This window comes from Lissotriton vulgaris, chromosome 10 (assembly GCF_964263255.1).
Source record: "Lissotriton vulgaris chromosome 10, aLisVul1.2, whole genome shotgun sequence".
Classification (NCBI taxonomy): Eukaryota; Metazoa; Chordata; class Amphibia; order Caudata; family Salamandridae; genus Lissotriton; species Lissotriton vulgaris.
In genome coordinates this window covers 1,039,949,199-1,040,021,287 of record NC_141698.1, presented here as the reverse complement: position 1 = coordinate 1,040,021,287, position 72,089 = coordinate 1,039,949,199, and positions in this window count along the sequence as shown.

Genomic DNA, 72,089 nt, shown 5'->3' with positions numbered 1-72,089 from the left:
TTCCCAAATTCTGGCCTCATGAGAATACAGGCATGCCTCAAGATCCCTCCTAGTGGAACCTTTCTCCGCGGGCAGCCCCCTCTTCTTGCAAAAGGCTTTTATCTCCTCTTCTGTGTAGATGCACAGGTGGAAAAAGTTGACTTCCATTTTGGCAGGATTTTACAGGTGCAACACTAGCCAGAGTCTCAATATCGAAAAAATACTTCCAGGAGGACAACGGAAAAAACAAACAGTATGTGGTGGCGTAGTGGTCTGCACTCACTAGTGATGTACACCAATCACTGTGGGGCCAGTACAAATATAAGTTCAAATCCCCACCACTGACCAACAATGTTAGAACTGGGGGTCTCTAGTTGACAGAGGTTGGTACCACTGTCCAAATAGGGACCCTTGCTTCTAGTCAGGGCAAGGAGGGAACCCTCTGAGATAACCCCTGCTCACCCTCTAGGTAGCTTGGCACGAGCAGTAAAGTCTAATCAGAAGGCAATGTGTAAAGTATTTGTACCAACACTCACAGTAACACAGTGAAAACACCACAAACTGACTTCATAACAGTTTAGAAAAATAAAGGTATTTAATCTAAACTACACAAGATCAAAACAACAAAAATCCACCATACATAGTTCAAGAATGTGGTTTCAAAAGAGTTCTTAAGGTTACGATAAAATAATCCACAGTTGCGTGAAAAGTTCACAGTTGCGTCACGTTTAGCTCACAGTACCTTTAGTTGTGACAAAGTTCCAAAAGCAGAAGCTGGTGCGGTGGAAAACAAGTGATGCGTTGCTCCTGAGACCCTGGGGAGGCGTTTGCGCCAGCCCCGCTGCATCAGCGGGCGTATTACAATGAATCCGGTCTGTATGGGGAGGAAGGCCACTTGTCTGGATTCCGGTGCATAGGTTCCGTAGGAAGTTTGTTCTCGCAAAGGTACGATGCGACGATCTCATAGGGGCTGCGACGATCTCCAGGGCGACGATGCGAGGTCCAGCGGCGATCTCTATCTCGCAGATCCTTGATGCGATGGTTCTGCGATGATGCTCGCAGTGACGTGATGCGGTCCGCAAGCAAGCAGTACAGCGATCTCACCGAGCAACGACAGGCTCTGCGACGACACTCGCAGCGATGGTAGTCTTCCCGCACCGGTCTGGTGCGTCCCATAAATGAAGGATGCGACGGCTTGGGCAGCGGCAGCAGGCCTTCGTAGCAGCGGGGCTGCGCTCCGCAGCGAGCGATGCGATAACTTTTCTGTAGCAAAGTCTTTAAATCTTGGTTTCCAGCTTCCCAGCACAGGTACAACTTCCAGAGGCACCACACATGAGCCACGCACTCCAGGAAGGACAGAACTGTCTCAGTAGAACTTAGGGGAAGCTGGGGGTGAAGTCCTTTTGTTCCTGGGACTTCAGAACAGGAAGCCAGCTCTTCACAGGCCGTTGGAGATTCATTCAAGCAAGGGGACACAGGACCAAGCAAAGTCCTTCCCCTCTCTTTGGCAGCAAAGCAACAGCAGGGCAATCCAACAGAGCAACAGTTGGACAATCTTCCTTCTTCAGTTTCAGCTTCCTCCTTGGCAGAGGTTCCTTCTTGATTCCAGTATGATCTAATTTTCTGTTGTCAGGGGTCCTGTTCTTATACCCCTAAATGTCTTTCTTCTCTTTGTGCAAGTGGGCCCTGAGCCCGGTCTGAACCAGTTCTGGGTGTTCCTTGAGCACTTTGTTTCTCTGGCTTCTCCTTTCCTTTCAGAGTGAGGGGCAGGGTCGTCAGCCACCCAGCAGGAGGTGGAGACAGCATTGTGGAAGGCAGGCACAGCCCTATTCAGGTCCAGGTGCTATCTCCACCCACCACTCAAGTTGCAAATGAAGTCATTCAGCCTAGGGCTGACTCAGCCAGCCTCCTGGGGAATCCCCATCCCCTGTCACTCTCAAACCAGACAGTCAATACACAAACAGGCCAAGGCACACAGAAAGGTCAGACAAGAGAACAGCAACTTTCTAAAAGTGCTATTCTCAAACACAGGATTTAAAAACAACCTTTCCTAAAAGATGTGTTATTAAATTCTGAGTTCAAGGATACTAGACTTTTATGTCCTATCTTGTTCCTATGGGAAGAAATGCTGGTAGCCACTGTAGCCAGCATCCCCCATGATAGCCGATTGAGCAAGATAGCCTTGCAGCAGTGAAAAACGAAAATGGCTGTAATTCACCACCAGAGCATGTCACCTACACAAGTACATGCTCTACCTTTCACATACACTGCACCCTGCCCAAGGGGGTATATTGGGCCTTCCATAGGGCTGATCAATGTGCACAAAAAGGGAAGGGTTAGGCCTGGCCAGTGGGGACACTGACCAGGAGGACATGGCAGTTCACAGACTGCACACAGGCACTGCGGTGGCAGGCCGGAGACACCATTTTGGGGCTACTCATGTGGGTGGCACAATCAGTGCTGCAGGCCCACTAGTAGCATTTGTCATCACCAGCCCTGGCACACTCAGTGCACTTTACTAGGGACTTCATGGTGATACAAATATGCCAATCATGTAGATCCAATCACAATAACAATTTACACAGAGAGCATATGCACTTTAGCACTGATCAGCAGTGGTAAAGTGCGCAGAGTCCTATTTCCAACAACCACGGATCAGGAAAAATAAGGGAGGAACAAGCAAAAAGTTTGGGGATGACCCTGCAAGAAGGGCCAGCTCCAACAGAGATGATACATTTCCTGCGCAACGAGACATAAAAGTCACAGAAAAATACCATATGAAGTAAAAAAAAATAATTAATGTTTTTATTTTAACTTTGCAAAGAAATGACAGACCATTGACAACGATGCAGTTATTTCACATTACAAATCATATTGACCTTTACAGTGACCAATACAGTCAATCTATGGAAACATTACAATTCTTGCTCTCTGTCTCTATTCCTCCTTACTTCCAGGTCTACCAATGGGGACACAAATATCTCTCCTCTGTACATATTCCACTTGGCCCATTCCTTATCCCATTTCTTTGGACATCCACGTGCGATAAATACTTCTTTCTCAGCTACCATACATTTATCCATTTCCCTTCTCCATATTTCTACCCCTGGCGGCCTGGCACTACCCCACCCCCTAGCTAGTTCTCTCTTAAATAAAGTAAATCCTAGAGTTGCAAACTATTGTTCCATCTCCGTAAGGTCTGTAGCCTCCCATATATTTAATAGACCTAATCATGGCGTCAGCTTAACTGTCTTACCCAGAGCAGACCGCATGTGCGTCACAATCCTGTTCCATCTGTTTTGCACCACTGGACATTTCCAAATCATATGGTATAAACTGTCTGACTGTCTGCATCCCTTAAAACATAGGTCATCTGACCAAGACCCGATCTTCGCCAGAGTAATCCCAGTCAATTATGAGCGATGTAGAATACGGAGCTGAATAAGGCTATACCTAAGTGTAATGGCAGCCTCTCTCGGAGACATCAATGCTTGCCTCCAGTCCTCCTCTTCCATTGGTCCTAGTTATCTTTCCCATTTCTCTCTGAGCTCCCCAAAGGAATCCCGGCATATTGTTACTAAGCTTTCTATATGTGAGGGAAATTGCCTTGGCATGTAATTGTCTGTCTAATAGACGATCTTCCAAGGGGGAGTATTCTGGTATATCTTCACAGCTAGGAAACGCCGCCTTCAAAGCATGCCTAATTTGTAAATATCGAAAAACTTTGCTTGGTGCCAACTGGTACGTTTTCTGTAGCTCCTCAAACCGAAGGATCTTACCCTTCTTGATCAGATCTCCTACCGTTGAGATACCAATCGTGTCCCATTTGTCAAACCCTGGATGGCGAAAGAGCATGCCCAGTTTTTGTGTAGACCTTAGTGGCGTCATGTTAGTGAGTCTATTTGTCCAACCCAGGCGGGAATTAGCCAGCCTCCATATTTGCAGCGTGTGCTGGGTGGGTCCTACAAGCTTCTTACTCTGTGGGGAAGAATAAAGCGCCCGAGATAGCCAGCCCTGTCCATTTGATATCTATCTTAGGCACACGCCGGATCATCTGGTAGGGTATATTTCCATCTGTTCACCGTAACCAGTTACAAGGCCCAATAATACAACCGAACATCGGGCAGTGCGATTTCTCCATCATACCACCCCTTCGTCAATTTTTGAAGCGCAATTCTGGGAGCCCTCCCATCCCACAGTAGCGTATGTATCTTCCCCTCCACCGCCCCAAAAAAGGCATCAGGAACTTTAGTTGGACAGTTCTGTAGGATATATAAAAAGCGAGGAAGGGCAAGCATCTTAAAGAGTGTAGCCCGGCCAATCAATGACAAAGGCAGGGACCTCCAGTGTTGGACACCCGCTCGCAACCGCGCGAGCAAGGGCGCCAAGTTGCTCTTGTAGAAAAGAGCCGAATCTGGCGTGACAAAGACCCTCAGGTATTTAAACCCGTCTGTCGTGACCATCAAAGCACAATCTTTAGGAAGACAGGGGACCTGTCCATGGAGCATATACAGTACCGACTTGTCCCAGTTAATAGCAAATCCAGAATACTTTCCAAAATTGGTAAAGATGTCCAAAACCACCCGAATCGATCTATAGGGATAGGCCAGATATAACACTATGTCGTCAGCATAGAATGATATTCTGTCCTCACAATCCGGGGACCATCTCAGTCCTCTAGTCATGACATCTTTGCGCACCCAAGTAGCCAGGGGTTCCAACATTAGCGCAAATAATAACGGGGATAAAGGGCAGCCCTGTCTAGTACCCCTACGAAGAGAAAACTGCCTAGACGTGTAGTTGTTCACTCTCACCTGTCCAGCTATGTCTGTGTAAAGCAGTCACATCCATCTCAGGAATTTCGGGCCCAATCCTGTTCTGATTAATACCTCAAACATATAGGACCATTCATTTGAATTAAAGGCCATAGAGGTGTCTAGGGACAATATAGCAGCATCCTCTTTCAGAAATACATGTCGGGCCAACACGCTGTGTAGACGTCGGATATTAAGGGCTGTATTTCTTCCCGGCATAAAACCGGACTGATCAGGTTCCACCAGGGAGGATATCACCATCCCTAAACGTGTGGCAAGAACTTTCGCTAGGACCTTCGCCTCCACATTGATTAATGAGATTGGTCTGTAGGAGCGACAGTCCTCCCCCGGCTTGCCCTTTTTCATGGATAACAACTATACTCACCAACCTCTGATCTGGAGGGAGGACACCTTTTTCCCAACTTTCTTGGTACATGGCCTTCAAATGCGGGACCATTTGGGTGGCTGTTGCTTTAAGAAACTCCACCAGGGTAGCATTAGGCCCCATCGCCTTCCCAGATTTTATCCGACCAATGGCTGTTCTGATCTCTTCAGCCGAGAGATCTGCCTCTAAAGACTCCCTATCCTCAGCAGACAGAGTAGGCAGCACACATTCCTCTAAAAGATGATGTGACTCCTCAGCCATGTATACTGCTGAGGGCGAGTATACTTTCTCAAAATGATCAGCAAATGCCTCTGCTATGTCCTCCGGGCAGGACACGATTTCCCCCTTAGGCGTCCGCAGTTTAGGTACCCACCTCATACCCTGCTCCTTCTTTTCCAGCCAGGCCAGTGCTTTTCCCGCCCTGTCTCCTAGTTCGTACAGTCTATGATGGGTAGCCGTCTGTGTTGCCATCATTTGTTCCCGAGCTTTTAGCTTATATTCCTCCCGTTTAAGTGTCAATGCATGTAGCAACTCCTCCGAGGGGTGGAGCGCGTACTCCGACTCAAGGTCTTTAAGTTCATCCTCCAGCTTCATCAATAACTCCTGCTTTGCTACAAATCGCGTTTTCAGTGAGAGAGCATGCCCCTTTATAACTACTTTATATGCCTCCCATATCATTTGCGCTGAGTCTACGGATCCTAAGTTTTCCTCCAAAAAGTAGCCAGTTTGCACAGTGAGCTCCTCTCGTGTGTCGGGGATCTTAAGTAACCATGGATTTAATGACAATGGTACGGCTACTTGGCCCCTTGCGTGAAATCTATTCCTACAGGGGAGTGATCCTATAGGCCTCTACGATATGTCTTGGGCCTCTTAAAGTTACCCACGGAGGCTGCATACGTTAAAAAATAATCAATCCGGGAAAGGCTGCCATGCACACTGGAGAAATAAGTGAAATCTATAGGGTCACCCTGTAGCTCCCGCCCCACATCTATGAGCCCCAATGCCGTGGTGAAGTCTGTCATTAGTTCATTTGATCGCATATTTTGTCTTACTGGGTGTCTATCCGTTAAGTCATTCATCGTCATGTTGTAGTCTCCCCCCAATATCAAGACTCCATCCGGAAGATCTGAGAGCACCCGACCCAGCTCTGCTATGGCATCTTTACCTAATTCTGGCGGTAAATAGACTGACACAATATTCAAAGCTCTTCCCTCCCATTGCCCCTCAACCACTGCAAACTACCTGCGGCATCTGACCACGTATTAAGTACAATCAAAGGAACATTCTTCCTAACAAGGATACACGTACCTCTGGAGCCAGTAGTGTAGTCCGCATGCACCAGGAGCTTATATCCCCACCTATTGAGGGCCTTACTTTTATTACCAACCAGATGGGTTTCCTGTAGGAGAACCAGGTCCGGGGACTGTCTTTTCGGTATTGTTGTACTATTCCCCTCTTAATTTTATCCCCCAACCCATTAACATTCCAGGTGAGTACAGAGAGCACCGATTCACGATCAACTACCATTGGTCAAGAATACAGACATCACAGTGCAGGTCGAATATAAGGGCAACATTGTCATGAGCATTATGCAGAAAACAAAATCAACATCAGCTATTAGTCCGTCATCAAAACATGAACGTAAAGAAAAAAAACGGTATGTCAAGTTATCTGTGCCACAAACCCTGTTCATCAGTGTTGTTACAGTAGGCCCTTCCATTAAGTCAACTTCTTGGCAAGAACAACAATTTCTGTCCCATTCCCCTTCCACCCCCCCAATCCCTCTAACTCCCCCCCACCCTGCTACCCTGCCTGTGCATTCAAAACTACCTACCCCTAAACTTGGCAGACTGCCTCACACCCCATTGAACATGCTAGAAATGCAGGGGGAATCAACCCTCGCCCATCCACGGCTACCTCAAATTTACTAAATATAACCACCACCGTCCTTTTCAGAACTAAGTTCACGCAGTATCATATCACATCAATCTATTAAGTACATATTTCACATCATTTACCCCGAGTATCCCTATAGGCAGTTGCATCATTAATACCAGCCAGCAACATCACCTCACCCCCCCCAGAGCCCCTACTTGCGCATATTATGCAGAGTGAGACATCGCAGTTCAGTCCTAGGATGAGTTAGTCCTGTTCTTCCAGCCTGCTAGGTTCCAAGGTCACTTCTGTAGCCAGCGTGTCTGAGCGATTGTCTTTTTGTATCTCCTGTCTGCCAGAGCGATTCCTCCTCCGATGTTCCACTGTTGTTTATCCCTCCATCCATTCCCAGACTGCCTCGGGCGAGTCAAATAACCAAAATTTGCCCTCTGACTCCACCCTTAATCGCGCAGTGAAGAACATTGAATATTTCACTTCACGGTCTCTCAGTTCCCGCTTCACCGACTGAAAACTCAGCCGTTGGGTCTGAATCTTAGCCGTAAAACAGAAAAGAACTGCACCTCGTAGTTATCAATTTTAGGTGGGGGAGCGGTCCTGGATGTTTGCAATACTATATCTCTGTCACAATAATGAAATACCCTGGCAATCAGTGGCCTCGGGGGCACACCCACTTTTGGTCTGTCTCCCGGCACTCTATGAGCACGTTCTATAGAGAAGTAGTTAGACAGTGACTTCGGCTTCAAATGTTTTGTGATTAGTTCCTCGACATACAAGTCTGCAGTTGGCCACTCTGTCTTTTCCGGAACTCCTAGTATTCGAATGTTATTGCGGCGGGCCCTGCCTTCATAATCATCCAGTTGCTGCTCCATCCTGTCTTGCTTTTTCTGTATCTCAAGCATTTGGCTTTGTAATTCCGAGGTGTCTGTTTGTAAAGCGTTCGTCACAATCTTTAGCTCTTTTACCTTCTCATCCATTTTCCTGAAATCAGCTCGAAGTAGCGGCACCTCCACTGTAACTGAGTCCACCGAGGCGCGCACTCCACCTATCGCCGCCATAACATCATGGAGATTCGGCTCCGTTTCATGCGGCTGTCCCACCACGGGCCCTCCTTCTCCTTTCTAGGTTAGGTACTCTTTTTTCCACTTTTCGTCCAAGCATTTTTCGCCAGTTGTTTCTGGGCATTGGTCCTCGATCCTTTACCCCCTGCCGCCATTGTGGGTGAGCCTCAGGACTGGTACAGTCAGCAGGATAATTAGTGTTGTTGTTTATTATTATTATTATTATTATTATTGGGCATTTGTAGAGCGCCTGGTTACGCCACTGGCGTGTCCCCGCGCTATGGTAAGTGATGTGGCTGCCCCTACCCCCTCCCACTGAAGGCTACCTGTTGAAAAGGTGGGTTTTAAGCTTTTTCCTGAATAGGGCTTCAGATGGTTCTAGCCGCAGTTCTAAAGGTAGGGCGTTCCAACATCTGGGAGCGAGGTATCTAAAAGATCTTCCTCCCATTCGTGCCTTCCTTACTCTGGGGACCTTTAGCAGCCCAATCTGCGAGGATCGTAGATTACGTGTGGGCTCATAGTAGGTCACCAGACTCTGGAGAGGAGCCGGGGCTGTACCGCTCAAAATGCGGTGGCATGTGGAGAGGGCTTTGAACTCTACCCTCTTCTCCACAGGGAGCCAGTGAAGGGCTTGTAGGGCTGGTTTGGAGGGTGACCACCTAGGGAGCCTGAGGACAAGCCGCGCCGCAGCATTTTGGAGCACCTGCAGGCGGCCCATGACCTTGCCCGAGGTGCCCAGATATAGAAGGTTCCCATAATCAAGACGCGATGTGACCAGGGCGTGCACCAGCGTCCTTCGAGCAGAAATAGGAAGAAGATCTAGGACTTTCCTTAAGGCTCTCAGAACACCGAAACACACCCCCGTCACCCGGCTGATCTGGGGACCAAAGGCAAGGTCCTTATCCAGCCACACACCAAGGTTCCTGGCCTCACGGCACGGAACGGGGACCTCACCCAAGCAAGGTGGCCACCACGCCGACGTCCACGCAGATGGCCCTCCCCCCACCACGAGCACCTCAGTCTTGCTACCGTTCAGCTTTAAACAGTTTGCGGACATCCAGGCAGCAAGGTCTTTCATGCAGTTCCTGAAGATGTCCGCTGCAAGGTCGGGTGCCCGCGATAAGGAGATGATCAGCTGCGTGTCGTCGGCGTAGGACACCAGGCGAAGTCCGTGGCCCTCCACGATGGCTGCCAGGGGGGAGACATAGATATTGAATAAGGTTGGGCTCAGGGATGAGCCCTGAGGCGCGCCCTGGCCCAAATCAATCTCCCTCGAATAGCAGTCACCCAGTCTGACCTGAAAACATCGGTCAGACAGGAAGGACCCAATCCAGCCAAGCGCTGCACCTGTGATCCCACCTTCATTCAGACACTGTAGCAAGGTGGAATGCGCTACAGTGTCGAATGCCGCGCTTAGATCAAGTAAGATCAAAGCCATGGTTTGGCCCTCATCCACACCCTGTCGTAGCGCTTCAACCGCCACGAGAAGTGCTGATTCCGTCGAGTGACGGGGGCGGAAGCCAAATTGCGAGTCATGGAGTAGCGAAACCTCCTCCACGAACTGCATAAGTTGTACGTTGGCTATCTTTTCCGCCACTTTAGCCATGTAGGGCAGGAGGGAGATTGGGCGAAGATTATCAAGTTTTTCAAAATTTACATTGGCTTTCTTCTGCAGGGGAAGTACAACTGCTTGCTTCCAAGCCTTGGGGACACTCTGGGACTTGAAGGAGGTGTCTAATAGGTGGCGAACATAAGGTTCAAGTACAGGCAGATTGCCCTTCAATCGACTAGGAGTAGTCGGGTCTCTTGGGGAGCCGGATTTTATCGACCCGCAAATGCGGAGAAGTTCCTCAGTAGGAGGGGTGATGAAGGTGGTTAATTGTTGTTCCCCTAGAGTTTTAGTGGCCGCCGGGTGTGAAGGGCTATTGTCTGCCTTCTGGGGGAAGGAATTATAAATGTTAATCACCTTATTTGCAAAGAACTCTGCAATACGGTCACAACCCTCCGCGGTGCAGAGTTTCTTGGGCACTACCGCGGGCTTCCCCTATCGCAATGGTTTTGTAGATTGAGAAGAGTTCCTTAGTGGACTGTTTAGCTTCTTCAATCTTGTTGCAGTAATACAGAGATTTCCCTTTCCTTATCAGTTTATGATAGTTGCGCCTACAGTCTGTGTACTCTGCTTTGGCATGGATTGAGTAAGCAATCCTCCATTGTCTTTCGGCACGTTTACATGCTGCTTTGGCTACCCGCATGTCCTCGTTATACCAGGGAGCCGATCTCTGAACTCGGCCCCCCATTTTTTCCATGCCAAGTGGAGCCACCATGTTCAGCGCCTCCGTAATTCGTTGGTCTAGGTTTAAGTTAATTTCTTCTACCCCTTCACCCCCAGGATGACCCTTCACAGTTAGCGCCTGGTTGAATTTAGCTTGGGAGAACGCCGCCCATCTCCGCCTAGGGTGTTTGTCAGCGGGAGGGTCAGACGGGCGTGCTCCCTGCATCTCTATGGTGAATGGGATAAGGTGGTGATCAGACCATGGGATCGGGGCCGGAGTCTGTGTGTCTACTTGGTTCCAGTTAGCGAAAACCGGGTCGAGAAGGTGGCCCAACTTGTGGGTGGGGTGCTTAACCTTCAGCTCAAACTGCAGATCTGCCATTATTTGGCAGAAGTCACTCGCCACCTTATCCGTGGGGGAGTCAAGATGTAAGTTTAAGTCTCCCAGGACTAGATATTTGTCTGTACTTAATGCCGCCTCTGTGACGCCTTCCACTAGCTTCTCAATGAAGGCAGTAGCAGAGCCAGGCGGGCGATAAATCAAAAGGCCTTTCAGGGTGACGTTGTCGTTTATCAAGATAGAGAAGGCGCCGTCCTCGCTGTCCTCAATAACCGTCCGTTCTAACTGACATTGGTAATCCTGTTTGGCAACTATAGCAATGCCACCCCCTCTCCCTAATGGTCTGTCTAGTCTCTGCAGGCAGTAGCCCTCTGGGATGGCCTCAATGATCTCCGGCATGGAGTCTTGGTCTAGCCACGTTTCCGTGAGGAAAAACAGATCCCATTGCTTCCCGCTGAGGAGGTCATGGATGTCAAGACAGTGTTTACGTAAGGAGCGTACGTTCAGCAGCCCACAAACCAGAGTGTGTTGATTTCTGGTTTTAGCCTCCCCTGTGTAAAAGGCGAAGTTGCAGTGGTTGCAGGCCACGTTGTGTTCAGCCTCCATACTGTGTGAGCAAGGACCAGAGAGCTCACTACGGAGGAGAAGAAGATCCTCTCGACTCCAGCTGACAGTTTGCTGCTTCGATCAGCTATCTCTCCAATCGTGGTCCCGTCACTCTCGTCTCACACTGTCACCTGCAATTTCATGTTACGGGAATGTGCGACCCAGGGCCTCTCGGTCTCCACCAGTTGCCCCCACGGCTCAATATCTTTCCACTGCGTCACGATGTCCTGTGACCTGACCACCACACAGAGTTGCATACAGGCCCAAAAACAGGGGCCCTAAATTCTTGCCCCACCAGGCGCAACAATCACCATGGAGAGGCACCCCCATGTACCGTGCAGGCTGGTCTCTGCAGTTCGAGTCACACCAGAGGGATGGGAGGGGGGGTAGGCTCTCCAGAATCCCTGTACTCCGCCACGTCCTCGTCTTCGGGCCTTTCAGCTCCTCACATACAGGAACATAGGCCTGGGTCTCCGTTTACGTGCCCTCCAGCGCCTCTGCAGTTTCTGCCTGGGAGAGGAAGGGGAGGCACGCCCCAGCAGTTGACTTCGCCTCAATCTCTCTTCAGCCCCCCCTGGTAATGCCCTTCGCCCAATTCCTCTTTTTCACCGGGGGCGCCGCGTGTGTGCCTCCTGAATGCCTGCGTGCATGCCCAAAGCCAGGTGTTCACTCTCAACGGTGGGGGGGGGGGGGAGCCAACACCTCTATCTCGGTTCACCCCGATTGCCGCAGAAAGGCCTCAAAGCCGGGGACTCGAGTACTGCAGTCCCCAGCGCCACAGTCAGACAGAGCCTCCCGACAGGCCGCCCAGGCAGCACAGCACACAATGCCCCCTTCGCCGGCCCCCCTACCTTACTTGCACCTCGTAGCGGGTGTCCGTCACTCCGTCTAGGATCACACCAGAGGGACAGCCCAGGTCAAGCGGCTACTTCTTTCAGGTTTGCGCCGCCATGTTATCTCCTTCCCTTTTCAGCGCCGTACTCACGCCGTATCGTCAATCTCCTCGGCGGATCGCAGATTCAAAGACCTCAGCCCAGGGGTGGGGGGTAATGGGACATCGACCCCAACTTTCACTCCTGATACTCGGGTCCGGACAGTGGTAAAGCAGCAATAGTACCGTGAATGGGCAAGCTCCTATAGGCAGCAGCCATCTCTCTCGGCTGCTAGCCACGCCCCCCCATGACGTAAATTTTGATCTGAGAAGTTGTAACAAGGACAGGGTCTTAACGAACCTTCTTTAAAAAACCCTTTCGTAAAGGCAAGCAGCCAGGGTACCATGTTATGCTTGAATCTAACTAAGACAAACAGATGATAAGGCCTGTTTATATATGTCAGATATGGTTGCAGCTGACTGGTTATACTCAATGTGACAAAACTCCTCCCTTTAGGTTTTACTAATTCCATTTCCTCCTTGTACAGCATAGATCTATTAAAAAACTGCTGCTTCAAATATTTAATCGCCAGTTTAGCCATAGCCCTTGAACTAGAAAATAATTCGGGACAGCCGAGGATGGCCATTTGGATCTTGATATAACGAATCCAAGGTATATCTAAGCCCTTGTCTAGCGTAATGCAGTCTTGAATAATCTGCTGGTTTAAATTAGGAGACGGTTAGGCCCAAATTCTTAACCAGCACATTATGTGAGCAACCGCAATCTGGTCTGAGATGTGCCCAGCACCAAGATCCTCATGAATATTAAAAACAGGGGTAGAGACAGGTAGTGACAGTAATTTACGGAAAAAAACGTTTTCTACCGCCTGAATATCACCCGTCTCTAAATAACCCCATAAATCACACCCATAAGTCACTATTGGGACGCACTTTGCGTTATATATCTTTAATAGAGAAGGGAGGGGTGTTGAGCCAATTCTTTTTGCAAACTCCATGGCGGCTCCCGAATCTCAGGCTAAAATATTTCTTTTATGTGCACGTTGAATAGCCCACGAGCATCGGTCATCGAAGAGCACCCCCAAATAGGGAAAGGCAGGCACCTTTGTTAATTCAAATTCTTTACAGTAAAACGTAGCCTTCCTCTCACTAACAGAACCGATGGTCATGGAATGGGACTTCTTAAAATTCGTGACCAGTCTTTTCAACTGGAAATTAAGGCCTCCCCTATTTTGTTGATGTAGAGGGTGAAGAACAGGGGTGCCAATATGCACCCCTGTCTCACCACTCTTTTGACGGGCCAGGAGTCTGTGAGGCTACCATCTTTATTATAGCGCACTGAAGCTATAGTGTTCTCATGCATGGCCGCCAAGAAGGAGACCAAAACTGCATCTAAACCCATTCCATGGAGCATCACCCCTAGCTTTGAACGGTTTACAAGATCAAAGGCAGAAGATAAATCCATAAATGCCAGATGCATGTCCCCCCGCTTGGCGACTGTGTACTTCCCAATGATAAGATTAAGATTAAGACATTGACCAAGGGTGCCTTTACCCTGCCTAAACCCATATTGGAGATCTGAGATTATATTATTTTGATCCAACCAATCTGTTAATCGGGCTGGGACAACTTTCCCCATAATTTTGGCTGTGGACTCCAGAAGAGATATTGGCCTATAACACGCTGGGTCATCTCTGGCTCCTTTTTTAAAGATCGGGATAATAACTGCTTTAGCCCAAGACAGGGGAAAGCCAACCTGAGCTGCTGCATTAAAAACCAGTGTTAAGATTTTAGACCATAAAATAGGATCCGCTCTATAGAGTTCTGCGGGGACACAGTCAGGGCCCGGCGCTTTTCCACCTGCTGTTGACCTAATTGCCTTGATTACTTCATCTTCTATAAAATGTAAAGGAGACGCAGCAGACCCACTGCCCAGTATCCACCCTGGGGAGCCTTGCCTAACGTCGCCGTAGACATCCCCAAAATGTTGTACCCATTTTTCTGGGGCGATTTTACAGTCAGAGACATGATTAGAAGACTTGTCAAAAATAGGGCTATTCACCGTGCTCCAGAACCTAGAGCTATTTGAAAGGACACCAGCTTGACTAAGCTTCTCCCAGGCCATCTCTCTTAGTTGTTTCTTCCTATTCCCCACAACAACTTTGTATGCCCTCCTCGCCTCCTTAATCCTAACAGTGTCTCTTGGCTTCCCCTTAAAGCACATCCATGAGGGCCTTATGTGCTCTTGTGCAGTTGTCATCAAACCATTTTTTAAATTTTGAAGACCTCGTTTTACAGGGAATAGTCAGATTGGCCGACACTTGTTTGGTAATACGGTCAAAAGCATCCAAAACAATTACAGGGTCGGTCTCAAGGTCTATACAAATGCCAAACTCCTCTGAGCAAGCACCGGTTAGGGACTCCATAAAACTGTCTGGGGTAATTGAGTCCCATCTTAGCCGGTGAGCTTGATCTTTTGGCACAATATCGCTGTTACTTAAGTGAGCCAAGGCACTAACTTTACCCTTAGCATGAATATTATGATTCAATGACAATGGGTTGTGGTCACTTAGGCAATTATCTGTTACCTCAAGTTTACCTAAAAGGTCCCTCTTGGCACCCGAGACTAAAATATAGTCAATGGTGCTATGATGGCCATGGCCAGTGTACGTGGGTATTGGTGATGACGCATACCCCTGAGTTAGGCAAATCAAATTATGGTCAGATAAAAGACTCTCTAGAAAGGTCCCTAAATGTGTTATCCCTGGCGGGGATTGTTCCTCATATAATTTTAAAAAACAATCAATAGGACAAATGTGGATATTAAAGTCACCTAGAACTAGTGTGTGGTAGTGCGTGTTAGCCGTGGACTCATAATCAATCAAACACGTTGAGAGAGACCTTAAATGCTCTAGATCATCAACCCTTGTGAAAGATTTATAAAAATTAATCACTAACAGAGTTAGTAAATCCTTAGCTGTTTGTTTGACAGCTAAAATATTTGAGGAGTGTGAATCCATTAACATGACTTTATATATTAATTTTAAGTTTACTAAAAGCAAAAGCCCCCCTCTTGCTCGCCCCATACTGGATGGTATAGCATGTTTACAAAATGTTGAAAAACCATCCAGAAAATAAGAATCTTGCGCATCCCACGTTTCCTGAAGGGCTTCTATATCCGCACCAGCAAGAAATTGCTCCCAATTACGGTCACCCCTTTTGGACTTGAGACCCGCTATGTTCCAGGATATAATTTTTAAAGTATCCTTCCTGGACACACATCCTGTCACACTAAAGTTGGAGTTTGGGTGTGGATTGGAGATACATGTACCCACCAGGAGGGGAGCCAAAGGTTGAATGCCAAGCGCAACCGAAAGGGGTTGAACCTCTACCTCCACCCTATCAATTCTAGCAGTCACCGGAGCTACATTAATGACACTCAGTCAGTCTTGATTATCAAGCCCAGATAGTGCCTCAAACCTATTTATATTTGGTGTGAAACAAGGTATCACAATTAGGTTTCTCTTCGGGGGTTTATAAAAGTAGCCCAATGGCAATGCCCAGATAGAGGTAGAAGATAGTGGGAGATGATCCTCGGCCTTTACAATCATTTGGGCAACCAATGGAGTCCGAACATTAACGCTACTCTACGAACCATGATGATATCATTAAACATAGCTGCCCTAAACCCTTTGTGTCTAGTCAGCCAGTCAGCTGTTTTATTCCTCAGCTGTCCCCAAGATTCAGTTAGGTCTGGTCTTAGCGCTGGTACACAGGCCAAGATCACGACCAGGGTACAGGCCGCCGGGAGAAGATCTAGAGTGTCCCGGGCAGGGTTAGTTGCCACATGGGATAACAATCTAAGGCCATCGATATGTGGTGCTTGTACAGCCCTGGCTGCACTATGGGTGGGCTCCTGTGGAAGAAGAGTTTGGGAGCCCGACTGCACATTTCTCACCGACCCATTCATTCCCTGGAAGGATGTTCTCAATTGCAAAGGAGGGCCCACAGTGCCAGATGAACACTGCTGGACCTGCCCGCAAACAGTGCCCACATGAGAGGCACTGTGCTCCAACACCTCCAGATCCTGGCTCCTACTTCTACCCCCAGGCCTTGGTATAGAGGATACTACAGGGCTCCCCTCCCCCTCTACATGTTTATTATTAGTCCTGGCCAGCTCCGAATTCACAGTCAGGTGAGTGCCTTGTGTCAGGAGACATAATTTTTCCTCAATAGCCCCTCTATTAAAAAATGGCGCTAAAAGCCCCCTAATCAAAACCTCGATATGGTTCCAGTAGTCTAGGTTCCTTTCTCCTTCCCCCACCATTGAATTATCTACGTCTAAAATGGCGGAGAGACCAGTCACAGGTCTCAGGGACGACTTTCCACTAGCCCCCATAGCTTGAAATTTAGATTTGGTTTTAACACTTGCTCTGGGCCTCGAAGCAATCGCACCCCTTGCATGCAGTTCCCCTGTTCCCTCCTCTTGGGTTCCATCAGTCCCTGGTTTAGAAGCACCTCCTGTAGCTTCGTTATCAAGAGTCGATCTTTTAGATCTAGTAACTCGCTCGACTCTGTCTACCCTAAGAGATTTTAACTGGGATGATTGCTGGGTGGTCAAAGCGACAGGTGAATCTGACACGAGGATCTAGGATGGCCCCAACGAAGCCCTCTGGGTGGTTACTCCAGGGGAAGGAGCTACCACCAAGTCACTAGAATCCCTTGGCGTTGATGTTTCTACTTCACCCACGTCAGGGTTCAAATCCATCAAAACAGACCCCGCCAAGCCTGTGTCAGTGGAATGTACAGTGAGACCGTTTATGGGTTGGGGACTGCCACCGGCAATTTCGCTTTGCTGATGGCCCCCGAAGACAACCTTTTTTGCCCCATAAGCGGGCCCAGGGAAAGCCTTCTCTCTGTTAAAAGTATCTCATGTTGTAAGACAGACTCTGCCCTATTTAGAAAAGCATCTAGAGTGCCTGCCACACCACCCCCAGCCCTTAGCCCGGCGATTTTGCGTTTAGTAGCCATTTAGAAATATAAATAAAGACACAAAAATGGAATGAAAAAATAAAATAAATACATGTCACTGACCAAGTCCAAGTCCGAGTCCGTTGCGATACACGCAGAGCAAATGAAAGGGGGTAGCTCAGCCCAGCCCAGCGTACTCCGGGCGCGGACGGGCCGGCCCTTGGCCCGCGGGGCGGAAGTAGCGCTCCTCCTTTCAAGCGCCTCCGGGCGCTTCCTGCTGGCGTCGTGGTAAGCACTGCAGGGGGAGTGCTGGGACTTGGAGTGCTTGCCCCTGATGGTGGTGATGGCGGGAGCAGCAGCGGAAGCAGTGCAACAGCCCCCAAGTTCAATTTGCAGTCCCTGTCCCTGCCCCTGGTAGCAACGTTAGCGCGATGGCATCCGAGATTTTAGGATATGATACAAGCAGATTTCAGAAGGGAGCACAATACTCAATTCCAACGCCCCAGCAGCGAGTGACAGGTAGAACCACAACAGCGATAACAGTATACAGGTCTGAGGTGTCAGCAATAGCACAATGTCCCTTCTATCCACTCTCATCGAGAGGTTATCAGCAGGCAGGCCCCAGCGGCAGCAGAATGGGGATTTGGGGGGGTGGCCGACCAGCGGGAGGCTCTCCCCCCCGGGGAAGTTTGGGGCACCAGGGGAGGGGTGGGAGGAAGTTTGGCACTCGGGGCTCTCGGTAGCTGGGGCTGTTTGGGCTCCTTGGGCTGGTTGGGCTCCTTGGGCTTTTTTTGGGATTGTCCTGTATTTATACGGCCATTTTGTGTCACTGCACACTGTTTGTGGTGCAGTGACACAGCAGCCAGGGGTCCGTAGGCAGTTTCGTGGTCGGAATTGTGGCGAGGCGGATTGTCGCTGTTGGTGTGCTGTGAGCGTCGTCGTACGCGGTTTTGGTGTCCAGGCGTTGTTTGGTGGTGCGGGATGGTGGCGTGTTCCGATCCACGGGTGGCCGAGGCTTTGCGGCTGTTGGGTAAGGCGGGTCGCATGGACATCGTGTGGCCCGACCTCCAGGTAAGGAGGGGCGGCGCGCTGCCAACGGCGCCGCTGCAGCTGTGGTGGCGTGTGAGCCGCCCCGGTCGCGGCCGCGGCCGGCTCAGCAGGGGGGGCGGAGGAGCGAGGGGCGGGGGACAGCGCAAGAAGGCAGCGCCGCGTGGGAAGGCGAAGGGAGGTTCCAAAAGGGCCGGGCGAAGGGAGAAGAAGCGTGTGCTCGAGTTCGTTGAGGAGGTGGGGGGAGGGGGGAGATGCTGGGGGGGCGGGGTGGGGGACGGGCGGCCCGCGAGGCAGTGGCTGAGCCAGGAGGGCAGGGGGGGTGGGGGATGATATGAGGGCTCAGGTAGTGTTGCCGGTGGAGGGTGGGGAGAGTGGGGAGGGGGGCCGGGGGGCTGAGGGTGGTGAGGGGACTGTTGTGGAGGGGGGACGAGGTGCGGGAGGGAGAGCAGGGCCGAGGCACGATGAGCAAGGTGGGCGGTTGGGAGGAGGGGATGGGGGTGCGGGGGGGCGGTTTCCCCGCTATTGATTGAAGAGATTGATGAGGAGGGGGGGAGGGGGGCAGACACAGAGCTGGATTGGAGTTCGTCCTCATCGGAGGCAGGGGGAAGTGGGGGGGCGGGGGGAAGTGGCGGGCCAGGGGGGAGTTAGGGGGAGGGGAGCGGGGGTGCGGCAGGGGGGGCCTGGGGAGTGGGGCGTGGGGGGGGGTGCGGGCCGAGCTGGGGTTTCGGGGGATGGAGAGGGCCGGTGGGCTGGGATTGGGAGGGGGGTTGGGGCCTGGGTGGCGGGGAGATCCCGTTGCGGCGCGGAGGTCACTCGGCAGGATGGGGGAGGGGGCGGCATTGTGAGGGGGGAGCGGGGGAGGGGGCGGCGCGTGGGGGGGAGAAGGGGGTGTTTTCACCCTGGCATGCTGGACTCCACCTTTTTTCCTTGGCAGGAGCTGTTTGCGAGGCGCTCGGGTGAGCAGCATGCGGCTCCAACCCACCGAGAGGATGGGCCGGCTCTGTCTGGTGCGGGCGGCCGAGCACCAGCGAGGGACCTAATTCATGACCGCGGCGAATGGAGGCAGGATTCGTCTTCACCGGCCCCTCCCCGAAGGGTCTTTACGGCCGCCGGGGGGTAGGGGAGTGAGGATGGATGCGCATACTTCTGATTGGACTGCGAGTGTGGCGGATGGGAGTGGGAGTGTGGACCTGATGGATTTGATGTGGGTGTGTTGTGATAGAGCGGGTTTGAGCCGGCTGGAACCCCAAGTGGGGGGCCGGGGTGGTGTGGAGCCGGCTGATGGAGAGTCGGAGGAGGAAGGAGGGATTCGGGAGGACGGGGGGTATTGTAATGTTGTTAGCAGTGTATTACAGGTGCCAGCAAGGCAAGAAGTGCCCAGAGTGACGGCCCCCTCAGCTCCACTGGTTAGGCGGCTGGTTCCAGCAAGGACGCCGACCTTGACGCCAGGTAAGACGGGAGACGGAGCGGGGAGTGGCAAGCGGCGCTGTGTGCATGTTTCGGTGGGGACTGGGGGCGAAGGGTAAGATGGATGGCGGCTGGTGCGGGGACGGTACGTGCAGGACGCTGGAGTGGGCACGGACAGCGCGGCGCCGGGTGGAGACGGGTCGAGCGCGGGTGGCGGGTCGGCGGCTTTTGGAGAGAAGGAGCCGGCGTGGGGGGGAAGGAGAGTTGTGTGGTGCCGGTGCGTAAGTTACCGTACATGGGGCTGACCAAGCCGCTGGGGGCTCACCTTTCGTTGGCGACGAAGGAAAAGATCTGGAAAGGGGAGTACATTGACATTTTGAAGCTTCTCCACAGGGAGTTGACGTCCAAGGAGGGGTCGAAGGAAGAAGAGCAGGACTTAGCTAGGCGCCCAAAGGTGCCCCTGACGCTAGACAACTGGTCAGCGGCTTTCCTCATATACGCGAGCGTGTATTGAGAGAAGTTTCCGGGCCGGTCCGTCGTGCTTTTCAAATGCATAGATGTGGTGCGGAGGGCACAGGTGACTTACGGCGGGTTCGCGTGGTCACACTACGACGCGGAATTCCGGGTGCGCATTGCGGCGGACCTGGAGGCGCAATGGGGGGAGCTGGATTCGGATCTGTACCAGCAGATGATGGGAGGGGCCAAGTCTGGCCGCACCATTTACACGGCAAGCGGTTTGCAGCTGGAGCCACCCCCCTTTGCAGCCCGCCCCAGCCACCTGCGGCAGCAGAATGGGGATTTGGGGGGGTGGCCGACCAGCGGGAGGCTCTCCCCCCCGGGGAAGTTTGGGGCACCAGGGGAGGGGTGGGAGGAAGTTTGGCACTCGGGGATCTCCGTAGCTGGGGCTGTTTGGGCTCCTTGGGCTGGTTGGGCTCCTTGGGCTTTTTTTGGGATTGTCCTGTATTTATACGGCCATTTTGTGTCACTGCACACTGTTTGTGGTGCAGTGACACAGCAGCCAGGGGTCCGTAGGCAGTTTCGTGGTCGGAATTGTGGCGAGGCGGATTGTCGCTGTTGGTGTGCTGTGAGCGTCGTCGTACGCGGTTTTGGTGTCCAGGCGGTGTTTGGTGGTGCGGGATGGTGGCGTGTTCCGATCCACGGGTGGCCGAGGCTTTGCGGCTGTTGGGTAAGGCGGGTCGCATGGACATCGTGTGGCCCGACCTCCAGGTAAGGAGGGGCGGCGCGCTGCCAACGGCGCCGCTGCAGCTGTGGTGGCGTGTGAGCCGCCCCGGTCGCGGCCGCGGCCGGCTCAGCAGGGGGGGCGGAGGAGCGAGGGGCGGGGGACAGCGCAAGAAGGCAGCGCCGCGTGGGAAGGCGAAGGGAGGTTCCAAAAGGGCCGGGCGGAGGGAGAAGAAGCGTGTGCTCGAGTTCGTTGAGGAGGTGGGGGGAGGGGGGAGATGCTGGGGGGGCGGGGTGGGGGACGGGCGGCCCGCGAGGCAGTGGCTGAGCCAGGAGGGCAGGGGGGGTGGGGGATGATATGAGGGCTCAGGTAGTGTTGCCGGTGGAGGGTGGGGAGAGTGGGGAGGGGGGCCGGGGGGCTGAGGGTGGTGAGGGGACTGTTGTGGAGGGGGGACGAGGTGCGGGAGGGAGAGCAGGGCCGAGGCGCGATGAGCAAGGTGGGCGGTTGGGAGGAGGGGATGGGGGTGCGGGGGGGCGGTTTCCCCGCTATTGATTGAAGAGATTGATGAGGAGGGGGGGAGGGGGGCAGACACAGAGCTGGATTGGAGTTCGTCCTCATCGGAGGCAGGGGGAAGTGGGGGGGACGGGGGGAAGTGGCGGGCCAGGGGGGAGTTAGGGGGAGGGGAGCGGGGGTGCGGCAGGGGGGGCCTGGGGAGTGGGGCATGGGGGGGGGTGCGGGCCGAGCTGGGGTTTCGGGGGATGGAGAGGGCCGGTGGGCTGGGATTGGGAGGGGGGTTGGGGCCTGGGTGGCGGGGAGATCCCGTTGCGGCGCGGAGGTCACTCGGCAGGATGGGGGAGGGGGCGGCATTGTGAGGGGGGAGCGGGGGAGGGGGCGGCGCGTGGGGGGGAGAAGGGGGGTGTTTTCACCCTGGCATGCTGGACTCCACCTTTTTTCCTTGGCAGGAGCTGTTTGTGAGGCGCTCGGGTGAGCAGCATGCGGCTCCAACCCACCGAGAGGATGGGCCGGCTCTGTCTGGTGCGGGCGGCCGAGCTCCAGCGAGGGACCTAACTCATGACCGCGGCGAATGGAGGCAGGATTCGTCTTCACCGGCCCCTCCCCGAAGGGTCTTTACGGCCGCCGGGGGGTAGGGGAGTGAGGATGGATGCGCATACTTCTGATTGGACTGCGAGTGTGGCGGATGGGAGTGGGAGTGTGGACCTGATGGATTTGATGTGGGTGTGTTGTGATAGAGCGGGTTTGAGCCGGCTGGAACCCCAAGTGGGGGGCCGGGGTGGTGTGGAGCCGGCTGATGGAGAGTCGGAGGAGGAAGGAGGGATTCGGGAGGACGGGGGGTATTGTAATGTTGTTAGCAGTGTATTACAGGTGCCAGCAAGGCAAGAAGTGCCCAGAGTGACGGCCCCCTCAGCTCCACTGGTTAGGCGGCTGGTTCCAGCAAGGACGCCGACCTTGACGCCAGGTAAGACGGGAGACGGAGCGGGGAGTGGCAAGCGGCGCTGTGTGCATGTTTCGGTGGGGACTGGGGGCGAAGGGTAAGATGGATGGCGGCTGGTGCGGGGACGGTACGTGCAGGACGCTGGAGTGGGCACGGACAGCGCGGCGCCGGGTGGAGACGGGTCGAGCGCGGGTGGCGGGTCGGCGGCTTTTGGAGAGAAGGAGCCGGCGTGGGGGGGAAGGAGAGTTGTGTGGTGCCGGTGCGTAAGTTACCGTACATGGGGCTGACCAAGCCGCTGGGGGCTCACCTTTCGTTGGCAACGAAGGAAAAGATCTGGAAAGGGGAGTACATTGACATTTTGAAGCTTCTCCACAGGGAGTTGACGTCCAAGGAGGGGTCGAAGGAAGAAGAGCAGGACTTAGCTAGGCGCCCAAAGGTGCCCCTGACGCTAGACAACTGGTCAGCGGCTTTCCTCATATACGCGAGCGTGTATTGAGAGAAGTTTCCGGGCCGGTCCGTCGTGCTTTTCAAATGCATAGATGTGGTGCGGAGGGCACAGGTGACTTACGGCGGGTTCGCGTGGTCACACTACGACGCGGAATTCCGGGTGCGCATTGCGGCGGACCTGGAGGCGCAATGGGGGGAGCTGGATTCGGATCTGTACCAGCAGATGATGGGAGGGGCCAAGTCTGGCCGCACCATTTACACGGCAAGCGGTTTGCCGCTGGAGCCGCCCCCCTTTGCAGCCCGCCCCACCCATGGGGGGGTGGGGCAGGGAGACTCTGGCGGCCAGGCCACAGTCGGGGCCTGCTGGGACTTTAATAGAGGAGCCTGCGGGCGGGCGGCATGCCGTTTCCGGCACGAGCGCTCGACATGCGGACGACGGCACCCAGTGCTGTGTTGTTGGGGGCTCGGGGGCCCGCCGGGGCAGCAGCCCGTGCAGGGAGAAGCCCCAGCCAGAGCGGGACAGGGTGGGGGGAGGGGGGGAGGCAGAGGTGGAGAGCTGGAGCTCTGGGCAAAGGCTCGTACGCCGGTTAGGATCGAGCGGATGGAGCCCTGGCTGGCGGCGTATCCGCGGGCGGAGGATGCTGCGGTGCTGCGTCGGGGGTTCCAGGAGGGGTTTCGGCTAGGGTATGAGGGCCCTCGGATTGCTCGCTGGGCAGACAATCTGAAGTCAGTGAACGCGCACAAGGCATTGTGAGAGAGAAACTGTTCAAAGAGGTCAGAGAAGGTCGGATGGCGGGCCCCTTCACGGAACCGCTGTTGCCGGGCTTTATCATCTCCCCCATCGGGGTGGTGCCCAAGAAGGAGGAGGGGCAGTTCCGACTGATACAGCACTTGTCTTGGCCGGAAGGGGAGTCGGTTAATGCCTACATTTCGGCAGAATTGGCGTCTGTGACTTACTCGTCGGTGGACGTGGCGCGGAGGCTCGTCTCGGCGGCGGGAAGGGGCGCGCTGATGGCAAAATGCGATGTCAAGTCGGCGTTCCGACTCCTTCCGGTGCACCCGGCGGATCACCAGTTGTTGGGGATCCAGTTCCAGGGTCTCATATTTCTGGACAAGGCGCTGCCGATGGAGTGCTCCATTTCGTGCGCGCTATTTGAGCGTTTCAGCTCATTCCTGCAGTGGGTTTTTTTCCAGGCGCACAGGCTCGGAGTCAGTGACCCACTATCTGGATGACTTTTTCCTGGTGGGGCGGCCCGGAGCGGCGGACTGTCAGCTGCAGCTGGATGGTTTGGCCAGGTTGATGGGGGAATTTGGGGTTCCCCTGGCGCCAGAGAAGACGTGCCGTCCCAGTACGGTGTTGTCCTTTCTCGGTATCGAGCTCGACTCGGTCGCCATGGAAGCGCGCCTACCGGAAGACAAGAGGTCAGCGATGCTGGTTCTGGTGGATGGAATGTTGTCAAAGAGGAAGGTGACGGTGCGAGAGGTGCAGGTGCTGTTGGGGCATTTGAATTTTGCTTGCCGCGTGGTGCGGGCGGGCTGAACGTTTTGCCGGCGTTTGGGTTTGGCGTTGTCCGGTTTGACCTTGCCTCATCACCATGTGCGCCTCTCGGCGGGAATGAAGGAGGATCTGCGCATGTGGCGGGCGTTCAATGGAGTTCCCATGGCGCCGGCGGAGGACTGGGAGTGGGACGTCACCATGTACTCGGATGCGGCGGGCGGCGGCGGATTCGGTCTGTATTGGGAGGGGAAATGGTGTGCGGAGCAGTGGCTGGAGCACCGGTAGGCAGGCGGGAGGAGCATTGCGTTTTTGGAGTTGTTCCCGTTGGTGGTGGCGGTCACGGTGTGGTCGAGGGCGCTGGCGCACAAGCTCGTACTGTTTCGAGTGGACAACATGGCCGTCGTGCAGGTGGTGAACAGGCAGTCGGCACGGGAACGCAGGTTCTGAAGTTGATGAGGGTGTTTGTCTTGCGTTGCTTGGAGAATGACATACTGTTTCAGGCGCACCATGTTCCAGGAGTGGACAATGACATTGCTGATGCTTTGTCTCGTTCACAGTGGGAGAGGTTCCATGGGCTAGTCACGGCGGCGGAGGAAGTCAGGACGCCGGTGCCGGAGGACCTGTGGTCGGTGGGCGAGGCCGGGTCTTTCAGTTGGTCAAGGCGTCGGTAGCTGTGTCCACGTGGAAGGCATACGAGCAAGCGTGGGAGGAATTCCTGCAGTCAGGTGCGGTGAGGCGAGGGGACCGGTGGCGGCGCGAGGAACAGGTGGTAAGGTTCATGCTGGCGCTCATGGATAGAGGGCTGTCGCGGGTGTCGATTGCGGGCAAGTTTTCGGCGGTGGCGTTTATGGGAAAGTTGTGGTGGGGTTACCCCCCGTTGGCGGGGGAATTGGGGACCCGGCTGCTGGAGGGGTGGGCGAGAGAGAGGGGTGCGAAGGTGCAGCTGCGACGTCCCATCACAGTGGATTTGCTGGAAGGAGTCATTGGCGCGCTCCCGGCGGTGTGCAGGGATGAGGGCGAAGCGGTGCGTTTTTCTACCCTGATGTCCTGGCTGCTCTTTGGAGCGTTTCGAGTGTCGGAGTTGCTGGGCGCAAAGGGGAGGCGGGGGCTGTTGTGGGAGGATGTGGAGGTGCGAGCTCAGGAGGTGGCGGTGTGTTTGCAGCGCTCTAAGACGGACCAGCGGGGGGTCGGGACTTGGGTGGTACTGGGCCCAGGCGGCTGGGAGGGGGTGTGCCCAGGGGCGTGGGGGAGGAGGTTGATGGCAGGCCGCGGCGAGAAGGAGGGGGAGGTTTTTGGTTGAGGTGGGGGTGACGGAGTGACAGCGTCCCAGGCTATGTGGGTTCTGCGGCGCACCCTGCGGTACATGGGTGAGGACCCGCTGGCTTTCGGGACGCATTCCTTCCGGACCGGGGCGGCAACGGAGGCGGCACGGAGGGGTTGGGGTAAGGAGGAGATACAGAGGCTGGGACGGTGGAAGTCGGATTGTTACCGGACGTATGTGCGGTTGAGGGAGGCGGATGGGGTGTTGTAACAGTGATTCCCGATTTTGATATGTGTGTCTTTACAGGTGCTGTGGCTCGGCCGGAAGTGGCTGTTTTGAATGTATATATTGTGGGACACTCATTCGTCAAGAGGGCAGAACAGGCGGAGTGGGACAGGCATCAGACACTCAATTTGGGATTGGATGCAGGGCTGGGTAGTTGTCATTGGAGGGGGAAAGGGGGTAGACGTTGGCATGAGTTGTTGCCCTTGTTGAACACGGTGGTGAGATGGGGGGTGTGCCCGGATGTGGTGGTGATTCATCTGGGCGAGAACGATTTGGTGCAGTGCAAGGGGCTGGCGTTGCTCAAGCAAATAAAGAAGGACCTGAGGGAAATTAAGAAGCAATGGGCAGGCTGTCATGTTATCTGGTCCGAGTTAATTCCCAGGCGGGTGTGGAGGGGAGCGGAGCGCCCAGGCGCCATAGACAGGGCACGGAGGAAGATTAATCGGGAGATGAGGGAATTCTGTGCCAGGGAGGGGGTGGGGAGGATGGAGCACCCGGAGTTGCGCTATGGCGCGGTCTATTTTTTCCGGGAGGATGGGGTTCACCTGTCCAGGTATGGCATGGAATTGTACATAGTCCAGCTGAAGGAGGCTTTGGATGGGGCGTTGGGGGTGCTCAGGTATCCTAGAAGGCAGGAGTCCTAGGGGGGGGTTGAAAGTCGTAAGCGATTTTCGAGTGGCGCTTTCCTAAGGAGATAGGGTGGTTTTGCTGGAGGCCTGGGACTGTATGGTAGGCGGGGGTGAGGTCATGGAGGTCACTGTGGCATTCAGTCGAGGGGTAGGTTCCTGAGCGGATGTGTTGTATTTTCAGTTGCAATGTTGGGGTTAACTTTAGGGGTGGGGGTGGCGGGCTGTCAGGCAGTTGTTATTTAGTGAGCAGTAGTTTTGTTCGGCACAGGCCAGGTGGGACATTGTTGTAGGTGCACCTGATTTCAATAAAGCGGCCTTTATCACACTATCTGGGTGTCTGTGTCAGTGCTTCCCCCCCTCACCTACTGGTGTGCCCCAATGGGGATTTGGGGTGGAGTGCCGACCAGCAGGAGGCTCTCCCCCCCGGGGAAGTTTGGGGCACCAGGGGAGGGGGGGGAGGAAGTTTGGCACTCGGGGCTCTCCGTAGCTGGGGCTGTTTGGGCTGGTTGGGCTGGTTGGGCTCCTTGGGCTTGTTTTGGGCTTGTCCAGTATTTATACGGCCATTTTGTGTCACTGCACACTGTTTGTGGTGCAGTGACACAGCAGCCAGGGGTCCGTAGGCAGTTTCGTGGTCCCTCCCACCCTCCCTGTAATTGTCCCTCTGGTTCTGGTGTGGCGGGGTTGGTCCTGGTCCTGAGGGGTTTTGTTGGTCGATGGTGCACTGATTTAGGGTGTTTAAAGTTGTGGTGTCGCTGGAACAGGTGCGGTTACTGGGGGGCGCTTTCCTAAGGAGATAGGGTGGTTTTGCTGGAGGCCTGGGACTGTATGGTAGGAGGGGGTGAGGTCATGGAGGTCACTGTGGCATTCAGTCGAGGGGTAGGTTGCAGAGCGGATGTGTTGTATTTTCAGTTGCAATGTTGGGGTTAACTTTAGGGGTGGGGGTGGGTGGCTGTCAGGCAGTTGTTATTTAGTGAGCAGTAGTTTTTTTCGGCACAGGCCAGGTGGGACATTGTTGTAGGTGCACCTGATTCCAATAAAGCGGCCTTTATCACACTATCTGTGTGTCTGTGTCAGTGCTTCCCCCCTCACCTACTGGTGTGCCCCAATGGCGGTGTGTCCCAGCACGAGGTTCAGGCAAGAGGGCCTCAGCGCCACAGTGCAGTCAGATTGCAGCCCCGAGTAGATAGCCCGGCAGTGTCGCGATGTATGCTGTCAGCCGCTGCCGCCACAGTTCTCACAGCGGCATTCACCCTCGAGTGCACCTACCTGCTCCCTGGCCCTTGAGGGATCAGCGACCGTGCGGCACTGTCCCCTCTGCCACAGCTGCCGTCCACCGCCGCCGCAGTGCTCCTTGCCCCACAGCCTCGGCTCCCCATCATCAGCAGCATCGGGTCCAACAGCACCTGGTCTCGGCTCAAACTGCAGCCACGCCTCCCCTCCTGCAAAATGAATCAATGTTGGCGGTAAACTCGCCTCCAAATCTCCTTTATTTCATTGTGGAAGGAAACACCTGCAGAGGCCAGGGTGAGAGAGGAAAAAGAGAACACAGGGAAAGAGAAAGACAAACAAGAAATAGACACTTACAAGGCACAATGGAGAGAGGGAGAAAGACAGAGAGAACTGTGAGAATTAGTGTGGGGTAATAAAGAACTGGTTACAGAGAGGGGTGGAGACTGACGTGGGAGGATGAGAAAAAGGCAGATGAGAGAGAGGAGACAGGTGTGGGATAGAAATAGGCGAGACAGCTGACAGAGAATTAGAGTAGGTGATAAAGAAGCAGGCAGGTGAAAAATAAACACGGTAGAGAGACAGAGAAGAGACCAATGTGTTAGTGATAGGTGAAACACCATGGGGAGCGTTAGAGGGGAGGCTACTTAAAAAGGTACAAAAGAGACTGTGAGACAGACCCGGCTCTAAGATTCTTGCTCAGGGAGAACCCTGAACAAGGTTGGGTGGGCCACGAAGATGAGAATGGGCAGTGGTAAAAAGTATTTCAGATATCTGATATTTTAGGTGCAGACATTGTCAAACTTTGACACAAACACCATCACAACCAACCAACGAGGTACCTACTTTGCTTCCCCTGCTGGATTTCCGCCTTTGTTGAAAAGGAGAGATGCGGCATGCAGATGGACAGCAGCCTGCTCCTGCTCATGTGTATATATATATATATATATATATATATATATATATATATATATATATATATATATATATATAATTACCTACTGGCGGTCGACAATAGGTAGTTATAGTTAGGATTATTTTCAATGCAAAATCTCAACATTCTATTGTGAATAACTTTGGCGCCGGTTGAGGAATCTGCCTGACAATTTCCTCAAATTTGCCTCGCGGCGCCCCGGTCCTTCCATGAAAGTTTGGGGAGGATTTGTCAAGCGGGGGCCGAGATAAAAGGGGGGTCCCAAAACGTGTTTTCCCCATGTTAATTTCCATAGGGCGGTCGGCCTCACTTTTAGCCCGAACGGCTGAATGGATTTCCACCAAACTTGGCAAAATTGTAGGGACTGGTAGCCCGATGTGCCTTTGCTATGTCTCAAGATATGTGCTCCAGTGGATTAGGAGTAATTTAGGTTCAAAAAAATACATATAACTATGGCAGCGCCCCGGTACGCGCACCGGGGAGCGCTCTGGGCGCGCCACGCGAGGTGCGCGTGGAAAGCTGATTGGCTCTTGGGTGTCTGTAAACATTCGAAACATTCCGGAGCGGCCGCCATCTTGTGTCTCGGTAGGATCGAGACACAAGAGGTGGGAAAAACAAAGGGGGAAATGACCATAAGGGGGCAGAGTAGACCCCCCTTGACGTGGGGGCTATAAAAGGGCCCCGCGGGTGAAAACATTTTTTTTTTTTATTTGCGCGGGGGGAGCGCCCGGTACGCGCACCGGGGAGCGGACCGGGGAGCGTGCCATTGGGAAGAATGAATGATAGAGTTTTAAAAAAATGTAGCCTTTTTTTTTTAAATTGGAGGTAGTTCTAAATAGAACTGTTTTTTTTCTTCTTTTTGTTGGTTTATATTTTTTTATGTTTTTTGAACATTTTTGACTTTTTTTGGCTTTCATGAACTATTTTGTATTTTTTTTGGTTATTTTTATGGGGAGGAACAAAAAATAGGGAATTGAAAATGGCTCAACAGGAGCAAAAAAAAATCAGGAAAAAATTAGGGTTTTTTGGGGCAATTGTGGTTGTCACCAGCAAGGAGGATGAGCTTTAGGCTCTGCTCACCATAGGAGATGGTCTTACCACAAAAAATACAGGTGACCCTAAATTCTCCAAATCGTGGTTGAATGCAAGGGGTTGTCTCCCTTGTCTCTGGTCCCGATGGAGTGGGTTGTTTTCGTTTGGAGGTGCTGGGTGTAGATTGGGGAGGGTTGCTGGCCAGTTCTCTCATCTCTGCGGCAGCATAGTTGTTAGGATGCTTGCGCTGCATGTGCCTTATCATGGTATTGTTCCCAAATGAATATTTTTTATTTGGGTTACCCCTTGAGAGTTCCTTGTCACAGATAAGGCAAGTCACCTTTGCCGCATTCACTTTCTTTTTTCCCTCAGGAATGAAAAAAACTGCCATACAATGTGTGGCTTGGGTTGGTATGGGGTATTGTGTTCTTCCAGCCACCTCCTCCTCGTCCCCTCCTCCTCTTCCTCCTCCTCCTCTTCTTCTTGACCACCAATGTGATGTTGTGGTGGTCCTCTTGGTGGTGGTGGTGGTGGTGCTACAGTTGCAGCTGATGCTGCAACTGTAGCCATTTCAAAGTACAAAATATACCTAAAAGATTTCAAAACAGGTCTTCCTCAGTCAAGGGACAAAGTCAGGATAAGGAAAAAAGGTGGGGTCTTTCATCATTTGGAAAAAAAAATGTCCTGAACCAATGAGAAGTGTTATTTTCAGGTCACAAGACTAGGGATTTCATCATTATGAAACCAAAACTGTTCTGCACCAATTAAAAGTGTTATTTTCAGGTCACATGACCCGACGGCCCGTAGGCGCGCCCCGGGTCGCGTCGCGTAAGCGCGTCGTATGTTTACGTTGCGCGATCGTATTCGCTCGAGTGCTTCCGGGTGCGCTTACGCTGTGCGTATCACGTGGACGCGGCTACGCGATACGTCACGATGATGTTTTCGCTTGCGGCAATAGCGCTAACGGGACGCTCTACGGAGCGCGCCCTGGGGCGCTTCAAAAGACTACGCTTTCCGGGGCGCCCCGGGAGCGCTCCAGGGCAAAAAAAATAAATAAATAAATATATATATATATATACATTAAAAAAATTGTTTTAAATACAAATATAATATAGGATTCATTCATTTTCAAAAATATTACATTTCATAGCTATAGACATTTGCTATTAACAACATGTTGAAATTTACTGAAAAAAACATAGGTTTGGGGCCTTATATATAGTTAGGAATTAGCATTTAAAAAACCTATGAAATTCACTGAAAAAACCATAGGTTTCACACCAGTTATAGTTGGGAATTAGCATTTAAAAAACCTATTAAATTCACTGAAAAAGCCATAGGTTTCACACCAGTTATAGTTAGCTGGAAAATTTACTGACATAAAACCATTGAAATTCCCACGTTATAGTTAGTTGGACTCACTATAACTTGCGCGCCTGCAATGCACTGCTGATGACGTCACATATTACCTCACTCATGACATGGTCAGTGACATCACTCATGACATCACTGATGACACCATCCAGTGAATGTGTGTCTTTCTGAAGTATCAATATGTTTTATATATGTATTTGTAGAGGTCGATGGACGAATAAATGTTTAAATAAGTGTGTAAATGGATGTTTATTTTTAATAAAATATTGATTGGTTAACTGGCTTATAAAGTGTATCTTAGTGAATACATATATTAGCGAGTAATTTTTAAATATTTTAAATATATGTATCAGTGTTTCACTTTGTGTATAAGTGGCTGCTAGGGTTGGTGACAAACTCACTGTTTGTATGTGTTTTTAAGACAGCGTATGTGCTGGACTGTATGGGTGGATGAGTGTGAATATGTGTGTGTTAGTGAGTGAATGCCTGCCTCACTAGGGTTTTTATGAGTAACTACATATGTTTTAATCTAGTATATGTGAGTATTGATGTATATAAGTGAGTATATGTGAGAGTGAGAGATTGAAAGAGTTCCTGTTTAAATAAGTATGTGTTTCTATAAGTGATTGTTTAAGAGAGTAAGTATGTGTAAGTTTCCTTAGAAGTAATGTACTAGTGTGTGTATAGCTGTATATTCGAATAAATGGATGTTCAATAGTTTATTTGCATGTGTGAGTATGTGTGTGAGTAACTTTTGGATGACTGTCAGTGTGTAACAGGATGTATATGTGTATCACTACATACGATGAGTGAGTATATGTATGAGTGACTATATAGAACTGTTGCTGAATGAGAGGATGTGTATATAGATGGTGGAATTACTGAATTGGTTGTTGTAACTGGTATGGGTATCTCAATTTTTTTGAAAATGTTAGTTTCTATTTTTGAATATGTATTTCAAGGGTTACATTACACCCAAAGGAGGTCTGTCAGTCTGTCACAAGGATGGTGTCATCAGTGATGTCATGAGTGATGTCACTTACCATGTCATGAGTGATGTAATATGTGACGTCATCAGCAGTGCATTGCAGGCGCGCAAGTTATAGTGAGTCCAAATAACTATAACGTGGGAATTTCAATGGTTTTATGTCAGTAAAATTTCCAGCTAACCATAACTGGTGTGAAACCTATGTTTTTTTCAGTGAATATATATATATATATATATATATATATATATATATATATATATATATATATATATATATATATATATATATATATATATACAAGGTTACATTTTTGCTTTTTGCAATTTGTAAAGCATTGAATTTTAAAAATGTGGTGAAGTAAGCCCTCTGGCAATGTTGCACACCCCCACCTAATGCAATAATGCAGACTTCACCATTATTTATTCTCCCTTCCTATGCACATGCTCATTAAACAAACATACAAAACCAACTCAACTGGGCCTGTGCCCTTCTCCCATCTGTTTTGATCCCATACAACTGTTTTCTGTGATATTGCTTTTTTGCCCATTGTACCCTCTAGCAGTCTTCCCTGTTGTGGTAATACTTCCAGAATTCACATCCCCCTTAATGGAAGGAGTAACAACATCTTGAACTGCTAGCATTGAGTTGCCTGGTTGTTTTGTAGCTTGCATTTGGTTTGCAATGTGTAAATGGTAATTAATGTGTAACAAGTAATATAAGAAGCTTTACTCAGGATAACACTACTGCAGTGCCCTGTATTGAACAAACTTGCTCAGAATAAACAACACTATACTATGCACTACAGAGCTCTGCTTAGCCACTCATATCATAAAAAATCCTTCCACTGAAGTTAAGGGTACAAAGGGTGTGCGCTATGAATCTTAAAACACTTATCTTTAAGGCACTTCAACACATCAGCTAAGATGCTATAGAAAATAATCATAGTGCTATGATGTAAAATAGATGAAATTGAAGCATTTGCCTCATCTGTGTGAAGGAGTGAGAGTGTTCAGGATATTTGTGCATGCAGCAGCTACCATCCCTGCTAACATCACAGTTGCCCCCACCCCTGAAAGTAGCCTATGTCCAGGGGTGAATCAGGGCCAAGAATTGTCCCGGTCACCCAAAAGCAAGTGGCCCACCTTTGCAGATCATAATCTTCCATTGAACATTGCTTGGTTAGTATAAGGGAGCGAATTTGAGGAGACATTTGTGGTAAATTAAACTTTTTAAATGTTTTAGGACCATTAACATTATCCAATGCTGAAAACACTATTATTGCTCTGCAGCACACTCAAAAGGTTTCCAACGAATATTTTTCCGAATCAGTTGCTTACTGTTTGATTTTCTAAGCCCTTACTGACCCTCCAATCTCTAATTCCTCTTTTGGCAATCAGGTCCTAAAACTCCTGTCATTCTTATGGATTCTTGCTTGCCCTGACCAACATGACCCCAGAAGCTCATGCATAGCCTCTTGCTGTAGGATTCTATTCACACAAAAGAATCTATGGGTGCCGCTCATACTAAGGCCTCCAGACTATTGCTCACGATCGGTTGGTCTCTTAACTTTCCTCTTATTAGAAGGACCCCAAAGCTCATTTCCACTCCTCAGGTGCCTTTGGATTCCTGCTCATCATCTGGTCGCCTGATTTCCCTGTTTACCGTCAGACCCTGGAGCTCTTATTCACTCTTGCCTGAAAGCTCTGGGACATCATCATTTCCATGAAGTTTACCATAAGATTCTGCAAACCTTATATATCCGAGTAGCTGCCTTGATGTTTTGCTCACCCTAAGGGTATGCTGTGTACTGTCACCGCCAGGCGGCTGAAGCTCCTGCTCTCCCTCAATCCTCGCAGTGAGCATTGGGAGTGAACATATACTTCAGGGGCATTGCTGTGTTAGTGAAGTAGTGTGGCTCACTGGTTAGAGGCGGCAGACCCGAGAGCAGAGGACGGCCCGGGACCAGGGTTCGATTCCCGGCGCGGCAGGTTTCTGGACCAGGGACAGCGGACTCGGTAATTCTCTCGCCTCGGTGCCCACTCTGATCAGCGATCACACTCAGCAACTCTGGGCATTAGCTTGCCTCATCTTCACTAACGGCCCCACCAGACCGCCGGGGATGCCTGGTCTCACCCTGGAGATACCCATTAATGGACCATCTCTCAGGGAAGCCAGGAAGGGTTTCGCAGCGGTCGAAGCGCCTTGGGACCCTCTGGGTAAATAGTGCGCTATATAAATGCCTATACATTTACATTTACATTTGCTCAGATCAGGCCCATGTGCCGCAAGCTCACTCTCAGGGTACTGAAGTTTATGGTCACCTCAATTTGCCTGAAATCCTGCTCACTCCACGGTCTTCAGGGCTCCTGCTTGTCTCCATCTCTCCTTCCCACCAGGGTGTGCTAAGGCTCCTGCTCATTGTCATGTACTTGTGGGTCCTGGCCATGCTCAAGTGCCCAGAGGATCCTTCTCAGGGACATTAATCATTGGAGCACTGGTCCACCTTAGGCCCCTGGGCACAAGTCATACTCAAGTTGCTGAATCATCTCAATTTCACAAACCAGAACATCTTGTTTCCCTTCACATCAATGACTTTCCTGGTCACCCTGAGGTCTTCAGATATTTTTACCCACCCTTAATAAGTCAGAAAAGTAATTGCTAATCTTCAGGCTTCAGTGGCTGTACACATCCAAGTCTTTCATGGACCCTTTTGATTGCCACACAGAAGTCTCTCTGAGTGTGATGTCTTAGGGGGTGTAGCATAGCTTGGTACTTGGTGACATTTATACTGTGGGAAGAGACATGAACTGACTCTGCTTCACATGCTGGAAAAAATCACTTCTACTACAGCCATTCTTTTCATTTTCTATATATTACCCATGCCCTTGCTCTCTCTTTCGCTCCCCCACATATCTGAACAGCCCTTTACTCCTCCTTCTAGTGTTATCCCTCTCTTCCCTTTACTTACTCTCTCATCTCACCAGCACTTTCATTTTCTCACCCATCACATCTATTAGATTTTCTATGTTTCAGTAGGTCTGTCCATATGTCGTACCAACTTTCCATTCTGTCTCCCTCCCCCACTTTCTCTTATTCTACAAACCTCTCTATCGATTTAAATTCCCTTCTATATCATTCTCCCTCTTATTATTCTGCCTCTCTTGTTTTCCATGTCTTTTTCCTGTCTCTCGCTCTCTCTCCGTAGTAGTAGTCCTGATTTTCCCCATTTCCATCGTCCTGCACTATTTCTCTCCCTCTGTCTTAGTCTATAAACCCCCCTTTTTCTCACTCATGTCTCCCACATACACTATCCTTCATTTTTTTCTTCCTCCCCTGTCCTTATTCTCCACTCTCTCAATTTCTATTGACAATTTGATTTTTACTTCAGTTCTTCTTCCTGTCTCAAAAGTTCTCCCTTTCTCCAATTGTATTTTCTCATGCTGGTTACCCGCATTTCCCTCTAGCCCTTGAACTTGTTTGTGTCCTACCCCTAATAGTATATTTCATTGTACCCCATTTACTGAGTTGCTGCTGTCAGTAGCTGCCTGCTTTATCAAACTTTGATTTGCAGAAGACCCTTCTCTGTAGACATTTCATGGATTCCTGTCCTTGTGAGTGCTTTCAGGTCTGCAGCTCCCAAATGTTATTCAGGAAAGTGGAGGGCTTGTTCTACCTTTAGTCGATATCGGACCACAAGTATGTTTTATTGTTGAGTGGTAAGGGAAAATCCACCTATTTCTGGAGGAATTGCTAGAAACGGGAGAATCCACAGGTGTCAATTCTTTGACCATACTGAGCCTTTCTTGAGAATTACTCCATATATGGCACTTATATGGCACTTCCTCTAGGTATCACCAACCTCTAAATCAAGCAGTGGACTGCTGGCACTTCATAACTAAGAAGTGTGTGTGAGTCTGTGTCCATCTTTTCTTTGTGATTACTGACCAGGAAACTTCTAACATCCTCTTTGCCATCGAGCCTTCACTCTTCTTTTTATCCCCATGCATCACTATTCTCTCCACTTTTGTTTCTACCCTTCCCTCTTTCTACCAATCTCTTGTTTGACTCTTCTCTCCACCTAGTCTGTCCTCACTTCATATTTTCCATGGATGTTTCCCTCTCTCCTTTCTCCCTGTCTCACTCCCTCAATGTGCTTATCTATAATTATTTCCCTCTCCTCTGGAATCTTTCCTCTCCCCCTCTTTTTGTCTCTACTCCCCAATCCGTCTCCTATGTTCTGTTGTCTTTGTCTCTGTACTGCTCTCACCTCTCTTTTTGCCCCAACATAGAGGGTGCATTATTTTTTCACTGCATCGTTGTCACGTTTGCTACTTTGTCAAAATTTAATTTTCCTTTTACTCATTTCTAGTCATAGGTAACGTTATTTCAGTCCTTATTGTTTTATTTCTGAAGTTACAGCACTCTTCGTTGTGCACAAAATAAAGCTTCCAATCTACATCTGGTATGTCACTACACAGTTTATAAACCAAGAAAGCAGTAGTCTTCTGACTTGCCACTACAAATGGTTCTGGAGTGAAATGGTAATCAGGAGTAGAGTTGACCAGCTGTAGACTAGCGACAGAGGGCAAAGAAACCAGAAGCCTGGAGTGATCCACTGCTAGTTGAAATTCTGATCTGAAAATGCCTGGTAATAAAGGTAAATGTCTGACCCAGTTTGAATACAGATGGCAAGTAAAAATGTAGCACAGTGGCACTGAAAAAGGCAAAGAGGACCATTTGGAACTGAAAGACTGTAGGAAATACAGAAGAGTGAGGAAGTACACGCTAAAGGGTAGGCAAGGACAAGAATGTGGACAGTGGTGAGCAGGAGATGCATAGATGAGCTGGAGAGGTTCGATACTGCAACGAAACACTGTGGAAAACTGAGAGTTGTAGCTAAACTCCTTTTTAAGTGCACTGATACTTGAGCATGTTCAAGTGATCAGAGTTTTCTTAAAGGCATTTGCTGTATTCCATTTACTGACAAGAAGGCATGTGCAAGACAACGGTTAATGCTTGGTTTGGTTGCTGTTGAAGGCTTTTGGATGAAGGCAATCATTCCATGAATAAATGTTACCACTCAGAGGCCACCATCTCTGTGAGCCGTTAAGAATGTGGGAACTGAGCCTGGCAAACACCTTCCTCCAGATAAACCCTTATTTGGGTGTCATATTTAGTGCTGAAAGTTCAGTTCAGTTGGAACTCCGGCCATATATCCTTTAAAGAACAATGGATAAACTTCAGAACCTTGTGGTAAGCAAAACGTACAAACATGCTGCTGGATCATTTCATGTACTGCTCCCTCCAACACTTGGTCAATACCGGCAAATTTGAACTTGGTTTAAAATTGTCATTTATCTATGGGCAGACCTTATTTTTTAAGGTGAAGAGTCACAACGGCAGTTGTAACCTATTATGAGACCACACCTTCTTGCCACAACAGGGGCAGACACAACAACATGCTGCTGGGCAGGGACCCAACAGTGCCTCACCCAGTGAGATAGGGAGAAACAAATTTGAATTCCTGACTAGATAATATTCATATTTTGTGCTGGCTTATAATGATCTTGTGTTGAAAGGCAAGAGTCCCAGTTGTTCATCAAACTCTGAAGGCAATGCCATCAGGAAGAGGCCTGATGGATGAGTAAGCTAACGGAACCCCCTAGCAGCACGATGCAATGGCTTCCATTATTGTAGTAATATAATACATCTGTTTACCTTTTCCAGTGCCTAATGAAGCTGCAGGTGCTTCCTACAGCAAGCTCTGTCTTCCTCAAATTTGCTCTTCCTCCATCTTCTTTCTGCTGTTCTACACATCTCCCTTTGGTGATAAATGGACAAACTAAACCAGGGTTTACACTTCTGCCCATCAGATAGACTTGCTGTCTCAGACGGAGGCAGCAACATCTTCAAACATGTGTTTATGGTTTAATAAAAAGCCTCAAGGTTTCTGCCCACCATGTCCCCAGATCATGAAACAAAGTACTGAGCTTGTCGGTGCTTAGTGCTTAGTGCTCCTTGCGTTTGCACATAAGCCTTCTGATTGATTAATTTTCATTCTGGTCTACAGTTGTTTGAATCCGACTCTGCCATTTCCTCATTTAAATAAAAGATCTTTTTAGATCTTCTGATGTCCTTTCTGCCAGCACCAGCATTGCATACACCAAGATCAATATAATTTTGTCTAAGATGCCTCTCTTTCTTGTCTCAGTATCATACCTACTACCCAGTAGGTATGATGCCATTTAGTGTGGGCAGCCTATAGGCCTTTTTTCACTTGGGGTACAATACTTTTTCAATCCACAGCCTGAAGATTTGTGTAATCTGGGAATAGTTCTGCTGTAAGTGTCGGTAAGCAGTGCGGTTCTGAAAATTCTTGCAAAGGTGAAAGGTGAGGGACATTGATTGCATGTAGTTGAGCAGGGCCCCTTCATCGCATCTTGCAGGGGGGCCCCCTAAGGTTTTGCTACGCCTCTGCGGATTTAACGTGGTGTAATCAGTGCAATACAAGCACTCTTTGTCAGTAGAAGCACACAACATCTGCCCAATCAAATCCAGTAGGGAGGAAGAGAAACATGTGGGGGGAGCCAAAGCCCCGCTCTCAGTAGTGGTTCCTAAATCTCTTTTTATGTTGGTTTCCTGCCCTGTGATATGAGATCTAAAAAGGGACCCGACCAATGAAACGCCGGCTCTTGTTTCCATTCTTGAGCATCAGCTATGCAGCGTAGAGATGTCACCTGTAGTAAGGAATCAGAGAGGAGCTTTTATAGCGAGACTGGAGGCTTCTCTTATATTATTATTATTGTGAAACTGTGAAGTCAGAATCAGCTGAGATATATGTATCCTGCTGCAGTCAGCATGGCAGAGGCTGGGAGAATGTCAGCTTGTTTCTGCAAAGGACTCTTTTCATTTCTAGGAGTGCTGCAAAGAGAACACTCACAGCCCTCTGTGGAAGTAAAGGTAATGAGAGAAGGGGAGGGGCAGTGGGTGAAGAGAGGGGTGCAGGCGAAACAGCGGATCCTGAGGGATGGATGGAGGGAAGAGAGAGAGAATGAACGTCCAACACCTTCTCTACTGTGGCGCAGACTGAAGTTGGAATAGTAAATTAAACTAGTCCAATATCCAGCGCCCCCCTAAGGCAAGTCGATAAAATGACTTGTGTGCAGAACAAATGTGAACTACAGACACATTTGTTCAAATGACAGAGTACCTAAGGCATGCAGAATTCTGTCATACATTCCCTTACACCAGTGGCCACACTGCTGCAGTCTCTGAACAATTCTCTCTCTCTCTCTCTCTCTCTCTTCTCTCTCTCTCTCTCTCTCTCTCTCTCTCTCTCTCTCTCTCTCTCCCTCTTACTCCCCCCTCTGCCACCCCCCTCTAACACACCCCCTTACTTCCCCCTCTGTCACCCCCATAACTCACCCTCTTACTTCCCCCTCTGTCACCCCTCCCTCTAACTTACCCTCTTACTTCCTCTTCTGTCACCCCTCCCTATAACTCACCCTCTTACACCCCCCGTCACCCCTACCTCTAACTCACCCTCTTACTTCCCCCTTTGTCACCCCTCCTCTAACTCACCCTCTTACTTCCCCCTCTGTCACCCCTCCCTCTAACTCACCCTCTTACTGCCCCCTCTGTCACCCCTCTCTCTAACTCACCGTCATACTTCCCCCCTCTGGCACCCCTCCCTCTAACTCACCCTCTTACTCCCCCTCTGTCACCCCCATAACTCACCCTCTTACTAATCCCCGTTGTCACCCCTCTCTCTAACTCACCCTCCTACTCTCCCCTCTGTCACCCCCCATAACTCACCCACCCCTCCCTCTAACTCACCCTCATACTTCCCCCTTTGTCACCCCTCCCTCTAACTCACCCTCTTACTAACTCCCTTTGTCCCCCCTCCCTCTAACTCACCCTCTTACTTCCCCCTCTGTCACCCCTCCCTCTAACTCACCCTGTTACTGCCTCCTCTGTGACCCCCTCTAACTCACTCTTACTCCCACCTCTGTCACCTCTCCCTCTAACTCACCCTCTTACACCCCCCTCTGCCACCCCTCCCTCTAACTCACCCTCTTACTGCCCCCTCTGCCATCCTCCTCCATCTGTGCCACATCTCCCTCTTTCCTGTCTCCCCTTCTCTTCTTCTCTCCCTCTTTTTTGCCCCATCTTCTCCGTCCCCGACCCTCCCCCTATTTCTCCCCCCTTCAGCTCTTGTCTTTCCCCCTCGTTCCCACTGAGCCGTCTCTTCATTCTATCCCGAGTCCTTTCTCCCCTTTTACCCCATCCTTCCACCACTCGCCCATGCTGCCCTCTACATGCCCACTCCACCCCACCCCATCTGGACCCTCCCCTTCTCTCTGCTCTCCTCTGCCTCACCACGTCTCCACTCTCTGTCTCTCCCACCTCAACCTTGCTGGTGTCCCTCCCTCTAGCTCCTTCTCCCTCACCGCACTCTTCCCTCCTCTCACCAATCCTCCCGAGCTCACTTCCGCTCTCTCCGTCACTTCCCATCTTTTCCCCATCCTCCCTCCTTCTCTACCAGTGCCCTCCGCTCTCCCTCTCTCCTCTCCTCTCCTCCCCTTAACTTCTTTTGCTGTTTTTCGAAGGATGCCACCGCTTTCACTCACACCCCCTTCCTGTGTTTTTTTTCTTAACCTGGTCTGTAAAAAGAAACATCCTGCAATGCCTTGTGTTGTTGTGGGCTTTGCTGAGATGGCAGCCGGGCATCTGCTTCCCATTAACTGCCCCTTGTTCTCGGCTTCGGTCTCATTTGATGTCGTTTTCATGTCTCGTGTTCGTGTTTATTTCTGGTTCGCTGTCAGCCACGTGCCCTCTTATCCCCATGGGGGGGCCCTGTCCTAACTCCTCCTGCGGGTGGGGCCACAATGCCCGCCTTGTCACGTGGCCGGTGTGAGCATCTCATCGGCATGGGGCCAGGGCCGGTCCTAGAACTCCTGGGGCCCGGGCAAAAGGAAAAATGTGAGGCCCTTCTAATTTGCATGTAACTTCCAGTCGCAGCCGGCATACCTCATGGGTGGAGGGTCTTGCAGGAGTTCGGGAGGAGGGGAACAGGACGCAGGCAGCCTCCCGCCCCTCCCCTTAGCCAATCACAATGCTGCAATGGCAGCGTTTTGATTGATCAGGACGCCGACCAGCCAGGTGCCTATGGGGAGGCCATTTTCTCCAAGTTGGCTGCATTGCAGCCTACATAGAAAGGCCAGAGTGTGCATGACTGGTTTGGTCGAACAGTCAGCGCCCTTAGCAGTTGGCAAGCCACTCCTCCCCTGCCCTAAAGCAGACCCGCCCACCCCAAACAAACACTTCTGCTTTCTCCCAGTGCTAGAAGTAGAAACATAAAACAGTTGTTTTAGCATTTTGTGTTTCTCCTTTTGCGAGAAAGTAGGAGGCGGCGCTCCTCCACCCTAGGGGAGGGCCCGCCCTTGGTAACATCACAAGAAGTGACATCACAGAAAATGACATCGCAGGACTATTGATCTTATTTGGCATCACTGAAGAGACCTAACGTGGATATCAGTAACATGGACAAAAAGCTAAATATACAAATGAAATAGGTCCATATATTTTAAGTAGCCCTGGGCGAAGAACTACGCTCCGTTCGCGGAGTTTGCGGAGTTTCGGCAACTCCGCGCTCTGCGGAGAACGCGAAGTTGTCGAATACTCCGCAAACTGCTGCGTAGCGTAGTTCTCGCGCGCTCAATAGCATTTTCGCGTGCGCAAGGATGCTTGTCGGTAAGATTGAGTTGCCGAACACGCAGAAACTGCAATCTGGCACAGAATAACTCGCGAACACGTTAGTAGTGACCGGAAATAAGGGGACGCGAGCGGGCGGGACAAACCTCATGGGTAACTTCACGCGCTACACATCCCGAGCATGCAGGCAATCAATCAATCAATCAATCAGGATATTTGTATAGCGCGCTACTCACCCAGAGGGTCTCAAGGCGCTTGGGGGAGGGGGATCCGCTACTGCTCGAACAGCCATGTCTTGAGTTGCTTCCTGAAGCAGAGGTGGTCTTGGGTCAGGCGGAGGTGGATGGGGAGGGAGTTCCAAGTCTTGGCTGCCAGGTAGGAGAAGGATCTTCCTCCCATGGTGGATCTTCGAATGCGTGGCACGGCGGCGAGGGCATGGCTGGTCGATCGTAGCTGGCGGGTGGGAGTGTAGAAGGTCAGGCGGTTGTTGAGGTACCTGGGGCCAAGGTTGTGGAGGGCCTTGTGTGTGTGGGTGAGGAGTTGGAGCGTGATTCTCTTGCTGACGGGGAGCCAGTGAAGGTCTCTCAGGTGTCCGGAGATGTGGCTGTGTCGGGGGATGCCCAAGATGAGTCGTGCGGAGGCGTTCTGGATGTGTTAGAGTCTTTTCTGGAGTTTGGCTGTGGTTCCGGTATAGAGGGTGTTTCCGTAGTCCAGTCGGCTGGTGACGAGTGCCTGTGTGACCGTCTTCCTGGTTTCGGTGGCGAGCCATCGGAAGATCTTTCGGAGCATGCGTAGGATGTTGAAGCATGATGATGAGACGGCGTTTACTTGTCTGGTCATCGAGAAGGAGGAGTCCAGGATGAAGCCCAGGTTGCGTGCGTGGTCCGTTGGTTTGGGTGCGCTGCCCAGGGCAGGGGGCCACCAGGAGTCGTCCCAGGCGGAGGGTGATGATCCAAGGATGAGGACTTCCGTCTTGTCTGAGTTCAGTTTCAGGCGGCTGTTCCTCATCCACTCGACTACGTCTTTCATCCCTTCGTGTAGGTTGGTTCTGGCAGTTCCTGGGTCGTTGGTGAGGGATAGGATCAGCTGGGTGTCGTCGGCGTAGGAGATGATGTTGAGGTTGTGTTGGTGTACGATGGCTGCGAGGGGGCTCATGTAGACGTTGAAGAGGGTGGGGCTGAGTGATGATCCTTGTGGTACGCCGCATATGACTTCGGTGGCCTTGGATCTGTACGGGGGAGGCGGACTCTCTGGGTTCTTCCGGTGAGGAACGTGATGATCCACTCCAGTGCCGTCTCTTGGATTCCGATGTTGCTGAGGCGCTGCACTAGGGTGCGGTGGCAGACCGTATCGAATGCTGGGGAGAGGTCCAGGAGGATGAGGGCCGCTGTTTCCCAGTTGTCGAGCAGGGCTCGGATGTCGTCAGTGGCTGCGATGAGGGTGGTCTCGGTGCTGTGGTTGGCGCGGAAGCCGGACTGCGAGTGGTCGAGGCTGGTTGGGCGAGCGCAATTGGTGATCCACTGTGTGAGGTTGTTGGCTGCTTGGTTGGGGTCCGTTGAGCTGGCGGGAGGGTTCTGGCTCAGTGAAGTGGTGAGCTGGTCGGTGGTGATCTTGTTCCAGTTCCTGCGGGGAACCTGTTGCCGGTGGTGGTGAGTCGTGGTCTTTCTGAAGCTGAAGTGGACGCAGCTGTGGTCTGTCCAGTGGAGTCCGGTGGAGTGGCTGAAGGAGATGTACTTGCTGGAGGAGAAGACTGGGTCAAGCGTGTGTCCGGCGTAGTGGGTGGGGGTGTTCACCAGTTGCATGAGTCCGAGGTTGGCGAGGTTGTCCAGCAGGGTGGTGGTGGTGTTGTCGTTGTTGTTCTCCAGGTGGAAGTTGAGGTCCCCTAGGAGGATGTAGTCAGCGGAGGCGAGGGCGTGCGGGCTGATGAAGTCTGCGATGTCTTCGCTGAATTGTGTGCGAGGTCCTGGGGGTCTGTAGATGAGGGTGCCTCTGAGTGTGGTCTTGGGGTCGGTGTGTATCTGGAAGTGAAGATGTTCGGCGGCTGTGAGGGTGTCGTCTGAGTTGGTCGTGATGCGGATGGTGTTCTTGTGGACGATGGCGATGCCTCCTCCTGTCTGGTTGACGCGGTCTCTCCGGGTGATCTTGTATCCGTCCGAGATGGCGACGGCGATGTCGGGCGCTGAGGAGGCGTTCATCCATGTTTCAGTGAGGAAGGCGACGTCTGGAGATGTGGTGTCGAGCAGGTTCCAGAGTTCCACGGCGCTCCCGAAGACGAAAAACGGCTCGCAAACGGGTCAAGCAAGCTACTACGCATGTTCGCGGAGTTATGCGTAGTTCGCGGAGTGCAAGTGCATCTTCGCGTAGCTCCGCGGAGTGCGACTACGCGAACTACGCCCAGGCTTAATTTTAAGTCCAAATATTTGGACTTATTTGAAATAAGTCCAAATATTTTAAATGGATTACATTTGTCTCATTAGATGAAAAAGCTAGGAGCAAGTCTCAGAAAGATGTATATTATTTACTCCTCGTTAACTGATTGTTTCCAGGTGAGTGCATGATACACTTTCCAATTCTGCCTCATAAAGGGTGGGAGATCCTGTTGAGGTAATGAGGGGCGGGATCCTTCAAAATCCCACACTCCCATGCTAAGAGACGTAGGACAATCTTTTTTGTGTGTGTGCTCTTTACTCGCCAGAATTATGTTAAGTGCAAAAACACAACACATATAGTACAAAATTACAAGACACCATTGCAAACAAATAAAGATTGTACATAAACAAAAAAAGACTTAGAACAACCGAGACCACTGCTAAATCATACATTGACTTTTAGGTATGCTACAGATTCAAGGGGTTGTCAAATCAATGTTTTTGATTTGGTGTTAGAACTGTAGGAAGTAGAAGTGGCCGGCTTTAGCGCTGGTGGAGCCCTGTACGACAATGTTGGTGCCCCCAATGACTTGCTCTGCCACAGATTTCCTCACTACCACCCATTAAAAGTGCCCCTCAAGTCTCCATAACTACACTCTCTCTCAGATGCATTTAATTTGATTAACAGCACCACTGATACCAGTTTAGAGTGTCAGAGAACTTTATATCACACATTACACAGAGACAATCAATCATACCTGTGTAAATCACAATAGGTAATGTTCCTAAGACAAAGGACTAGTATTCGACAAGTAATTCCCCACCCCTCCTCAAGCGCCTTGAGACCCTATGGGTATGTAGCGCGCTATATAAATCTTTTTGATTTGATTTGATTTGATTAGTCACATGACAATCATACTAGTAGGCAGTATAGTTTAATAGTGATTGATCTGGAGAAACACAAACTCTGACTTTAGAACGTAATACCATGGTTGGGGGTTCTCTTTAATAACCAGAATTGATTTCTGTTCAAATGAACCCTTTTTGCAACATTAGGATAATCAAAGACTGGGGAAATAATCATAACGCTGTACTTTATACCTTGCAGTTTGCATGCAGCTCCTAGATGACAGTTAATAGTTCACTGTTCTATGTTAGGATTTTGACTTATAAACTAGATCTCTCTGGCAAAAGCAGTAACCCACTGGCCTATTTACATTATGTGGACTTAGTGATCTGCATAGTACATGTTCTTTGCAGCAAGCACATTAACCCTTTGCGCTACCTTTCCACATGTCAAAACTTCCACTTGACAAACCTCCATCTCTCTCTAGGAAGAACATTAATCACCGGAGTTTCATGACTTTTATATTGTTGCCGAAATTTGCTGGAGGCCAGGAAGGAGGCAGCAAGTGCTTTTAGAAACATAATATACTCGCAAACATGACCCAAAGTCAGCACTCAGTGCGATCTCACCGTTTGCACCGCCCTACAGCCTCCCTGCTTAAGGGTCCTGTGACCTCAATGACAGAGTCACTGTTGCTCTAGGGTGTGCTGCTTGGTAGGCCTGCCCAAAAGACTTGTGGTGAGCTTCAATAGAGGTTGTGGTAGACAGGCCTTCAAGGCTAACCCACCCTTGCCACTGCTAGGGTTCACCTGCTGGTGCTAAGACATCAGGCCTTCTAAGGTCTTGCGGGTCCTTCCAAGGTCTAGCATGGAAACGTGTTCTCTCAGTAGAGTGGTCTGGTGGACTGGTCATGAAGGCTGAACCTGGTTCCCCAGTTCCAAATTCGGCAGCTCTGACCATAGTGCCACATCTTCTCCCCCAACTGAACACCATACTACCCCACTGAGAGAAACTCGCACTGCCTTCAACTTCAACCCAATTGCCCCCGCTACAAACACCTGGAGGCGACTCAATTTAAATTACGGAATAGACGAGAGCAATATGCTGCCTAAAAAAAGTGACAACATCCTGGAAAAAGCAAACACTCATAAGGATTGTAAGATTAAATAAAGAATGTGAAATGTAAGCAGGAACAACATGGTTACCTTAACGTTTTGCACTTATTATTCAGAAAGCAATGAGTGCTTTTGCAGGAAAAGTTAAGGTCATGACTACAGAGGCGGAACGGACATGCTTCAATGCCCATTGCTTATATTCTTACAAAACGAAAGCAATATGGTTTAAAAAGACCACCTTTGTGAATACAGAGCAGCAGTATGTATTTTTTTTCCAGTCCACCCATCAAGCAGGTATTGCAGTACATCCAGAAATGGTGCACTTCCCCACCCGTAGAGCTTCACTGGCAAACTCTGTGGAGTGGCACTAATGTGTATTGGATGTGAATTGACCCACTCTTTCTTGCTTTAGTTATTTTTAGGTCTCGCCTAGCGATGGTGTAAGCGATCGCTATGCGAGAGATTTAATAAGGGGCACTAGAAAATGCTCCCAAAGACCTTTGGAATGCGGTATATGGCCAGTGCATGTGAGGCATTCAAGCGCGTAGCTGGCATCTTTCATCGGACTTGAAAGCAGCCGACTGCTTTCGCCAGCATGCCCCTGGCCTCACTTCCTGCTCCCCCTCTTACAACAAATAACTTTCGTTATTGCTCACACACCATATGCTCGCTCCCTCCCACCCTTCCTTTGATCTCCGCTTTTCTTGTTGTTTACAAACCATTGCATTGGTTCACTCACTCACAATTTCCGATTAGAAAACACGAATGCCCGCATGACTGCCCTTCTTCCTGTTTTCATCATTCATTCATACTGTTTGTGACTAAGAACCCGAAACGCACTCACACTGAGAATGGAACGTGCACACTGTCGCAGCAGAGCGTGCGTGCACTGATACGAGAGCATGCATACTTTAGTATCAAAGCACTTACACTGCTGCACGACTTACACAGCTGCAAGCCTAACACTGCTGCACGCCTCACACTGCTGCACGCTGCACACTGCTGCATTACTCACACTCCTGCATGCTGCAAACTGCTGCACGAATCACTGCTGCACACCACACACTGCTGCACGCGGCACACTGCTGCATTACTCACACTGTGCATGCTGCACACTGCCGAACACCTCACACTGCCGCACGCCACACACTGCTGCACGCCACACACTGCTGCACACCACACACTAATGCATGCCCATGCCACACATTGCTGCACGCCTCACACTGCTGCATGCCTCATACTGCTGCACACTGTCGCAGCAGAGCGTGCGCGCACTGATTCGAGAGCATGCATACTCTAGTATCAAAGCACTTACACTGCTGCACGACTTACACTGCTGCACGCATCACACTGCTGTACGCCTCACACTGCTGCACACTGCACACTGCTGCTTTACTCACACTGCTGCATGCTGCACACTGCTGCATTTCATACACTGCTGCACGCCTCACAGTGCTGCACGTCTCGCACTGCTGCACGCCTCACACTGCTGCAGGCCTCACACTGCTGCACGCTGCACACTGCTGCATGCCACACTGCTGCACGCCACACATTGCTGCACACCTCACACTGCTGCACATCTCACACTGCTTCACGCCACACACTGCTGCACGCCACACACGGCTGCACGCCACAGACTGCTGCACGCCTCACACTGCTGCACACCACAAACTGCTGCACGCCACACACTGCTGCACGCCACACACTGCTGCACACTGCTGTAGTACTCACACTGCTGCATGCTGTACACTGCTGCACACCACACACTGCTGTACGACACAATGCTGCACGACACAATGCTGCACGCCTCACACTGCTGCACGCCACACACTGCTGCACGCCACACACTGCTGCATGCCACACACTGCTGCACACCACACACTGCTGCACACCACACACTGCTGTACATCACACACTGCTGCACGCCACACACTGTTGCACTCCACACACTGCTGCACACCTCACAATGCTGCACGCCTCACACTGCTGCACGCTGCACACTGCTGCAGGCCTCACACTGCTGCACGCCTCACACTGCTGAACGCCACACAACACCACCACATCACTCAGGGACACCACCACATCACTCAGGGACACAACCACATCACTCTAGGACACCACCACATCACTCTAGGACACCCCCACATCACTCAGGGACACCACCACATCACTCAGGAGCACCACCACATCACTCAGGGGCACCACTCAGGGGCACCCCCACATCACTCAGGGACACCACCACATCACTCAGGGACACCACCACATCACTCTGGGACACCACCACATCACTCTGGGACACCACCACATCACTCTAATGCACAACCACATCACTCAGCCCAACCACATCATCACTCAGCACCACAACAGCACTGTCCTTGCTTGCTACCAACACGTATTGCCATAGCCAATAGGACTAGCATTAGGAAAGTGTGAATAACAATGCTATTAATTTATATATTTTCAAAGCCAACACATATTAAAAAAAACTGTCATTTAAAATACCAATAGCTCACACTTTCCTAATACGAGACCTATTGCATTGCAAATGCTTGTTTAACATTTTAAACCTTTTATTTCTCTCCACCCCAAGGCTGCACTTTGGAAGTGAAAAATGTCACAAAAAAAATGACATTTCCAGCAAAAAAGTTATTCTTTTTTGGATTCATTTACAGGGGAACAAATAAAGAAAAGGAAAAGAAAGAGGTAGTAATGGCTACAAGGCCCAGGGAAGGGGGCCCCCACACCCTGACCTTGCAGCTTGCTCTAGTGCTTTGAAGCAGTAACAAGGCATTTCTTAAAACACTGCCCTAGCAGTTGATCTGGCTGCTCCCTCCTCCCCTCTCCCAGCTCTCTTTACCTGTGTCTGGCTGGTCCTGCAAAAGGGCCTTCTTTCACCCAGCAACAAAATGCGGGAATGGCCGGTACTTATCAGAGGTGCTGCCCGCCCCTGACACTGTGAGCCATAATTGCTGGCCTGGCTGCTGTGCCTTCCCCACTCTGGTTGTTCCTCCCCCCCAACCCCTACAACCCTAGGAATGCCACCACGTAGTGGACTCCAGACATCAAGTGCATAAACACAGCGCATGGTAACAGAGTGGGTGGGGGCGTAGATTACAGGCGCAGTATGGCATAGCAAAGCAGGGCTGCTGCGGATTCCTATGTGACTCTTTGAGTATATCCATTTGTATCCCTTCCTTATGTATATAGAGATAACGCTTATCACTAGTATATGCAGTAGACCTTTGTACTCTCTACCATTCCTATGTGACTCTTAGAGTATATCCATTCGTATCCCTTCCCTATGTATATAGAGATAACTCTAATCACTAGTATATGCAGTAGACCTTTGTACTCTGTACCATTCCTATGTGACTCTTATAGTATATCCATTCGTATCCCTTCCCTATGTATATAGAGATAACTCTAATCACTAGTATATGCAGTAGACCTTTGTACTCTGTACCATTCCTATGTGACTCTTATAGTATATCCATTCGTATCCCTTCCCTATGTATATAGAGATAACTCTAATCACTAGTATATGCAGTAGACCTTTGTACGCTCTACCATTCCTATGTGATTCTTAGAGTATATCTATCCGTATCCATTCCCTATGTATATAGAGAAAACTCTAATCACTAGTATATGCAGTAGACCTTTGTACTCTCTACCATTCCTATGTGACTCTTAGAGTATATCCATTTGTATCCCTTTCTTATGTATATAGAGATAACGCTTATCACTAGTATATGCAGTAGACCTTTGTACTCTCTACCATTCCTATGTGACTTTTAGAGTATATCCATTCGTATCTCTTCCTTGAGTGACTTTACTATTTGTACATCTGCAATTTTTCTTTCTGTTTGTATCTCTTCCTTGCGTGACTTTACATCTTGTACGTTTGCAATTTTTTCTGTTTGTATCTTATATGTAATGCATGTAATCCTTAGTCCTTATGTTTTGCAACTGGTTCTTATGTAAAGCGCTCTGACACCTTCGGGTAAAGTTCGTGCTATATAAAATCGCATTAAATAAATAAATAAAAATCTGTGAAAGTGTTCCATTTCACAGTGAAGCAGGGGGCCCCCTGCCTTTCCCCTCAGCGCGAGACCCTGGGCAGCTGCCCATGCTGCCCATGCCTAGCGCCGGCCCTGCATGGGGCCCTGCTCTGAAAGGCCTGTGCCAGGCTGTGCCCACGTTTATTCCCTCACCCAGGAGCACCTTTACGCGTGCACGGATGGGTAGAGACGAATGTTCACTGTTCACAGAGGGCGCCTTGAGGCCGCCTGGAGAGTCGCAGCAGCTGGACGCAAACTATTTAGGCATAGTACTTCTACATGTGGGCAGTGCCAAATATCTTTACTTCGGTGATTTGCACTTTTATTTATTTTTCCTCCAAAATAAATTATTCTTCGCCGTTAACAAACGCAGTCTCCCCACCAGTTTTGAAAGGGTTCTTTTCCAATTCCAAACTTGGAAACAGATTTACTCCTGCCTTGACAGAGGTAAACCCCAGTCCTCTCTAGTTCCAGGATGACATGGGTGAAAGAGAATGTTGGGTATATGCACAAATTTGGGGTTTCCAAAGATTCTCGGCCTCCTTGGCCTGAAATCTTCCTTATCAGCCCAGGGACAAGTTTTACTCACCTGTCATATTACAACACGGTAGGGCGAGTTCACATATGCGCAACTATTTATACGAAAGCAAAATAACGCCAGCGACTTACAAAAGTGAATATTGCACGTCGGTCAAACCGTTCCACGCGCTAGGTTTGGTGAACGGGGCGTGGGTCTTGTCTTTGTGTTCATCTGCGTGCAAGGTTTGTTTTCCTATTATGACTGTAGGACTACAAGTCCCAGGATGCAACAAACTATCCAGGGTTAATGAGCTGCTGACGCCTGATGCTAGGGGCCGAATTACACAAGTTTCACCTGGGGCACTTTGGTATCACAGCCTCTGCGACCCCTTCTGTAATACCAATAGCGCTAGTACATATAATGCGCCAGTGTGGTCTTTAGTGGGCGTTCTCTCATTTGCATAAAGGCGTGGCCCATGCTGATTTTTTTTTGCTTATTTATATAGCGCGAAGTCGACTCGAAGGTATTGGAGCGCTTTACATGAGCACCGTATTTATATAACACATTCAGGCACGGGGAGATGAAGTGATTTGCCCAGAATCACAGGATGTGGACGCGACCCGAGGCTCGAACCCTGGTCTCCAGCATTAAAGTCGGCAGTCTAACCGACAGACCCTTTGCCTCTGCACCCGAGCCCTATTACAGATGCAGGCGCAGAGGCAAAGAAGCTGTCAGGAGGCACACTGATAGTGCGCCATCCAAAAGGTGATGCACTGTCAGTGTCCCCGCTGATGGCAGCCAGCTAGTGGGGGAAAGGGCGGGTGCCATGAACCCCTCAGACATCCCCTTGCAGGGACTGCACCGTCTGCAATGGAATCTCCAATCCCCTTTAAAAATGCCAGCGGGTGCCACCTGCATGGTGAAAACATGGAACGGCTTTGAAGCAGCCGTCCCGTTTTTCCCCTGAATGTGGATTGCGGCTGCCCTGGGGGCAGCGCATTCTGCATGATGAGGCGCATTTTCCTGGATTGTGCCTGGCGCTGTATGTATAATATTGCCCCAGATGTATAAACTTACACTTGGGCTGCAACTGCTCATGATACTTGTGCACACACTTAAGATGGCATTGGAGGCGGCATAGCTAAAATATGCAGCAAACCCAGAATTGAGGTGTCAAATGAAAATAAGCATTGGCAAAGCCAATAGGCATAGCCTATGTAAGAGCTATTGGTTTTGCTAATATGTTTTAGCCATGTTGCACACCAGAGTGGCTGCTGTTCAGCATGACTAGAAGTAAGTGGGGTAAAAGAGAGCGGAATGGAGTGTTGGGTCGCAAAGTGTAGTAGAGTGTAGTGTTATGGACCGGCGTAGAGTTGAGTGGGGCATAGTGTCAGAGTTGAGTAGAGTGTCGTAGAGTGGAGTGACGTAGAATATCGTGGAGCAGTGTAGAGCAGAGTTGAGTGGCGTAGAGGGGCCTGAGTAGAGTAATGTAAAGTAGAGTGGTGTACAGCGGAGTAGATTGGCATAAAGTGGAGGGGCATAGAGTGGAGTGGAGTGTCATAGGATAGAGAGGACTAAAGTGCCATAGAGGGGCAAAGAGGGAAAGGAGTAGTGTCATAGAATGGAATAGAGTGGAGTGGCACAGGGTGGAGTAGAGTGCTGTAGAGTGGAGTGGCACGGGGTGGAGTAGAGTGCTGTAGAGTGGAGTGGCATAGAGTGGAGTATAGTGCTATAGAGTGGAGTGGCATAGGGTGGAGTAGAGTGCTGTAGAGTGGAGTGGCATAGAGTGGAGTAGAGTGCTGTAGAGTGGAGTGGCACGGGGTTGAGTAGAGTGCTGTAGAGTGTAGTGGCATAGAGTGGAGTAGATTGCTATGGAGTAGAGTAGCATAGGGTGGAGTAGAGTGCTGTAGAGTGGAGTGGCATAGGGTGGAGTAGAGTGCTGTAGAGTCGAGTGGCATAGAGTAGAGTAGAGTGTTGTAGAGTGGAGTGGCATAGGGTGGAGTAGAGGGCTGTAGAGTGGAGTGGCACAGGGTGGAGTAGAGTGCTGTAGAGTGGAGTGGCATAGAGTGGAGTAGAGTGCTGTAGAGTGGAGTGGCACAAGGTGGAGTAGAGTGCTGTAGAGTGGAGTGGCACAGGGTGGAGTAGAGTGCTGTAGAGTGTAGTGGCATATAGTGGAGTAGGGTGCTGTAGAGTGGAGTGGCATAGGGTGGAGTAGAGTGCTGTAGAGTGGAGTGGCATAGAGCAGAGTAGAGTGTTGTAGAGTGGAGTGGCATAGGGTGGAGTAGAGTGCTGTAGAGTGGAGTGGCATAGGGTGGAGTAGAGTGCTGTAGAGTGGAGTGGCATAGAGTGGAGTAGAGTGCTATAGAGTGGAGTGGCATAGGGTGGAGTAGAGTGCTGTAGAGTGGAGTGGCATAGAGTGGAGTAGAGTGCTGTAGAGTGGAGTGGCACGGGGTGGAGTAGAGTGCTGTAGAGTGTAGTGGCATAGAGTGGAGTAGATTGCAATAGAGTGGAGTGGCATAGGGTGGAGTAGAGTGCTGTAGAGTGGAGTGGCATAGGGTGGAGTAGAGTGCTGTAGAGTGGAGTGGCATAGAGTGGAGTAGAGTGTTGTAGAGTGGAGTGGCATAGGGTGGAGTAGAGGGCTGTAGAGTGGAGTGGCACAGGGTGGAGTAGAGTGCTGTAGAGTGGAGTGGCATAGAGTGGAGTAGAGTGCTGTAGAGTGGAGTGGCATAGGGTGGAGTAGAGTGCTGTAGAGTGGAGTGCCATAGGGTAGAGTAGAGTGCTGTAGAGTGGAGTGGCATAGAGTGGAGTAGAGTGTTGTAGAGTGGAGTGGCACAGGGTGGAGTAGAGTGCTGTGGAGTGTAGTGGCATAGAGTGGAGTAGAGTGCTGTAGAGTAAAGTGGCATAGGTTGGAGTAGAGTACTGTAGAGTGGAGTGGCATAGGGTGGAGTAGAGTGCTGTAGAGCGGAGTGGCATAGAGCGGAGTAGAGTGCTGTAGAGTGGAGTGGTATAAAGAGGCGTAGAGTGCTGTAGAGTGGAGTGGCATAGGGTGGAGTAGAGTGCTATAGAGTGGAGTGGCATAGGCTGGAGTAGAGTGCTGTAGAGTGGAGTGGCATAGGGTGGAGTAGAGTGTTGTAGAGTGGAGTGCAACAGGGTGGAGTAGAGTGCTGTAGAGTGGAGTGGCATAGAGTGGAGTAGAGTGCTGTAGAGTGGAGTGGCACAGGGTGGAGTAGAGTGCTGTAGAGTGGAGTGGCACAGAGTGGAGTAGAGTGCTGTAGAGTGGAGTTGTATAGAGTGGAGTAGAGTGCTGTAGAGTGGGGTGGCAGAGGATGGAGTAGAGTGCTGTAGAGTGGAGTGGCATAGGGTGGAGTAGAGTGCTGTAGAGTGTAGTGGCATAGGGTGGAGTAGAGTGGAGTGGCATAGAGTGGAGTAGAGTGTTGTAGAGTGGAGTGGCATAGGGTGGAGTAGAGTGCTGTAGAGTGGAGTGGCATAGGGTGGAGTAGAGTGCTGTAGAGTGGAGTGGCATAGGGTGGAGTGGAGTGCTGTAGAGTGGAGTGGCATAGGGTGGAGTAGAGTGCTGTAGAGTGGAGTGGCATAGGATGGAGTAGAGTAGATTGTTTCAGAGCAAAGTGGAGTGAAGCAGGGTAGAGAACAGTTGCATAGAGTAGAGTGGAGCAGTATTGATTGCAGTGACGCAGAGGGGAGTGGCACAGAGTGGTTTAATGTGACTTAGAGTTCAGTGTCATAGGGGCACATTATCAAGCACAGTGTTAAAATTATTGCCGCTAAAGCGTCGATAAAGGGCTTGATAATATGCCCTTGAGAATTCCAATGGAAGCCCATGTTGACACCAGAACATGGCTTTCTATTGGAATTCTCAAGGGCATATTATCAAGTCCATTATCGTGCTTTAGCAGCAGTTTTCTGCCGTTAAAGCAACAATAATTTTAACGCTGTGCTTGGTAATATGCGCCTTAGAGTGTAGTGGGTTACAGCGGATTGTTTCAAAGTAGAGTGAAGTGGTGCAGTGTAGAGTGGTTTTTTGCTGTGTAGAGTGGAGTGGTGCAGGGTAAAGTGGAGTGGTATAGTGTAGGCCTGGGTAGTAAACTTTGTTCCGCTTGTGGTGTTTTTCCCACTCTGTGCTCCGCATTGAGTGCGGGGTTCCGAAAAGCTCAGCGTAGCAGCATGGAGCATAGTTTTTCCTCCCTCACAGCTCTACAGTGTTACATTGGTGAGCAAGGAAAATCCAATACTAGACCCGATCCCAGCGAGATTTCTCAACACGGACGGTTGTGGTAGGTCGCTACCGCTCGGGTTGAGAAACCTGCTACTCACATTGAAGAAGCTGCCGCTCAAGAGAACATCTACGCGAGCAGCAGAAAGAAACTGCGCTCTCTTCCGTTGCGGGTGGTGCCATTTGCGCTGATTTTGCAGTGTGGGACAATCACCCAACGCTAAAACTTAGCACGACTTACCTCACATTGCTGCTTGCGAAGCCCAGTGGAGTAAAGCAGAATTTTTGGTCACTTTGCGGAGTTCCACATAACGGAACTCTGCCCAGGCCTAGTATGGTGCAGTGGCGTAGTGTACAGTGTTGCAGTGGAGCGGCTTAGAGTGGAGCAGAGTGTAGTGGCCAAGACTGGAGTGGTGTTAGTGCATTGGCGAAGAGTACAGTGATGCATAGTAGAGCGGGATGGAGTGCACTGGCATGAAGTAGAATGGTGCAGATTAGAGAGGCACAGAGTGAAGTGGCGCAGGGTGCAGTGTCATACAGTGCAGTGGTGCACAGTAGATTAGGTTGGGGTGTGTGTGGTGCCAGTGAGCAGAGTCCTTGCCATCTGGGGATGCGCTGAGTATAGGCATACTTGCCACAGTTCCAGTAGTAATCCATCAGCGTGGAGGTGCCCCATTTCATATCCGGTATGTGCATAATCCTGCCGCAGTTAGCATTTGTGCAAGTGGAAGCGCTCCTTTACCTCGCTGTCCCAGTTTCCTGACATGGGCTGGTCATGCTCTCATTCAGCCTTCCCCCATGTGACTCATTCCCTTCTTATCCTCAAGCTGGATGGCCCTAAACAGGAACTCCATGTTGGTGGACCACTTGTTGTTAAAGAAGACCACCCCAGATAAGCTAAGGGCCACCCATGGTCTGCACCAGGGGTCTCCAACCGGCCGATCGTAAGCTACCGGTAGGTTGCTGACATACTGTCAGTAGCTTGTGTCCCGATGCCCACTTTTGTGCCCTTCATTGTCGTTTTTTTATATTTTTTGCCCTTTTTGACTTCCTATGCGTTCCTGGCTCCTGTCTCACGAACCAACTGCTTCCATTGGCTATTGAGCTTAGCTGGGGAGGGGGTTGGTCAAAGCGAGTGATGCTGGCCTGGCATGAGCAGTGTTAAACTGCCCACGTAGAACCATGACTCCTGCCGTCTGCTGCCCAGCTCTGTACTTTGATCCTGCACGACTTTTGCAGCATGAGCAGCGGTCTTGGCGGCATAACCAGACTGCCAGAATTAGGTTTGTGGTAGAGAGAAACGTTTTTGAGGAAAAAGATGCATGTGAAATGCTTTATTCGGGCAATCAAAATGGTAAAGATACTTTACTTTGTGAAAAGAAATCTGTTTGAAACGTTGTTTTAACCCCTTCGGGGCTTATGACGAGCTCAGCTCATCATGAGGCATAGTGGAGCTGTGCTCATGACGAGCTGAGCTCGTCAAAAGTGCTGCAGACAGCCCACGCAGGGCTATTTTCCCGCCTGTGCGGGCGTTCCATGGGAGTGGTCGTCATGAGCAAAGCTCCACTGTGCAGCATATGTAAATTGATACTTGTATAGCGCACTACTCATCCGCAAGGATCTCAAGGCGCTTGTTCGAATACCGTTGTGGAACCCATCCTGGCTTTCCCTGTGAGGCGTCCACTTCTGGGCACCCCCAAGGTGGAGGCCTGGCATCCTTAGCATTGTGGGGGCCGTTGTGGAGATTAAGCAAGCTATTGCCCAGAGTTGCATAGTGGGACTCCATGATTGGAATAGGCACGGAGGCGAGAATTATCAGGTCTGTGGAATTTTGAGCCCAAGACCCGCCGAGGCAGGGAATTGAACCCTGGTCCTGGGCTAGACCTCTGCATCAGGGTCTACCGCTCTAACCATTGAGCCACACTTCTCCGTGATGAGCCCAGCATGAGGAGCTGGGCTCATCACGAGCACCGCGACACCGCTCTCCCCCCCCCCCCCCCCCCCAATGCAGGGGCAGTAGCCCCTCGTGGAAGGGGTTAATAAAACATTAATTTAAAGCAGCATTTTACAGTGATCTTTCATTTTTAACTAAAGTACTTTGCAAGTTGTTCCTGGCCGCAAACAGGAGACAGGAATATCATTATACATTTATTTTCATTAAATTGTAATGAAATAATGAGAGAAAGGTAAAATGAAGTTTGGGGCTCCGGCTTGTGCATAGGGACAACTTGCAGGAGGAAAAACGCTGCTTCAATATAAATAACGGGAGACATTTAAAAAGAAGTGTTCATTTTGCGGCACTATGAACACAAAGCTTAACACGTCATTTTAAATTCATCCCATTAAAAAAAGTACCTCACCCTTAGAGTGGCTATATTTTTCTATTGTAAATACAGCAAATAAACGGAAAGCTGAGACATTAGCCAAACTTTGGTGTATATCCTCTTCCTTACACAAACACAGATTCGAAAATATTGAAAAAAGTGACACAAAAGACATACAAAAAAGTCATCTTTTAAAAACAAATCACAAGAGAGATCCCTTTGCCCAAGTGCGGGGATAATTTTTCAATAGACTCCTTTTGACTAAGCAGTTCCTCGACAGAGAACAAGTGAGATACCACCCATAGTAGACAGAGGGTACATAACAATGCAATCAGACATAACTTCTCTTTTGAAATTACAGATCTTGTTGTGTGTCACTAAGGCAAGGAGGCATCTGCGGTCCTCCTATGACTGTCGTTTCCCTTATCAGTTCAAACAAAAAAGTTTGCGCTGTTAGTTCAGTCTTGACTTGTACACCTCTTGTCTGTGCTGGGGTGTTTGATATGGCTGCTGGGTGGTGCTGCACTTGAAGACTCTGTGGTTGATCTGTTTAACTTGGTTAATTTGTTAACTCAGAGACATTACATGTGTGCCGTAATTAGTGGTTCTCTTGGTTCCTATATTTAAAAGCAGATAACTACCGTTTGCAAGCAGAGTGAAAGTAGGTGTAATTGCTGGCACTGGATTACCCTTCAAAACACATGCAAGATTCGGGGCCATAAGGTTACAAGCTCCATGCAATTTTATATTTTTGCAAACTCTGGAATGACCTATGGATGAATCGCACGATTACCCAGAAAGGTAAAACTCTTTGTCATCCCGTAGGCATCTGTATGTGAATGGTAGTGACCACAACTCATGAAGAAATGCACTGCCTAAGGGTTTGAAGCGGCCTAGTGGATAGTGTTTCAAGCATGAGGTAAATGTAAACAAGGAAAATGGGAGAGTTATCACCACATGGATGAGCCAGACAGCTGAGTCTGTTTCGGCCACAGAGACTGGTAACAGATCTAACTTTTCAATATACAAAAGAGAATACCTAGCATCTTTCATGGACATAACCTGCTGTTTTGCTGTTAAGTTAAAAGGCAAAAATAAAGATGATGTGTTCAAATAATCCCATGGAACTTTCCCTATCTTTAGAGTCTGTAAAGTCCACGCAAATTGCATAACTGAATGCAATTGATTTTGACCATGATACAAAACAGATACATCCTCTTGTACAATGTCAACTACCGATGAAACAATATTGTCCAATGTGTAAATACGGGAAGAAAGTGCATTAATACTATTATCAACAACAGCAAGCACTTTTTCAAGATTAGCCTGGTCTATTACCCTTAAACGTGAAGCTGCCTCAATTTGGTATAGCTTCCAGATTTCATTGTAAGCTGCATAAAAAAATATTTTTCATCTTGGACCAGCAATTCTTTTAATAAGATCTGTCAAATCAATGTCACCTGATAATAACGACAAATGCTGTTTTACTGAAGTGTTGAGTGTTGTAATCAATTTTGACATAACTTACCCACTGAATAGGTGGTAACCGAATGGGAGTTAGAAAAACGTGGATCAGGCCTATCCTGTGTGTAACAGGAGCCTTGTCATGGAAACGGAGTTGGCACGCATCTGCACTGGTCTGCCAAACCAACCAACCGAAGGGGTATAGACTATAAATATTAAAGGTATCATTTGTAAGCAATGATTACAAGTCCTCAATTTAATATTCAGTATGACTGCTCCTGTTCTGATATTTAGCCAGAGCAGGAATTGTAGGGGCATTCATTTGCTTTGAAGTAGCCAATCCAAAACAAGTAGTCTGGTAGATCGAATCATTTAAAAATAAAATATGTGTTGGAATGAGGCACGTGTGATGTAAAGCTGCTGTGCCCTTCACCTGCCAGGGTCTAAAGCCCCAAACAGATTTGAGCTCTATTGTGGACTTCCACAGCTCATAGCCACCCCCGACAAGTTATCAATAAAGGATTTGGAATACAATAATTTTGTGTGGGTGAGCATCACTTTGGGTTTGGACGAAGAATTTTACTTAAAATAGAATGACTCCGGCTTTGACCTATCAAAATCTGTAAAATATGAGAATGTTTTCAAAAGCGTTTTTGAGCTGCCTTCCAAAGGAGTCAGGCAATGTTCCCACTGTGTGTAAATAAAAACATTCCTAAATGTATTAGCTTTATGCAGGTAGTAATCTCCATAATGCTGGTAACAAAACAAGTCATCATAATTTGCAGTATTTAAATATACATCTTCAGCATCAGATGCAGCAGAATACTTCAAATCAGAAAACAAAGATTGTATGGCTTGTACGTCCCAATCATCAGACCGTATGTTGTGTTTCACTACATCACCCATTGAAACACGAAGTACATTGGGTACATTATTTAACTCTGCAGGGCTATGAATTTGGAAATCCACAGCATCCCAAACAATACCATCCCCAACTGGCCAGGCGGTGATGTTGACAAAAGTCTGGTCTCTTTTCATGATGTGAAAAGATGAGTGTGGAGACAGTTTTACAGCAAAGCGTTCAGGTAGGTAGTGGCCATTGATTAGAAGAAAAAAAATAATTCACAAATCCAATTGACATGAATAAAAAAATGGCAATGAGCACCAATCAGATGTATGTCCAAGGGGGAACCAAATAAGTCTGTTCAAACAACGCGACAAAAATAGTGAATTTGGTAGGGGCCAATGATGAAGTCATGTTTGAGTCAAAACAAAAACCTGTCTGGTTAAGGGTATCCGGTTGGAAACCAGGCAATGACTCAGTAGTGGGATAAGCATATTCAGTTTCTTCATTTTTGACTGGGAGCAGGGGGGATTGGCAAGGGATTAGTAACAGCAGAGGCGGCCGCTCCATTAGGGCGTTGGGGCGCTGCCCCCCTGCTTTCTGGCAGTGCGAGAAGCAGAAAATAAAATGGTATTTTAATAACATTTTACTTTCTGCATCTCGCGCTGCGAGAAAGCAGACAGCAAGGGTGTGCCTGGTTGGGGGCGGGAGGAGTGGCTTGCACCACTCTGAGTGCTGTGGCTGCTTGGTCGGCCCTGGGTGCCGACCAAAGCAGTCATGCGCTCTCTACTGTTGCACGGAGGGGTGCCGCCCGGGACTCTGCACTGTTGTGATTGGCTTACAGTCTTACAGAAGGGGAGGGAGCTGCTTGCAGGAGCAGCGCAGGACCCGACTCAGGAGCAAAGGTGGTGCAGACCTTGCCATGTAAGTTTAAAATTGTTCATTATTTTAATGTCCTCTACCCCCCCTGGTAACCCACGCGCGAATCCCCGTGTGAATCCCCCCTGCGTGTATTGTGAGCCGCGAATCAGTGTTTGGCCATTTATAATCATTGGCCATTTATAATCAGTTCCTTATCCCGTAATTGCACTCAGAAAGACAACACTCTTTGGAACTGTCTCAAGAACAAATAAGAAATGAAAACAGCTTTGTTTCCTGGCTTTGCTAAAAATATGGTTGGTGAGAGGCCGCTTTTGCTGTGTTCTTTCTCGGTTGTTTCATGCATCGTGAGCATTGGAAGATTTTAACTACTGGTGTGGTTTGGTCAGCACGAAATAGGAATGTAATTGCACAGACAGCGCTTCCCCATTTCCACTTAACTTTAAAGCCTGGGTTCTGGGGAGACGCAGGACAGATTTACAAGCCCCTTGCGCCACTTTTGTGTCATTTTTAACATGGCAAGAATTATGCTAAAGTGGCGCAAGGGGCTTGTGAATCTGCCCAGCGGTTTCTCGATCTCGGAGGAATTAAAACAAGAAACCGCTGCTGGGAACCTCCCAAATATGTGCGCTTGACGTCACCATTTTGAACCCGCGTGGCATCGGTATCGACTCTGAAGGGAAAAGCAGTTCTTCCAGGTAAATATGAACATCGGTTTGCTACAGATTGCAGATCATACATGTGCTGGAAGAGCTCTGTTTGCAATTTATATTTAAATTCCGTGATTGGCAAAGCTCTGCAAATGCACAGCCTGGAGATAGCTGTAATAGATAGAAATGGCAATCCGCCTACCTTTCTTGAAAACAAAACACGTTTTCACGTTCTGAAGCCAGCCTTGACTCAAATCGTATTTCCATTTCATTAAATGTGAGAGTCCTGTATTGGAGTTGGTGTAGTGTCAGCCTTTACGAACCCCTTGATGTCTCTGCGAAGTGAATCCAGCGTTTATAATCAAGCATATAAAAAAGCAGTAATCTGAGAGTGCACAACTAACATTCCCACGTCATATTTCACGTCCGGGCCGCCTGGAGATTTATAAACAGGAAGATTCATGTTAAAATAAGCATACCGTTGCAGCATTTATATATGTTTCCCCTTTTGCTCGCTGCTAGTCATACCTAATTTGTTATTTAGGGGGCGTGGCTTGGACGCCGATCGGGATGGCGGCGTGAGCTCGCAGCTCCGCGCGGAATCCCGCTAATTCTCCTGTTTTTCGGGACCCTAGGCGACCCGGAGACGACGTTCCTGCCCTCTGAAGTGTAAGGGGACAGCTGGACGTAATCGGTGAATCGCTGGGGGTCTGCTGGCCCCGAGGAGATCGAGGAAGAGGCGGCCGAGGTGTAGTCCGGGGTGTGAAGAAAATGGCGGCGAGGAGGTCGGACGGTCCCGAACTTCAGCCCTGAGTCCGGCTGTCGCTGAGCAGAGAGGGACCCTGCACCCGGCTGCCCCACGCACTGGGATTGGCGGCGCGAAGCCCTGAGACCGGGGGACGCTGCCCGATTCACCCAGGAGATCAGGGGCTCTCGTCGACCACCGCCCTACGACTCATCCTCCCCCCACAGGCCCAGTGGGGGTGACGGAACGGAGCTCGTCCGCCTGGTCATTGCTCCTGAGACCATTGGCGGTGACATAGCACTGCCCGGTGCCCGGTGACCGGCACGGACCCACGGGAGAACCCGCAGTACGGGTGGCCGGACTTGTGACGCAGCGCCCTGACATGGCGGCGATCGGAGGGCCAGTGCCCGGGAGCCGCAGGGGGGACTCGGCGACATCGACCCGGCTGACTGAGAGTCCCTCCCCGGAGCTTGACCAGGAACAGAGGCTGAACCGGCGCTTGGATGCCATCCTTGAGGCGATCACCTCCACTAAGGAGGCGTTGCACAATGACATTGCCCAAGTGGCCACGGGCCTGGGGCTGCTATGCGCAGATCACGCGAAGCTGGCGGATCGGGTCAAGGATCATGACCAACTGTTGCTGGACCTGAAGCCATCGGTGGTGACCGCGGAACACAGGATTACAGACATTTTGGCCCGACTGGACACTCTAGAGCGGAGGGCGGAGGATGCCGAAGGCCGCAACAGGCGGAACAACGTGCGGGTCGTAGGCCTGCCGGAACGGATTGAGGGGGAGGATGCGGTGGCCTACATGGAGAACTGGTTCCGCACTGTGGTGGCGCCGGAGGGGCTTACTCCATTTTTCACTCTGGAGCGGGCTCACCGGGTGCCCGCTCGCCCGCCGGGGCTTGGCCGCCCCCCCCGACCAATGGTGGTGCGGCTCCTCCACTACAAGGACCGAGATCTCCTCATCCAGCGGGCCAGGATGTCGGGCCCTTATGAGGTGGAGAACAGCAAGGTAACGATCTTTCCGGACTATACGCAGGCGGTCCAGAAGGACAGGGCATCGTTCCTTGCTGTGAAGAAGGAGCTCAGGGAGGAAGGCATTCAGTACTCCTTGCTCTACCCGGCCAAGCTGCGGATTATCATGGATGGCACCACACACTTTTTCCAGACTCCGGACGAAGTTTGGCAATGGCTTGAGTCGTACAGAGCAGGGACGGATAGGACGCACCAAAGTAGGCGAGACCAGCCCAAGCAGCCCCGGGTGCGGCAGTCACAACGCATCAGGTCCCGCAACAGGCGCCAGCGGGAGAAGCGGGAGGCTCAAATGGCGGCGGAGAAGAGGGATGCGCTCGCGGCGACGGCGGCCATTACAGGGTCGCAACAGAACAGTGAACGGGCCGGAACGGACTCGGGCGGAGAAGGCAGCAGAACAGGAGAGGACCTCTCGGAGGCAGAGAGCCAGAAGGGGCCGACGGTGACCCCACAGACTTCGGATCATATTTTCTGCGGCTGAGATAGACTTTGGACTAGTTCGGGACTTCATGGTAGGGTGATATCCTGTTGCTGGAGGGCGGGTTGCCGGGTGGGGGAGCTGAGTGTATCAGAGGGGATGAAGGGCGGGACGCGGGCTCCGCTAGCTGGGGTTGGCGGCGACTCACCCCCCCTAGGCCCTTAAGGTCGACTGTGGTGGAGACCACAGGGTAAGTGTGCGAGAAGTTGGATTACGGTTTGGATGGGGGCGGCCATTGGGTTCGTGTGCTCTGTCCTGGGGAGTGGGGTTTGGGGAATGTTTCAGTTTTGGGGTTGTTTGGGGGGGGGCAACTGCATTGGGGGGGTCATGGACTGTTGTTGTTCGATTCGGACTGTACGGAATTGGAATGGGGACATTACCTAATTTGAAATGCCTAACGTGGAATGTCCGGGGGCTGCGGACTATGGTGAAACGTCACAAAGTACATGCATACCTGGTACGCAGGGGGGTTCAAATAGCTATGCTCCAGGAGACTCACCTCACCAAAAAAGAGTGCGCTGCCCTGCAGAAAAGATGGTGGGGCCAGGTTTTTGGCACCACTTACTCAGCGTATGCCAGGGGGGTCTTGATCTGGGTGAGGGCGGGGATACCCTTTCAAGTGCTGAATCAGGTAATAGATCCGGATGGCAGGTTTGTAGCGGTGGAGGGGAGATTGTATGGACGGGATGTGGTTTTCTGTTGCGTTTATGCACCGAACACTGACCAAGGCCGATACTTTGATAGCCTCTCGGGGTCCTTGGCCTCTTTCCTGGCGGGTCCGATAGTGCTAGGGGGAGACTTCAACTCGATTACTGATGTGGCTCTGGATAGGTCCCATCCCCCCCTAGTAGACTCTCCTGTGCGCAGGCTGGCCGCGCACAGGAAGGACTGGCAAGAACGATGGGGGTTGCTGGATGTCTGGAGGGAAAGGCACAGGGGAACCAGGGATTACTCCTTTTATTCCGCTCTCCATGATTTACATGTCAGGATTGATTCGGTGCTTTGCGGGAGCTCCCTAGCCCCATTGATTACCCATGCTGAGTACCTTGCTAGGACGATATCCGATCATAACCCCCTGTTGGTGCATATTCAATGGCAGAGGGAGCGCTCAGTAATACCAACATGGCGGCTTCGTCCGGAGACGCTAGAGGATTCTGTGTTCGACGATGCGGTCCGGCAGGGCATTGATAGTTATTTCGGTGTGAATGAAGGAACGGCGACGAGTCGGTCTACTGAATGGGATGCAATGAAAGTGGTGGTGAGAGGGGTGTGCTTGGGCAGGTTCTCGAATGCTCGAACGACTGTGCTGAATGACTTAAGGAAAGCGGAGGAAACTTTGAGGGACCTGGAGCGCCGCAGGCCAACTAGGCCAGGTCTACAGGCCCAGTTATTGGAGGCGAAGGAAGTGGTGGCCGCGGAGACGGAACGTTTGAGATGTTATGACTATAGGCAGTACGTCATTAGGGCACACGCAGAAAGGGACAAAGTGGGTACCCTCTTAGCCAGATTAGCTAGCCCGGAACTTAGGGGTTGCCCGATCCTCAGCATTACTAACGCGCAGGGAGAGATGGTGTACTCCCAGGCAGCTGTATTGGACCGCTTTAGGGGTTACTATGAGGAATTGTACCGGAGTCAGTTGGGAGTGGGGGTTCGGGACATCGTGGAGTACCTGGGGGAGAGGCCGCTTCCGGTCTTGGACGAGGACGACGCGAAGGATCTGGGGAGCCCGATCACGCTTACGGAAATTCGAGTGGCTATCAAACATATGGCCCGTAACAAGACGCCCGGGGTGGACGGACTCCCAGTCGAGTTCTATCAGCACTATGTAGACGCTCTGGCGCCCAGGCTGCTGGTGGTGTATACGGAGGCCTTCGAGAAGGGGGCATTGCCTGGCTCCATGCGGGAGGCCTTGATAGTACCACTCCTCAAGCCTGGCCGGGATGCCGCGGACGTGAGGTCTTATCGCCCGCTGTCCATGCTGACGGTGGACTATAAGATCCTGAGTCGCATCCTAGCCACTAGATTGGCCCCGCACATGACGGGCCTGGTGCACAGGGATCAAGCAGGGTTTATACCCACGAGGAGCACGGCGATAAATATCCGCCGCCTGGTGGGAATAATGGACGCCATCTTGGATGGGGAGGGAACGCCGGCGGTTCTGTCCGTGGATGTCGAGAAGGCCTTCGACAGTTTGGAATGGCCTTTCTTGGATGGAGTGCTGGAACGGTTCGGCATGGGCGATGGGTTTCGAAGGTGGACGAGGGTCTTGTATACCTCGGCGACGGCGAGAGTTCGATTGGGCGGCTTGGTATCTGCCGCGTATCCGGTGGGCAGGGGAACACGACAGGGATGCTCTCTCTCCCCTCTGTTGTTTGCCCTGGCGATGGAACCCTTGGCGGTCCATGCGAGGTCAGGCGACCGATACGCGGGAATAGTGAGTGATGGGCAATGGCATTATATATCGCTCTATGCAGATGACCTGCTCCTGTACCTAGCTGACACTTCGGGGGCGTTGGTTGGAGCGATGGATCTGCTGTCCGAGTTCGGCCGACTGTCGGGCCTTAAGGTCAATTGGGCAAAGACCTGCGTGTTTCCGCTGAGAGCGGGATCGCCAGCCCCTAGCAGCGACTTGGGTGTGGCATGGGAACCCTCTTGCATCACCTACTTGGGTGTCCGCGTTTACCACTCGGCTGCTGACCTTTTGGAGGGTAACATTGGCCGTTGTGTTCGGTCACTGCGGGGTAGCTTGTCTTTCTGGTCGACCCTCCCGCTGACAGTCCTGGGCAGGATAGCATTGTTGAAAATGGTGGCGCTCCCCCGCTTCCTTTATTATTTCCGAACGCTACCTGTCTGGATTCCCCAGGGGGTGTTTAGGGAACTGCGGTCACTGATTGTTGGCTTTCTGTGGGGGCATGGCCGTCGCAGAATAGCCTTGAGCACGCTACTTCGCCCCAAGCTGGAGGGGGGCATGGCCGTGCCCGACCTTGAGCTGTATTACCTAGCGGCGCAGTTGCAGGTCCTTACGCAAAACGTAGCCAGGGTGTTCCGGGGGCCGGAGGAAGACCGGGGTCAGGGGATACAGCGCCACGTGCTGTCGTACATCATTATGCAGCAACGGCTCGAGTTACGGGCCCTCACCATGGAGGAGCGGACGCTCCGGTTGTGCTGGCAGAGGAGCCTTCGGAGAGCGAAGGCATCGCGGCCTTATGCCCCGGAGATCCCGATCGGGATGTTGACGGCTTTGCCGCACGGAGGGGATTGGTCCCCGTTGATGGACTGGGAGGACGCGGGGTTGCAGGTGGTAGGTGACTTGTATATAGATGGGGCGTTGGCGCCGTTCGACGTGCTCCGGGACCAGTTCGGACTGCCTGAGGGGGGCTTCCTACTACACGCGGCTGTAGTGGCTGCCATGCAAAAGCACTGGAAAGAGGGGCTCCTGGAGCCCGCGACGACTATGGCATGCCAATATGTGGTGATGGCGGCTGGTACATTCAAAGCTGTGACGTGCCTCCATAATAGGATGCTGAATGAAGGGCTGGAACCACTCAGTGGGCTCAAAGCTAAATGGGAGGGGAGCGTTGGCCGGCCCATACCGGATACGGCATGGGGCCATATCCTGCGACGCACGTGGAAGGGCACCAGGAACGCGCGCTTTCAGCAGGTCCATTTTTATGTGCTCCATAGGGCCTATTTAACTCCAGAGAAACTACAGCGGCACTTTCGGGTGCCGGATGCTTGTTGCCCCCGGTGCTCGTCCCTTGGGGCGGACATGGACCACTTGTTTTGGGGGTGTCCACAACTGGGAACTTATTGGGCGGAGGTAGGGGAACTCCTGAATGAAGTGACTGACAGGGAGGTAGAATTCGACATGGCGGCGTGTCTATTGCTCTGGTTCCCGCATACTAAGCACACCAAGGTGACAAGTAAATTCATAGATCTGGGCCTGATATTGGCCCAAAGGGAAATATCGTGGCACTGGAAGGCCAGGGGGGGTCCCTCACTGCGTAGATGGAAGAATGAGTTGCTGCGATGGTCTGACTGCGAGAGCGTGCTCCGGATGAAGCAAGCAGTGAAGTTGGGGAATGAGAAAGCTCTGGATGCGGCGCGTGCATGGGAGTTAGTGGTACAGGCTCTGCGTGATGCTTTGGTTGAGGATGAGGACGGCGAGAACTAAGCCGCTGGACACCGCGGGGCGAACACAGAAGTATCTCACTACGCACTGTAGTGGAACCATCCAGTTCAGTAGAGCGCAGCACACACCTTAGCAGTTGCCAGGGGGGGGGGGGCGTTGGGGGGGTTAGTTGTAGAGGGGCTTGGGGAGGGCCGGAAGCCATTGGAGGGTTGCTGGTGGAGGCCTTGGAACTACTGGGACAGGGGGTATTGAGTGGCGGGCAGACTGATTGGGTGGGACGGCCTGGCACGAAGGCCCGAATAGCCTAGAGTAGGCCCCGACGGGGGCAATTACGTTGATTCCACGGAGATGGCTGACGGGAATGTTGTTGCGGGTGGGGGGGTAAAAGCAGATACGTAAAACGACCTTCCGCCAGGGTCCCAATGGGACGTACACTGTGTTGTGTTCCTCTCGAGCGATTTGATATGCCGCCCGGCCTCCGGGATGCGGGCTGAATGGCTGTGTACAACTGTGAACTGTCATTGGATGGGGGGAGCCCACAAGTGCACTGGCTGTTTACTTTTTCCTGCTGTTTATAACTCTGCAATAAAAATATAATTTAAAAAAAAAAAAAAAAATACCTAATTTGTTATTTATGTTATATATTGACTTGCGTGGAAGAAACCTTTAATGAATTGTATAGACCAGTGCATGAAATGGAAACATAAAGGTGCAGGTACTCTGTACCAGAGTACCTGCTAGTTTCTGAGAAGTGCCCGCTACTCTTCAATTAAAGGTATTGCATTTCTCTTGAGAAGTGCCAGTACTCCTCCTCAAAATAGGTGCCGGTATTCCGTACCGGACAGTACCGGCCCATTTAAAGCACTGGTATAGCCCACCATTCAAACGTAAATACCAATCTATTTATATATACATTGCCAGAACAGAGCTGTCCCGCTTAGCACAGGAGTCGTGCAAGAATACCATCAAACAAGCAGGCTGCAGCTCGAATAAGCCAGGAAGCGAGCACTGAAAGGGGACGCTGAGGTGATCTCTGGAAATTCCTGCTTTCGGCGCACAAAGGGCAAGGTATGTGTGCTCCCGTTAGGAGGCAGACTTGAGGTGCTTTGATGATACTAAGGTGGGGGTAGTGATGGTACTTACATACTTACATACATAGCAGAATCCGGTAAATGTGAGGTGCAGGGCAGAAGGGCAGAGAGATGACGAAAGGAGAGAGGTAAAAAAGTAAGGCGGGAGAATGCACCATTTACCCACTCTTTTTTTTAAAAAAATTCCCCTTAAGATGTTCAGGCTCACTCACTCGCCGTGCTCGCTCGCCACGGTGCACTCTGACAGAAAGTTTATGCCTCACCACTTTTAAATGCCACCAGCAACCACTGGCTGTTATGAACTGATCTTAGACCTCCAGAGACCTTAACTCTGAGTGGGTACCTGTTGGAGTTGGCCGTTTTTCCCTGAATTTTTTCGCTTTTGTGGGAATAAACATGTCATGTTGATGTATTTGAAATACAAATGTTAAATGATGTGCAATGGTCTGTGCACCTTTATTTTCACCATTGCAGCAATGTTACTTTTAAAATGGATGCCATTTCTGTCTGCTTGTGCCGCCTGCCTGAGGTGGGTTGGCGGTCTAGTGCTTGAAGTGACAAGGTGCTCTATACTTCCCCCACAGTGACAGTGGAGGCTGGAACTGCCAGGGACCTTCTAGAAGCTTCCAGCCCTCTGGTAGGTGGGGTATATATGTAGAACAGCAGAGATGCCATGTGCTCAGACTGAGGGTGGACTTGACTGAGAGGGGACACTCTGCCAGGAGCTACCGCTGTGTGCTGGCCCCTTTGCCCATCTGTACCCCTCTGCTGTCCATAGGGCCACTGAGAGACTCTGCTGGAGTGGAGACTGCTGTGCTAGCAGGATTGCCATCGTAATGGAGGATGACTGTTACCAGGAACGGCTGCTTCATTTTTTGGGTGAGCTGCCCTACTGCTTGCTGATCTTGCCCTGCATTAACTGTTTCCTGGCCCCTAGCGCCTCGTGAGCTCTACATTTCAAGTGACTGAGCTCCTCCTTCTGTCTAGCGCCTTGTGAAGGCTGCAGCACTATCCCAGCCCCCAAGGACTTTCCTGCTTCTTAGCGCCTCGTGGGCACTATTGTCTACATTGCCCGCGAAGAGGAGCACTGTCTGTGCTGTTGGGCCTCTCTAGCGCTTGGTGAGCACTGCCTCCAGCACCTGCCCAGGAGAAGAAGGTATGTTATGTTATGTTATATGTTGATTTGTAACGCGCTCTGTTAGTTGGGACTGTCCTGGCGTGGTGGGACCTTCAGCACGTGCTGCCAGGGAGAGCTGGTTATTTTCCTCACCAGCTCCCTAGCGCCTTGAAGGCACTATTTTCTTGGTTGCCAGAGGAGGAGTGACGTCTGCAGCGCTGTGCTGTCAAAGCGCTATATTTGGTGGCCTGTTACTTCAAGGAGCTGAGGAGCGGACCCCTGCAGCGCTGTGCTTCCAGAGCGCTACTTTATTCTGGGGAACCCTGGACTTGGGAGGACTCTAGCGCCTCATGAGTGCTACAGCTGTGCCCCAGAAGGAGGTGAGGAGTGCGGGCGTGTTGTATCCTGCTTCACCCAGCTCTTCTTTCTTTCTTGTCCTTTCTTAGTCTCTTGTACTCTGCTGCTCAGCCTGTCTCTATGATGTCATCCTGAGTTCTATCTGTGTATCTTGAAGTGTACTGTCAGTTACCTTGGAGGCTGAGCAGCAGGGCAGCTGCTCCCGGTGGGGCATTTACCTTAACCTATACTGGAACCTGGATTACTAGCTTATATAAATGCTGTACTTGATTATTTGATTACCGAGAATAAACACACATCTGGACGTAGCAACACAAGGAGTCATCAATTTATTTTGTTCAATGCAAAAGGGCGTTACTTTCCTGTGTGCTGTATTTTAACCCCCCTCAGGAGAAGGCCTGTGGGACTCCCCACGGTGTTGCCAGAGAGAGCCCTGCAGCTACCGAAGAAGCGGGAGCAGTGCGTGCTCCATTCCGAGTGATGCCTGCAGCACTGTGCTGTCAAAGCGCTATATTTGGTGGCCTGAACTTCAAGGAGGTGAGAAACTGATGCCTGCAGCGCTGTGCTGCCAGAGCGCTACTTTATTCTGGGAGACCCTGGACTTGGGAGGACTCTAGCGCCTCGTGAGCGCTACAGCTGTGCCCCAGAAGGAAGTGAGGAACGTGGGCGCTACTTTCCTGTGTGCTGGATTTCAACCCCACCCCCAAGGAGAAGGCCTGTGGGACTACCCACGGTGTTGACAGAGAGAGCCCTGCAGCAACCGAAGAAGCGGGAGCAGTGCGTGCTCCATTCCGGCTGCCCCCTATCGGGGCACAGTGCAGGTGCCCAGAGATTGCACAAGGACTCTAGAGAGCCCGGTGAGTAGGGATCAGTCCCAGATTGGTGGGGGTAGTGTTGGGGCACATTGTCGGTACTCGCCTCCCCCCGGTGCCGCTCTGAGGGCACCGTGGTGCCAGTGCTGACCTTACACCAGCCTTGTCTGACAGCGGACAGCTGCAACCTTGGGGAGCTCTGTGAATTTCAGGGGTTCCTAAGTTGGGCTCCCAACTGCGCAGTGGTGCCAGCGCTTGTTTTTCGGCCTGACTCCCAGCTGCCCTTCGAGTGCGCAGGCAGCTGCAACGTATTAGGGGGCATTGTACTCCTCATGAGAGGAGTGAGAGACGCTCCTGCCCTGCCCAGCTTTGTGCACTTTGCTGTTTTTGCAGCTAGCCCTGACTTTGCGGCACATAGAGCATTTGTGCACCGGATAGAGGCCAGTTTCAGAGTGTTGTGCCTCCGATTGGGGCGAACTGTGTATATGCTGGCGAGGCCTTTTACCCCATATGATTTATTGCATAATTTTGTTGCATAATGCATTTGTACCTTGGAGGATACCTAATGCTTTTCCCTCAGGTTTGCAGTGCTGATTTTAGGCCTATTGTGTTCCTGCGAAAGAGGTGCCACATGATAATATGTTTATACCCTAGGATTGGTGCAGAGTATAATTGGTAGGTTTACTGTGGCCTGTAGGCTACTGATGATGCCTCCTACAAATGTAATTCATGTCTAATGAAAGGATTATGATTTATGGCTATCGGGATGGTGCATTTACACTGACGATTTTGTGCAGAAGGTGCCACTCTCAGTTATGCCATGATGTTTTCATTATTTGCCCACTGCCAATGAGGTTCATGCCATAAGAGGCTGAAGGTCTGCACGTTGGGTTTTCGCACCCCAGGAGGTGCTGTGATCCTGCCTAATATATTTTTCCCAAATGTTGGCGCTGCTGATCCTGGGTCTAAGTGGGGTTTGTGTAAAGTGCACCCATGCTAATGTTTTCCTGCTTACTGATGCCCTGTATGAGGTTCTATGCCCAAGGCCTACTCAGCATATGCCTCAAGTGATTTATGCAAATATGATTATGTCTCCATGCTCATATGTTTTGTGCCTATGGTTATGCATAGTGTGCCCCATGTTCATGATTTGTACCTATGCTGATGCGGTTTTATGTCTACTTCATGCTGTGGTGGTTTCCATGCCTACTGATGCCTAATGCATATGAAGTTGCATAATGTCAGGTTTTGATGTTCCAGGTTATGCCTCATGCTAAAGTTATTTATACAAATGTGTTAATACCTATGGCTGTGCTGATGGGCCTAAT